The sequence below is a fragment of the Porites lutea genome, chromosome 1 (genome assembly GCF_958299795.1).
Source record: "Porites lutea chromosome 1, jaPorLute2.1, whole genome shotgun sequence".
NCBI classification, from domain to species: domain Eukaryota; kingdom Metazoa; phylum Cnidaria; class Anthozoa; order Scleractinia; family Poritidae; genus Porites; species Porites lutea.
The window spans coordinates 6,727,893-6,793,419 of NC_133201.1; the positions used below are offsets into that span (position 1 = coordinate 6,727,893).

The 65,527-nt window shown below is 38.9% G+C and overlaps 3 protein-coding genes across 3 annotated transcripts; all 3 read right to left on the minus strand.

The window, feature by feature from the left end:
- Nucleotides 1-7,246: 7,246 nt before the first annotated feature.
- Nucleotides 7,247-22,751, minus strand: LOC140943829 (uncharacterized). Its single transcript, XM_073392945.1, has 7 exons — nucleotides 22,697-22,751; nucleotides 18,773-19,371; nucleotides 10,865-10,966; nucleotides 10,125-10,256; nucleotides 9,711-9,812; nucleotides 9,049-9,140; nucleotides 7,247-7,922 (listed from the first exon to the last, which is right to left on the minus strand). The coding sequence occupies exons 2-7, from the start codon at nucleotides 19,358-19,360 to the stop codon at nucleotides 7,880-7,882; spliced, it is 1,059 nt and encodes a 352-aa protein (XP_073249046.1). The 5' UTR covers nucleotides 19,361-19,371; nucleotides 22,697-22,751; the 3' UTR covers nucleotides 7,247-7,879.
- Nucleotides 22,752-23,696: 945 nt separating this feature from the next.
- On the minus strand, nucleotides 23,697-36,471 carry LOC140943797 (uncharacterized). The gene is made up of 8 exons (XM_073392912.1): nucleotides 34,630-36,471; nucleotides 32,110-33,163; nucleotides 30,821-31,081; nucleotides 27,769-30,032; nucleotides 27,008-27,135; nucleotides 25,953-26,073; nucleotides 25,449-25,531; nucleotides 23,697-24,557 (listed from the first exon to the last, which is right to left on the minus strand). Exons 1-8 carry the CDS (start codon nucleotides 36,427-36,429, stop codon nucleotides 24,506-24,508), a joined length of 5,763 nt encoding a protein of 1,920 aa, XP_073249013.1. The 5' UTR covers nucleotides 36,430-36,471; the 3' UTR covers nucleotides 23,697-24,505.
- On the minus strand, nucleotides 36,464-45,739 carry LOC140938984 (uncharacterized). Its single transcript, XM_073388572.1, has 3 exons — nucleotides 45,658-45,739; nucleotides 36,540-37,507; nucleotides 36,464-36,495 (listed from the first exon to the last, which is right to left on the minus strand). Exons 2-3 carry the CDS (start codon nucleotides 37,498-37,500, stop codon nucleotides 36,464-36,466), a joined length of 993 nt encoding a protein of 330 aa, XP_073244673.1. The 5' UTR covers nucleotides 37,501-37,507; nucleotides 45,658-45,739.
- Nucleotides 45,740-65,527: the final 19,788 nt, after the last annotated feature.

Sequence of the window (65,527 nt, forward strand, 5' to 3'; positions counted from 1 at the left end):
CCCCTTTTACATCCCCTGTTAAGAACTTTGCATCCCTTTTTATATCTGCCCCCAAAAAATAAAAACAAAATAATAATAATAATAATAATAATAATAATAATAATAACAATAATAATAATAATAATAATAATATTAATAATAATAATATTATTTCCTCAGAAAGGTGCTCAGTGTATGAACAGAATGATTGACTTGAGTGACTGACGCTCTAGGTGCATGGTTTGCGCCCGGCTGATGCACAAAAAGAACACCAGCAAAGACTGTGATAATAGAGATAATAATAATAATAATAATAATAATAATAATAATAATAATAATAATAATAATAATAATAATAATAATAATAATAATAATAATAATAAAGAGCCGCCTATTTACCATGAATAAAACCACGAAGTTTTCTTGTCTCTTTCACAGTCCTAAAATGCATATGTTCGCCCTTTTTGGTCCTTTAAGGACCGAAATAAACATTTTCCTACCCTTTCATATGCTCAAACTAGTACCTTTTCATATACGTAAAGGCAAAAAAATGAACCCCTTTTTTGCGCAACCTACCCGTATACGCCATTATAGGGAGCACCCCCTCGGGCCTCCTTCAGGCTGAACGACTGTACGACTTCAAAATCGTAAATTAGGACCTATCTGCACACAAAAGTTGTTATTTAAACAAATTTTCTGTCATCATCAACTCTTAACAAATGCGGATGGTTTTTCGCGTTTTTTCAAATTTTGTTTGAGAACAGACAATCTTCAAAGGCTCCGCGCAGAAATTGGCCTTGGGGTAAAAACTGGAAAAAATCGACTAAATAAACAAAAATGTGTTTTTCTTGGAAATCATTTGTTGTTAAGCCATTATTCTTTCCATTAACAATCACAAAGGTTGTCAGATGTAACGGCCTGTTCTGGAGTAAATAGTCTCCAGTGCGGATAAATCATCACCATATAATTTTGGCTTAGATGTTTCAAAGATAATTCTTAATGTGCATGTTTATGCGGATAGGCCCTTAACAACAAACACCTTCCAAATTTGGACAATACTAGCTGGCAAAAAAATTAAAGAATGAGTCTCTAATTCATTCAAACTATTTCACGATTTCTGGAAGGCCTAATTCTTCTAACCAGCTAGCGTTGACCAAAGCTGGAGAAAATGGCGGAAGAATGATTGATGGGATAAAAGCAAAGTCACCTGGTATTTAAGGGGTTTGCCCAAACCACGTGAAATTGTTTTATCCTATCAGTCCTTAACCGCGTGCAAAGATGGCGAGTATCGTGATTAAGGTCTATTCACACAGCGTTATGCTAAGACGAAATGTCTGAGCTACAAACAGACAAAATACTACTCAACGGATGAAGACTACTATATCTGCTAGAATAACATCCCTTCCTTCCTTGCTTACTCTTCGGCCGGTTGGTCAAACAAAGGATGTCCACAAATCGGACAGGTGTCACTGGAAAGACGTAAGCACAAGATTGTTTATTTATAATGTATTACAGTGTTAGTCATGAGATCTGTATTGTATCTACAGTGTTAGTCATGAGATCTGTATTGCGTACAGACCTAGGGCCAGTAAGGGCCAGTAAAATTCTGATAAAAAAAACGCCCATCCTTGGAAACTGAGAATTTGTCTTGCCTCTAAGAGTTTAAGTTTAGTCCAAGAATAAGTTAGGGTCCGGGGTCCCTCCCTAAGATCCACCACAGCATTTTTACAATTTAGTAATAAACTATGACATTTTTAATACACTTCAATCAAATCAATTCAAAATCAAATCAAATCAAATCAAATCAAATCAAATCAAATCAATTTTATTGAAGCTCGATAGCGTGAGGAGTGGTTGCCCAATCTCCCGAGCCAGGGGCTCATGTATTAAACGCTCGAGCATTCCGGATCGAATTGGAATTTAGAAATGTTGGTTTTTGCGGAGAGGGGAAAACCGGAGTACCCGGAGAGAAACCTCTCGGAGCAGAAAAGAGAACCAACAACAAACTCAACCCACAAATGACGTCGAGTCCGGGAATCGAACCTGGGCCACATTGGTGGAAGCCGAGTGCTCTCACCACTGCGCCATCCCTGCTCCCCCTGCTCAACTGACAAGTGTTAACTTTTCAGTGCAGAAATTATTACAAATAGTTAGTAGCGAAAATGTAACCAACGTTTTTTGCAGCAGAAACACTTTTATTACCTCTACGGCCACTTTTTTCAGCCTTTGTTCCCATATAGCTTCATAATGTGAAGCAGAATTATAAACTGAACAAGATGTAAAGGCACATCATCACAGCCATATCAATTATTTCTCATCAAAATCAAGTAATGGACATTCGTATGGTACATTAATTAGATACAGGATCACAAGTTCTAAACTACTTGGCCACATTTCACTTACCCTTCTGGAATGTTGCTGACATGTGTCTTGTTGATGCGGTACCCATGCCGATAAATTGTCTGGGATGTTCAGACAGTCAGGAACATAATCTCTCATGGGTACAAGTCTGGTGATGTTTCCACCATCATGGCATGGTTCATCAATAGGTACATCTGCCTGTGACTGTTGACCAATAGACATATCTGCATTAGATGGGAATAGAGCATTGCCTGCTGACTTCTGGTTCCTGTTCCAAGAGCAAAATCAGTACTGGAAACAGACACAGGCTGGTTTAGCATACATTCACGTGGATCACTTGTTGCATTCTTATTGCCTGCTGCACTGTTTACCAAAGTTAGGTTTTGAGCTCTATGTCCTGCGCTCTGCAAGGGATCAAACTGAGATAGGATATCCCTAAAGCAACGGTCAGTATAAGAAGGTCCCTGTGCTGAAATGTCAGAGGGCAATGACACATCTGTGCCAATACTCTGATTAAGACTACCACGAAGGGATATGTCTTGGGTGTGTCTTGCCAAAAACTCATCAGTTAAACCATCACGTTCTCGATCAGTTGCAGCTGATGGTCTTCCTGCATCTGCAAGGGAATCTTGCTGTGATAAAGGAATATTTTCCGCAATGGCACCTTAGGTTTTGGATGTGTTTAATGAACATTGGTCGTGATACTGTTCACGTAACTGCTGTGAGCATGCAGCATTTTCGTCTTCTGATCTGTTTTGAGCTTCTTGCATCTTCTTTTCCCTTCTCACTCCTCTTTTTGCAGCTCTCTGTTCTCTTATCTTTCATTCTTGGCAGTTAATTTTTCTTTCAAACTGTCCACGTTGCTCCCTTTCCCTTGACGTTCTTTCAACACGTCGTCCTTGAGAAAGTGATGAGTCATTTGAGCTGTCTACGGAAGAAGCACCGAACCGTGAGTCAGGGGTTCACTTGCTATCTTCACCATATCTTCGACCTTTCTTGCTGACCTGCTTTGGTTTAGCAACTTCAATCTCCCAGTCTCTTGCCCCCAATGGTCTGTTACCTGTCTCTTTTGCATCTAGAAAGGCACTTTGTTGTACAAAGGACATGTCTTCCACAGTTATTTTGTCACTCTGGGCGCCGGATGAAGATGATGAACTTTGGTTGTCATAATTCTCATGCAGTTGCTGTGAGTATATAGTTCCCCCTTGTTGTGGCCAACTTCCAGCTTCCTCCATCTCACGTTCTTCCCTTTTTATCCCTTCTCTGACTCTCTGTTCGCTGCTTCCCCCTACAACCTGTTCACGTCTCTCCTCTTCCCTCAATACTACTTCAACGAAGGAGGTCTCTGAAAACTCTGGACTCTCTGTCGACTGTTCTGATGCAGCAGCATTTTCTTCTTCTGATCTCCTTCCAGCATCTTGTATGTCCCTATCGTTCCTCTCATCTCTTTCTAGCTGTCTGTTCTCTTGTCAGCCATTCTTGGCAGGTCATTTTTCTCTTAAACTGTTCACGTTGCTCCGTTTCCGTTGAAGTTCGTTGAACACGTCCTCCTGGAGATAGTGATGAATCATTTGAGCTCTCTGCTGAAAAAGCACCAAACGGTGGGACAGGGGGTTCACTTGCTATCTGCGCCACCTCTGAACGGCCTTTCCTGCTGACCTGCTTTGGTTTCGTACCTTCACTCTCCCAGACCCTTGCCCACAATGGTCCATTACTTGTCATTACTTGGTCCCTTACCTGACCTTTCACTGATGAAGATCTGTCACTTCTATCGTCAGCTTTGTCTCTGTAGTGTAGGAACCAGTCTTCGGATGTACGGATTTCTGTTTCCTTGCTGCCCAGCTCATCACAAAAGGGAACACTGTTTTGGACATCAATAAAGCACTTTTCTGCCTCTTTCACCATGCCTAAGGACTGCTTTAAGACGCCCAGAAAACTGCTCCAAAACATGACATCAGGATGATTTAAACTCATTCCAAGATTCAACATCACATCTATGCCTTTCTGTATTTTCTCAACCGCTGACAAACGGAACTGTTTAAACCTCTGCAAGATCATTCCTACTTGAAAGTATGTACTAGCTGTGTTGCAAGATACCACGGCACAGGATAATTTGAAAGTAGCTTCTGCTTCTTGCAAGGTTTCTTGGGCTTGCCGAAAATTTCTCTCTTCAGCATGAAAGAAGGCAAATTTCAAAGTAATCTCCCCTACTTCTGGATGAATGGGATTTAACTTCTTAAAAACTGTTAAGGCCTTATTTAGGTACTCAAAGGCATCTTTGGCATTGCCCTTTAGCAGAATACAGGAACCCTGCATACTCCTGCACAAGGCAACTGAATGGTGATTTTCTCCACAATAACAAAACAAGATATCTTCAGCCTGTTTCAGTGCATTCTCAGCATCACCAAACCTTCCACAGGCATGGAGGAAGCAGCCCATTTGGCATAGTAATGACCCATAGAGAAAACTATTTTCACCATGGACAAGAAAGAAAATACTTTGCAACTTCTTTAATAACGTGCAAGCTTCTTTGCATTGACCAGTAATACGACAAATCTTTGCTGCCTGGATAACTATTCTTTTGAGCTCAGCATTCATTGACATCTTAGAAGCATCTGGTTTAGCCGGCAAAGCAAGTAAATGGGAGATAAAATCTTTCACTACTTTGGCTTCAATTATTTTATCCATTCCCTCAAGCTGGATTTTCATCAATTGCCTGGATAAAACAGCTGCAGCAGCTTTGTCAGCACCTGGGATATCAAAGTGAACAGCAGTTCTCAGAATCTTCTTCAACATTCGGTGGTTTCCAAACTCTTGCAACATATCAGCAACTTTTCCCAGCAACTTCACTGGTAGTTGAGCATAATTTGTTTTTCTCATAGAGATGTCATGACACAAGGAAGCTGCAGTGGTAGCAAGATTGGCCGCTTCTTTGTATTTACCCAAGGTCTTCTTCAGAACTGCTTGGTTCAAAGTAATTACTGCATCTTTAATATTGTCCTGATGTTGACAGTAAACTTTGGCCATATTAAAACAATCTTTGCTCTCCTCATAAAGTGCATTTTCACTAAACATCACCCCAAGGTTATTCATCAGAAGGGAAGAATTGGGATAGCATTGGTCACAATGATTTTGAACTTTCTGAACTTAGGACTGTCGTACAGTTCACTTGGTTTAAATCGTCATCCTCAAAGAGAGTTAGAACTAGGAACTCGGCTTGGTTATCACCCCATGGTTTCAACACGGTCTCCTCAACATCGCAAAGCAATGATTTGAAGGCAGATTGATCCTCTTGGGAAACGGCCAGGTTAACAGCAGCAGTTGGAAGTTTCAAAACTAGGGATTTTAATTTTTCCTATATTGTAGGCCAACCACAAGTTACTGTGTACCCTGCAAGTATGAAAGTATTGGAAAGTAAAAAAAAAACTAACCTTGATAAACTGTACAAAATTCTACTTATCTAATTTTGTTTTAAAAGTTATACCTGTGGTTTACTTTCAAGAGCCTTATTTTCCTGTTTTTTTTTTCCGGTGCTTCAATACACTACCTAAAGCTATACCATTAGTAATTGGCAGGGTTTATTTGATACCATTATTCAACCCCGATTGGCTTAAATCCCATGCCGTAATAGCCTATGTGTAACCGCACCCTTCCCCAAGCTTAAATTCTTCGCCACTGTAATTCTGTCCTCCAAAATTGTAACTTGACCTGTTACAATGGCGATACCTAGACGTGTTGATGTTAGTACTGCGTGTAAGATAATCAGAAATTGAAAAGAATTATATAATGGATTGAACCACAAAATATGAAAAAATGTTATTTTTGTATGTGTAATTGTTTTTTTTCAAAAGGCACCATACTTTCCCAAAGTATGGTGTGGTATAGTGTAGCAAAGTGGGGGTACCCCATAAAAATTTGGGCAAAGCTAGGGCCAAATTCATGACAGCAAGGAATGGTCTGATTATATTAAGTGGTGAACAGGAAGGAAAGAAAACACTGCTCTGATTTGTATTATATTGTTAATTTTTTCTTTATCAGGTTAAAACTGTGCCCCACAGTGTGTGACGTCAGGACGTGAATTGAACTGTCATTTACGCTGAAAGCAAAAATAGTTTTATGTGGCAAAATCAAGACCACTCTGCGTAAAACTTTGATTAAATTTGCTGAATTCAATAAACTTTGATGCGAATCTCATGTATAGTGAAAGTGATTTAATTTTAACCATTCACTATAAACATAACTTGCACATAGTACACTCCATCATGCAGCGTCCCAGGAAAAGGTAAGAGAACTTCATATTTCTGTTGTCATAATTTTTAAATTATGATCATATTAAAACACGTTGAAAGAATGGTAAATATAAGCATTTGACTTTATCCTTTGCATTCAACACTCACACCAACCTTCACTGTTTTGGTACAATGGAAGTCTTGTAGTTTTCACTAATAATGTGTGATAGGTCCTACAAGTAACAAACCTTCCAACATGCATACAATATTGAAGAATCAGGTGTAAAATATTTGGACATTATCCTTTGCATTTATCACATACTCCAACCTTTACTGTTTTGGGACAACATAAGCCTCGCGGTATTCACTTGTGTGATATATGTGCCACATGTGACAAACATTCCAGCATGCAATATTGAAGAATCAGGTACAAAAAAGTTTGATTTCAATGCAAACATACGTTCATGCAGTTTAACTATTGCTGCTAATTATTTTCCATGTTTTGTTTATTCCCAAAGAATTATCGCTTTCGTTGGGTAAGTCTTAAGTTTATCCAGTACTTTTTAATAACCCGGTCAAATTTGTTGGAGAAAAAAACATAGCCCTGGTGATAATCAGCAAAGGAGTTTGACTCTGAAATTGCAAATTTATCGTACCAAACTGTACATGTAATTACATAAAATAACAGTTGGACTCCAAGTCGGGAGAAACTACAGAAGGGAAAAACGAATAAAACACAGGGCGATGCAAGGAAAACGATGTAACTTACTATTTCGATCCAGTTGTGTTATACCCACATTTGAATTTACTGCTTGCTTATTTTCCGTGATCGCCTAATTTGATGCCACTTGGCTGTACTGATTAATCACGTTAAATACGACTATTTTTACGTGATCTTTGGGTTTGCACCTTGTCACGTGATGAATCACCACGTAAAATTCACTACACTCTAAAGGGAAAGTAAACGGTTTGTGGACAGGCAAAGTGACGAGACTGCAAAATGTATAGATATAAATGGGCAGTACTTCTAGAGTATTACAAAGTAGGACTTGCATTTATTCATTCTTATGTGATACAAAATTATTTATTTACATTATTGTCAATTTCCTCGATAAAACTTGCAAGTCGTAATACAGCATAAATTATTCTTCTGTTTATCAAGGAAACTTGGCAAAAAATAACTTTAAAAAATAACTTATGTTTTGTTTCGGTTTGACGCCTTTTCCCTCTTCAAATTAGCATTGTACGTCTTAACGATTGGTTTGTTGCTATGTCTGGAGGCGGGTTTCTTGAGCTCTCTGTCGCCAAGTTCACAAAGGACTCAAAGGATGTCCACATAACGAGCAGGTTTGACTGAAATGAAGCAAAAACACTGGAAATCATAGGCAACATTAATTCAACACTTCCACTAACAGAACACATATTTAGTGCGGTAATCATCATCATCATCATCATCATCATCATCATCATCATCATCATCATCATCATCATCATCATCATTGCTGCCCAAGATCAGGCCATTAATTTAAGACCAACTACTATCGTAGCAAGATCCTAAAAGATGGTACAGACCCAATATGCAGGATTTGTGGCCAATTTCAGGAAACGGTTGACCATACACTATATTGTGGCAGGGTGCCCTCAACTGGCCAAAACTGAATACCTACACAGACACAACAAAGCCGCCACATACTTACAATGGAACATCTGCAAAGAGATGAATATAGACAGAAGCGAGAAATGGTGCAAGCATGAGCCCCAAACAGTAACAGACAAAGACAACATCACAATCTTGTGGGATATGCCAGTACAGACAGATCATGAGTTAAAGGCCAACAGACCAGACATGGTAATCAAGAAAAACAAGAAAAAAGCTGCCTGCTCATTGATATGTCCATTCCCACTGAAAAGAACACTTCGGTTAAAGTAACTGAAAAACTGTCAAAATAATATAAAGCCCTTGAAATCGAAATTGAAAGAATGTGGGGGATGAAAGCCACAACGATTCCGGTAGTAGTAGGAGCCATGGAACTAATCAAGAAAGGGTTGGAGAAATATATACAACAAATCCCGGGTAACATCAAATTCAGGAACTACAGAAGATCACACTACTTGGAATATCCCGCACTCTAAGAAAGGCAATCTCCACCAAATAAACTCCTGCCTCATTCTAACCCTCGGCCCAAGGAATGGGCTCGGCTATTGTATATTGACCCACCCAGGGCTACAAAGCAGTAAGCAAGGCTGCAATTTGCTGCCAGCTTGTCCAACTATAATTATTTTTACCTTCTTGTAACAACCTACATGTGTACTAGGGATGACGAGGAATGGTGAACGAAAAACGTTTCTGATAGGCTTAAGGTTCGGGTTAGATTTTGTTCCAAATTTTAATCTATGCATTCATTTAAGTAACGTCTTGTGCACTTAAAATGATGAGTACAACTACTAGAAAATTAAATTAGGGAACAGCTAGACTTACAAGCCATGTCGAACCAGCTTCTCCTTACAATTCGTATGTACCTTGTGCCGACAAGGCAACATGTGGCACTCTGAAATGACTGGGTCCAATACCTGAAGTTAACAAAAAAAAAAACATAACTATGCAGGTGTAGGGGGTGTGCACCCCCCCACCCCTGAGATGACCTGCGGTTTTGTAATACAACTGGTATTCTGCAAAAAAAAAAAAAACTATGTGGTTTATTGGTGTTCAAGTAGAGCAAGAGACGAGTGCACCCCCTCCTAAAAAAAATCCTGGGTCCGCCCCTGTATGGTATGAATTATGTTACCGTTGTTATACCAAGAAAAATTTATAGTGCTACACAAAGTCTCGGTACCAAAGTTTCCAAACCAGTAATAGGTGTGCATACAGAGGAACCTTTCTGGTCTGTTAATGCTAATAATTGTTCTTGCTCTCTGTGGAAGTTATGCATAAAACTATTGTCCATGACCTATAAACTGATGATGTCAAGAGTTATCCAAGGTAAGCCACCACGAGTATGAGTGGTTATGGACAGGTGTGCATGTGAACACTAAGAAAATTAATTTATCAGCTGAATTTACACATAAGACCTTAATGACAGGTGACAACTCTTTTAAGAGCTTAAAAAAGGAAACCTATGCAGGAAAGAGACTCAAACTCACCTCCAAGCATAGACAGCAGTCATCTGGTCGGCAGTGAAGGTGATTTTCCTGCTCCTCGTCGTTAAACCACACATTGCAAACCTCACAGTGCTGTTGAGGTTCCTCAATTTAAACCAGTTTGCGTAAAATTAGTTAAAGAATTCAATGTCTAAATTCCTTAAAAAAAGTTATTCCCAATCTATAAAATAATATTGAGCACACATGCCCAGCCCTGTGAAACAACACATAAAAAAATGTAGTCCTCGGGTTTTTAACAGCATTATTCACAGGTTTTTGAGAGTAAAGTTAGGATATAGAGCAGTATATTTTGTAATTCATGGCTTTACAAAAACTCTGAGAAAAACATTTACACTCAACTTTTCTGACATAAATAATAAAAGTACATACAACAAAAAATTCCATTATCTAGCTTACCACATTTCTGAAGCACAGTTGCTGCCGAGAGTTCACTTCAGCTTCCTGCATCTCTCTCTCCGTTCTGTCCACTCTGTTTCCTCTTACTGCTTCCTCCGTTTCTTGCCTTTCTCTTCCTCTGCTTAACTGTTCCTGGAACAGCAAAATAAAAAAACACCCTCCATGTAATGATATTGTTAGAGAGAACTGACTGCTCCAGATGACAATTTTTTGATGAGATCCAGGTTCATCACTTCATCACCCAAGCAATGTTGTGCCCATAATGGAAATCAACTTTAACGGGGGTGGAAGGAGAAAGGTCGTCAGTTTTATTATGATTAGCACAAGATAACCAGGAAGGTTTGTAACATAACAATGCTGCCTCCATCCAGGGCACACAACAGCTTTCAGCTTAGGCAAAGTTTGGTTTAAGAGTGCGATCAACCTTAAGAGTTTCACCCTTTACTTTTCTCCCTACACTTGCTTCTTTTGTTTTCTTGCATCCCCTGTATGTTCGTTCTTTTGTAAGCATTTAGGCACTTATTAACTCATTTCAGTGTGGAAAGTTTTTATGAACACTTATAGGATATGGTTTGTTGCATTTTTCTGGCTGTTTGATTAAATCATTCTCATGGTTTAAAAGATTTTGCTCCATATGGAATTTAGGCAGATAGGTTGAAGAAATGGCCTGTGGTAGCTGAAACCTCTCTCTTAAAGAGGTTAAGGTAGGATACATATGCAAAAAAGTGATTTAAGCTCACCTCCAAAGATATATGGCAGACGTCTAGTTGACAATATTGGTGATTCTCCTGCTCATGCTCATTGAATGGCACATTGCAAAGGTCACAAAAGTGTCGAGGTTCCTTTTAACCATTTTACAAAATTAGTCAAAGAAATTAAAGGTCTAATTACTGTGAAACACACAAATCAGTGAACACCAGAAATATTTATGGAATGTTATATGTTCCTGTTGCAAGGATCAAGAAAGCTAATTTTGGTGTGAGAAACTAAAAGGTAACTAGTTATACACGTAGCTAATATATCAATTATAAGTGCCAATGAGCAAAGATCTTACCTGTATGTGAGCACTGTTTCAATTTGTTTAGAAACGTGATGAATGACCGTGGTTATTTATCAAAAATACATGTAGTTTGAACTCAATTCAATTGCATAAGCAAAAATTAAATTAAAAATAGTGAACTAAATATTGTTCTACCACATAAAGAATTTGAAATCCAGCCTTTACATAGCATATTTTTTGAGATATTGAAGTTCTTGTCTTCGTCTGAAGTTGCACACCGGTCATTTTGCATAAAATTTAGTGGTCTTATAAGCGAACTTAGAATCCTCGAAAGTCCACGAATATTCAACATACAGATTGATATTTGATCTCTCTTTAAAGCTTGTAACATGTAGGAAGTCTACTTTTCAGGGAAAAAAAGACTTATGGTGCACTGATGACTCCTTCCAAATGATAATTTTTCTTCAAAAACACAACAAATATTTTCTTATCACATAAACAGGCAGTGTATTTAAGTAAAATATTTTGTACTCAAATCAATTTCATGAACCCCCCCCCCCCAAAAAAAAAAAGAAAAATGGTGAACTAAACTGTTTGTACTACAAATAGATTATTTTAAAATACTGACTTTACATGGCATATTTTTCTTACATGTATATTATCTGTTCTGCATTACTTCATAAAAGTTGTCTTACACTACCTCATGTTACATTGCTTTGAGATTTATTCTACCTTAAATGAAACTTTTGCGAACGGCTTTGTTATGCTGCCACCTAGCAGCCTCGCATCTTTGCAGGGCTGCTTGTTGGCAATTAGCTTGCGGTTTGGTAGTTTTCTTGTGTTCTCTGAACTCAGTTGAGATTGAGGCAGGTACAAAAGTCGGACCGGATCAACTCGGACCGCCAGTCTGGGTCGGATCAACTCGGATCGACTCGGACCAAAGTGGATCGAATAAAAAAATAGAAATAAAATAAAATTGGACTCGGATCAACTCGGAGCCATCAAAAAAATTAAATTAAATCAGCAAAACTGAAAGTTTAACCCATTTGGAGGGTAAAAAAGGCCAGATCATCCTTTTCTCCGTGGCTTTCAGGCGCCATTTTGTTTTACTAGTGCCAGTTCCTCTCGGATCATGTTATAAACTGTGTTACACGACGCGCTCTGCTTCACAGATATGGATGACCTCGAGGAAGGTAAAATCTCGACCATCTTTCTCAATGAATTTGCTTCATTCCAAGAAAATGATAGTTTCAGTCGCCTAGAATATATATTTGCTTATATAGTTACCAAAGAGTGTTTGTTTGTTTGTTCCTGTTTTTTTTTTTTTTCTGCAGGATTTCTGAAACTTAATTTTAATGATACGCTAGTGAGCAGCACACATACATTTCCAGTGGTCATTTTCAACTTGGAAGGAGGAGAAACCATGCTCCCCCGGGACAAAGGAAATTTCCATGCCCTGGGCAAGAATCGAACTCGCGACCCTCCGGTTCAGTGGTTGCATTTGAACGTCTGAAAAACATGTAGTATTCCGAGGGTCGTGAGTTCAATTCTCGCCTGGGGTACGAAAATTTTTGTTGTCCCAGGCAAGCATGATTTCTCCTCCCTCCAAGTTGAAAATGTTCACTGGAAGAGTATGTGTGCTGCTCACTAGTGTATCATTAACATTAATAAAAATAAAAATAAAATTAATTTACGCAACCACGAGTTCGTGAGAAAAAAACAAAATGGCGGGTGAAAGTTGAGTGATACTGACTGATTTTATTTTTCTTTTTATAATCCGAGTTGTTTTTTTTTTTTATGATCCGAGTTGATCCGAGGCAAATTTTATTTTATTGTTATCGTTTTAATTCGATCCGAGTCGATCCAAGTTGATCCGACCCGGACTGCCGGTTCGAGTTGATCCGGTCCGACTTTTGTACCTGCCTATTGAGATTGGTCAATATATACACACAATCCATATTCCTGAAAATTTGCAGGTGTTCATGGGTTGTTTACCATTTACATGGGCAAACTGGTCGGTCTATGGTTTAGGCAAATGGTATGCAATTTTTAGAACTGGGAAATTCTGTGCTGAAACAACACAAAAAAGTCATGTGCCATTTACTTTCCAACCAGATTTTCTGGAATCTTTTTGTAAATGGTAAACAACCATGGTTTGCCAATTTTGACAGTAATTGGCACAAGTTACTCCTATTTATAAATTAATATTGAGCACTGCAAAAGGACCAAAAGTGAAGGATGTTAAAATGACTAGAGAAAAACCAGCAGTATTCTGTAACTAAACATTAGAGAAATTTGTGTCATGTTTACAGCAAAGAGAAAAAGAAAATCTCTAAATCTCTCTACAATGTCTACCAGAACTCTGGCAAGAACTTAAGAGCGGATGTCAGTAAATATCGACCAGAGGTCTGCAAAAGTGAAAAATCGAAAATTCTCAAAAAAATTCACAAAGTAGCACTAGGTAAGCTGTTAACATAAATATAATTTTTACTTCGATCCGATAATCATTTTAGACGTACGGGGGGGTTATCGGTTTCGCGGCTCTAGGACCGGGTTTTACAGGCCCGAGACGGTGTGTCACGAAAAAATCGAACAGCAAATAACTTATTCAGAAGAGTACATAATTATAGACATTTTCAGGGTTGATTTACTCAGCAGTGTCAACGAAAATGTAATATTTTGGAGATTTTTCATTATTTTCAATATTTTGAACGTTTCCATTCGATGAAAAAATGGCAAATTTCAAAGCCCAAAATCATCAACTGGTACCTCGATTTCAGTAAAGAGTCTTATACCACGTTAAAGAGCGTTATCTCTGCTTTCAAAATCTGTTTTCAAAACTATGGGCAACTTAAAAGAAAATTTTTGAGGCCAAAAAATAGAAGTAGTACTTTTCTGAAATTTGAGCTCTCCTCTCTCACTGGGGGGATGCTAAAAACTCGGAAAAATACTATAAGAAATCAGTTTGAGCAACAGTGGTTTAATGTTATCAGCTTTCAGAAACCAAGACGTGTTTATCCAGCGATCTAATATAATTTAAAACCGTTTGCTAACATGAAAGGCCATAAAGGCAGATTTAAGCTGTCAACTCCTGCCAAGTGCACGAGTCACGTAAGGTTGTCAAAGGGCAAAAAACTATAATAAACCAGATAAACTCTAAAAATCACAACGTTTTTGCGTCCAGGAATTGGATTTTACCGAACAGAAGAATGCTTAGGAGTGTATTTTTCTTACCTTAGCATGGGTTTCCTAGATATTGGAATTAAAAAACATCAAGGGCAGCATCGGCAAGAGAATCTTTGACTGCTCTCAAAGGTCGACGGAGATTGTGTTACTTCTCACGAATTGACCGCTCACCACCTGTTCTTGGGCTCGTATTTCGAGGCAACACTTATGAATGGCATGGCGCGCGGCACTGATACTTTATGATCAAGTTCTGAACTCTTCTTCACGAGACATTTACCTGAATTTATCGAAAATATGCCAACACCAACAACAACTGGAGCATTTGTCGGGTATTTGTCTTTTTTTCGAGGAAAAGTTCGGGTAAGCAGATTCACACAAAAACCATTTGGCTCAAAAAACGTTTTAAAGCCTACCCTGGATATAAAGCAACATGTATTTCCTCAAAATAAGCTAAAAAAAAAAAATTCACGCAGTGAATAAATGGGTGAAACAGGATTAATAATCATCGAATTCTTGCCTAACCTGAGAGATTTCCCGATATGAAGGATGTACCCAAAGAGGGACACCTACCACGTTACAAAGAGTCACTGGTTTAAACAAACCTGCACGTATCTTTAGCTGGACGTTAACCTTCCGTACAACTAACGCGTTTCATTTGAAGTAAGACGTGACTTAGCTATGACGCGTCCTTTTTGAAAAACTCTTGTTAATTCCTGCAAAAAATTCGGATTTTTGTAGCTAAGCCGGAGCGTTCCCTGTATTCTTCGACCCTTTTTCGACATGTTTTATCGTCAATGAAGTCCTGCTCATAACCAACTGTCTGTCAATCTTTTGCTGATTTTCACAATTTTTTTTTCACTGTGTAGTTCAATTATAACATCGTGTTTTCTTTTATTGCAGCAAATAATAAAGAGTTTTCGTAGGTAGAAATAAGACTCTCTTCAAACGTTTAACTTAATGTTGCCTCTGTGAGAAATGTCAGCATGCCGGTGTTGTTGTTTACTGACAATTTCACTCAAAAATTAGTCCTTTACCGGCCGGAATATATGACGCAAACTATGTATGTATACCAGCTTCTAAACATGGGCGTAGCGTGAGGTTTTGATGGTGTACACATGCACGGACAAAGGTTGGACCTCCGATAATTCCGATGGTACTGCAAACTAGGGGAATCTGCAGCTCAGAAATTCTATATCCTGTGTTTTCCACAGGATATTTTCAGTTAGTAAATAAATACATAGGAAATTAAAATGCAAATATTAGTTGTTTAATTTTTATCTCTTGAAACATGTTATCGGTAAGGTGCAATGTTTACGCGAAAAAAATTAAAAGAGTGACGCCATCAAGGAGGTTTCAAGCAAAGGGCGAGACATATCTAACCTTCAGGGCCGAGTTGTTCAAAACTGGGTTAAGATAACCCAGGGTTAGTGCGAGATTTGAATTCAGATTTGAAAGCTTAAAAAGCATTTCAGTTTTAATTCTTTTTGTCTACAAGTTGATGATTGGAAGCTCTAAAACTAACAGAGGAAATTATCCGAGAATATGCTTTTGAACACAAGAAAAAGAAACCTGGGTTGAATTTAACCCTGGGTTAAGCGCCAATCAGCCTTCGAACAACCTGGCCCAGACGGGTAAAGACACTAATATAATGCAAAAGATTTATCAATCATCCCCATTTTATGATAATAATGCTTCTGGAAACACCGAGAAATATACATTTTCCAGATTTCAGCTGTACGCACCGGCGTATGTGCGTATAAAGGACGCTACACCCCTTCTAACTTAATTAAGACCCTCTCTTATAAATGGGACATTAAGCGTCTTATTCAAGAAGCGTTGTTAATCTGTTTTGTGTGTGATCTCAGAGTATTTTTTGTTTGTTTGTTTGTTTGTTTGCTTTTACACCGTTTCATAAAAAGTTTTTAAGGTTCATTTCTGGCAACGTTTCTCAAAACTCGTTATCAGCACTGTTAGCACTGGCCATTGAAGAGGCCAAAAACTGAACTTTTCTGTAAATAACAAAATACACCTTCCCTGCATAACTTAAAGCACCGAGGAGCTGTAAGTTTCGTTATTTTCACCAGAATTTTTCAATTATTACACAAAAATTATATTGTGTACCGGTTTGTTCGTGGCAGAGGCCCATAACCCACTCCTGCATGTGGTTGTGAATTCCTTCAAGGCCGAAAATTTAAGTAAGAACCGCAAACAACAGCTAAAAGGAGGCACACAGTTTGAAATAACCAGGGAAAAGAGGCCTCTGATTTTCTAAAATGTCATTGATGCACAGTTCAATTAGACTTGTTACTACCCCTCGGGGAACCACAGGGACAATTCCAGCCCTTCAGGCCCGGGGGTGGGGAGTTGTTTGAAGTGGTCATGTCCCGGACTTTCGGTGGTGGGTGGCAAGGCAAATCGAAAATAACTTCTCTGTAAGTTTGTTTTTGTGAAGTACATCATTTTTCGCGCGGTTGACAAGATGGAGGCGGACTCCATAGCTGTGGAACGATCCTTGTGAAACATGTCCCGGCAACGAACAGGGCATCACGTAATTGACGTCAAGACCTTGACCCAACTCCATGAACAGGGAGAGGCGATAAGTTCCATTATACCGTAAGTGATGCTTGATGTCAGACGTGAATAGTCTGTCCACAGACGTTTATCCTTTTGTTTTTGACAACACGCGAGTGAATCGGAGCGCAGAAACGAGCCCTAAGCCCACCCCATTGCCCAAACATTCCCTAAATCCCCACACTTTTTATTTTTGTGCAAGAAGTTCTTACCTTTCATTTAATTTCCATGTCCAGTTTACAAATAAGAACGCGGGTTCCCTTTGGTGAAGCTTGAAAACAATGAGACATAGCTGTGTAGCAGGCGCTTCGAAGTAGGGCGCGATAAAGAACGGAGATACGCGTGTCTCTCTCAACAAGACAATCATCAAATCGAAACAAACTCAATATGGCAGAAAAAATAGTGGTCGATTTCATAGAAAAAGGGATACACCACCGAACCTCTTGTGCCTGGAAATGTTGTTATAATGCTCATCTTTCAATTAACAAAAAAATTGACAAAAAATCAACGAAAGGCTGACTCTATAAGCCGCTGCCTGACAATGAAATGGTCAACAAGAAGCTAGTGCTGCCTTTCATTTAATAGAGACGTGAAATACTAGGTGGACCACACCCTGAACTCCAGCGAAAACCGCAAGAGAGGAGCGCTCAAGGCTAAGGAGACTAAAGCCGGAAAAAACAACAGGAGTCTTGAGAAACGTCCTTATCCTATTCTGTCCGGTTTCGTACTTTCAAGGAAGTGCTGATCAAGAGTCATACCTAAGGAATGAAAACTCCTCGCAGCTTCCAGTGAAAGCATGCAAAGAGTGACAACAGTGGTAAGCGGTCGTTCTGTGAAATGTAACACAATCTTTGCCGTTTGGATTTTTGCTGTTCTTGATCTGTTCTCCCGGCCGTGTGGATACTTCACATTTCCAACATCTGGGAACACCATGTTAAGGTACGAAACAACAAATACTCACAACATTATTTTGTACACTAAAATCTGACTTCCTGGACGTAAAAAGTTTTGAATTTTAAGACTTTTTTAATTAGTGCTTTGCCCTTTGACAATGTGCACTTGGCAGGAGTCGACAGCTCAATTCTGCCTTTATGGCCTTTCATGTTAGCAAAAGTTTTAAATTACATCAGATCACGGGATAAACACGTCTTGGTTTCTGAAAGCTGATAACATTAAACCACTGTTGCTCAAATTGATTTCTTATAGTATTTTTCCGAGTATTTAGCATCGCCCCGGTGAGCGAGGAAAGCTCAAATTTCAGAAAAGTACTACTTGTATTTTTTGGCCTCAAAAATTTTCTTTTAAGTTGCCCATAGTTTTGAAAACAGATTTTGAAAGAAGAGATAACGCTCTTTAACGTGGTATAAGACTCTTTACTGAAATCGAGGTACCAGTTGATGATTTTAGGCTTTGAAATTTGCCATTTTTTCATCGAACAGAAACTTTCAAAATATTGAAAATAATGAAAAATCTCCAAAATATTACATTTTCGTTGAAACTGAGTAAATCACCCCTGAAAATGTCCATAATTATGTACTCTTCTGAATAAGTTATTTGCTGTTCGCATTACAATTGATTTGATTTTGAAAACGATTTTTTCGTGACACACCGTCTTGGGCCTGTAAAACCGGGTCCGAGAGCTGCGAAACCGATACCCCCCCCCCGTACGTCTAAAATAATTATCGGATCGAAGTAAAAATTATATTTATGTTAACAGCTTACCTAGTGCTACTTTGTGAATTTTTTTGAGAATTTTCGATTTTTCACTTTTGCAGACCTCTGGTCGATATTTATTGACATCCGCTCTTAAGAAACTTCTACTTTCTTGCATGCATGAATAAAACATGTAAAGGATAAAAAAACATCACATCAACACATTTCATTAGCTTACCGTGCTAGGGTACTGTAGTTGCCTCACTTCACCCAACTCGGCCTGCATTGCTCTTTCTGTACCCTCCATTCTTTCTCTATTTCTTACAGCCAGTACATCTTGTTCCAACTGTCCTATTCTTCTGTTTAATTGTTCATGCCCTTCTCTTTCTTGTAAAGCAACAGCACGGCATTCTGCAACTTGCTGTAGCCTAACAGCCAATGAATCATCATTAGACTCCTCAGAATCAGACACAGCATCTCCCAAATTAATACCAATTGTCCCTTCTTCCTCTGGAACAGTACTAGTTGCAGGATCCAACCAAGAAAATTGTTTTTCTGCATTTGCAGATGCACTTGCACCAGATGACAATGTTCCTTTGTCTCTGTCTGCCGTAATGGCTGCTGCAGCTGCTTGCAATTCTTCATCACTACTATCACTTGATGGGGTAAGTTCTTGACCACCAGGTGCTTCCTCTGATTTGTGGTCTGTGGGCAGAGTACTTCCTTGCATCTCATTCTCACTGTCTTCTCCATCTGAACCATGGTCCAGGACATTATCTGGGTCAGAGGTATTTCGAGTTCCACCATTATCTTGATCAAAATCCATATTTTCTGTCCCTATATTAATCATAAAAGAAGAATCAATGTGTACATGCATGCACAGGTCAAGATGTGTGACAAAAACACATTTTAACAAGTGTATCTAAGGTACAAAGGGCCGTTGCAGCCAGGTATGTCTTGCAGGAGAGATGTCTACACCTTGACGACAGAAATTCCATACCAATGACGTCAAATATTCTGAATCCCTGGTTAGTCGATATTATTTACAGATGACGGACAAAAGACAAGACAAGAGATCGCAGAATTATATCAAAGTCAATTCTTAAGTAAACTCTACCAGGATGAATCTACTACAAAATTTAACAATCATGTGGAAAGTGTTCTCCTTTGGAAGAAGCATTTGAGTTTTACTGCCTGTTCACAGAAGAACTCTGGACAGGAGAAACACATCAACTCAAACAAACTTATATAACACCAATAAAATGACTACCAGATAATAATATTGGGTAAACATTGATTCACGCCATCAGTATGGGATTTCTGTCATTGAGGCGCAGATGTCACAAAATGTCCCTAGTAGGAGCGAGTTGCAAGGAGAGGCTCTTCCTGCTTTTATAGGCTGTATAAAAGGAAACCATCTCAGGTACTCTTAATGTGACATGTTACACGAGACAATTTGCAACAATAATTTTTAGTGCAACACTCTTAGAACAATATGATGCAACTGTTCAAAACAACATAGCAACAATGCTGTAATGCTCTGCATGTTGTGCTAAAACTCTCATTGCTGTGAATCGTTCTGTGTGACATCACCTTAACTTTTCATGTACATAATCTTTAATAATATGGGAAAAAAAATTTTACCATTTGCAGACCCAATCTGGCGAGCTTGAGCAAGCTAAATGAACTTGTAACTTCCTGCAGGCACACATGCAAATTTCTTCTCAGCAGCTTTACATCTTCCGTTGTCATGCGATAGTTTTTTTATTCAAATTCTGCGTGCGCGTTTGTAGTCTTAGCATATGTTGTAACAAACTTTTTATTGGCAATTTTATCTGAGGAGTATCACACATGCTGTGCAGTACAAAACTAAATAGTAATAAAAATGCCAAGTCGGATCTCACAGTGACACCAGATAACCTAGATTAAACATAATCTTTTATGCGCAATTGGCTACTGGGTTAGAGAAAATGAAGAGTCTCATGTATCTTAAACACACAGGGAGGTTCTAAAGTAACAGCACTAACAATCATGTACAGTACTCAACGCTCCCTATATTTGTGACCAGCTTTCTCACAGATAATCAGCTACAGTCATCACCAGTGTTGTAAACCCCAGTGTAGTGAAACCCACCTTGAAATATGATACATTATACAGCTGTAATTTATTAAGGTCTCTAATAAAAGCTCTTCTAAGCACTCAGATCATGCACTCACTTTTGTGACATTCATGCTGGTATTTTCATCTGTTTATAAGTACTGGTAAGTGACCACTCAGTCAACACTTATAATTATCATTATATAGCTGTTAGTTAATCCGATATTGTCAGGAAAGCTATTATCCTTTAATTTTTAAGAATTGTCCAATTAAGGATTAATTTGGATAATTTCAGATAGCATTTTCCTTTACAAACAAGCAAACTGTCCAGTATAAGAAAAATAAGACAGCTGGTCTGAGCCAATCAAATGCCAGAAAATACAATAGGCAATGCAAACTAGCCAATCAGCACCAAGTCCCTGTGACAATGTGCCAAAAAGAGTTTTGTTGGCTGACTGCAGTTTGTCGGCAAACACTCTTGGCTTCTTGTTGCTGTGAATGTCATTTTGTTTTAATTGCTGTTGTTTTGTTTTGGCTTCTTGTCTGGGCCATTTAAAACGAAAATGTATGACCAAACTGACGAAAGTTTGTATTGGAAACAATCAATGCATAGATTCTCGAAAATGTACAAGAACTGAAACTTTGAACAAGAATAAGAAAACACTGATACTTGTGTTTAGATGTTGGCATTACAAAAACAATTCTGTGGAAATCGTTTGACGTAATGAATGAAATATTTATTTTCAATAGTGTTTGCATTTAAATTAAGTGTTTGTGTTGTTGCTTTGTCTTCTCTGTACTGGCAATTGCGGTTTTCACCTGAAGCACCTGTAGCACCATATCATTCAGATCATTGAAGGAGCTTTGAAAATTTTAATAGGCAACAAAATGCCAAAGTATGATTAAAGAGCAATACTACGTTCTAGGTTTGTTTACTAGTAAAGAATAAGTTGAATGACAGTACAAGAATAAACCTTTTTTAGATCTTTGTTTCAACTACAACAGATGGGTTAACTTTTGGCTGTCCTTGGAATTTTTTTCATCCAATTATTTCCAAATTGGACAGCATGTAGTCCTATTACATGTACCAATACATAATTAAAAGTAAATAGAACTTCTTGATAACATTTAGGGTAAGTAAATGTACGCTAAACAATATGAAAAAATAAATATGTGCCCGGGGTGCTAATTTGAGCAATGTAGTGTCCATATCAACTACAGTAATTCATTAGATCAACTATTAATGACAACAACTACGTGTATCAAGTATAAAATTATTATTAAGTAAGTAAGTAAGTAAGTAATTTTATTTAACCACATATCGCATATGAGCGATAGCCCGTTTAAATGCAAATGTGCCAATCAAAAATGCAATCAGGTTTACCATTTACAATGTTTCCATAATTATTTTAAATGAAAAAAGAATACTTTCTCAAGTATCAAATAATCTAATGACAATGGTTGCCAAACATATCAAACTTTTCAAAAATCCGTTTCCGATTTGAAATTTTTAAATTGCTGTATTTTCATACAAATGGGCGGCGGCTAAAAAGCAGCCATGAACAGAGAGAAAGCAGCAATGGTTGGACAGGTGAAAACAAATCGAAAATAAATTCGTGAGACACGAATATAATAAGCTTAATGGTCAAATACGACAAAAATAATGCTTCTGCACTTGAAAAACCTTTTCAAACAGTCCCCCGATTTTTTCCCGTGAGATCGCTATCTCGCAACCCGAGGCCGCCATTTTTAAGCTTTTACGTTATTTGGTTTGAAAATTAAGTCACAGTTTAATACACTCCTTCCTCGACGCCCATCAACTTTTCTCATTTTCTTCGAAGCAAGATCTTGCGGAGAACAGGGGGTCTTCAAACATACTACAGCTATCAGAAGCATACCTGAGTGATGCTGTTTATAAATGAATTAAGCTTATCGTGCCCGATAGGATATTAAAAGCGTGTCAAATTTTCACTAAGATTTGTCACCTCTGCAGACAAAACGGACCAAGTTCGCTTTATAAACGAATCTTCGAACTATGAAAGTTAGCATTTATATTAAAACTTACCTGAAAACAAGTTCAAGTGACCCTAAAAGTGTTGTTGTTTTGCAGTGTCTTTAACACAATCTTTCCGTCGAGGGTTCGATGTTTTTGCCTGGTTACGTCATGTCTGGAGAGTCATGTGAGCCCCAATAAACAACATGTATATTTTGTCACGCAACGCAAAGCATGCAATGTTGCACGACTAGATAGCCAACAGCACAGGTAACCATGCCACAGTATTGGTAACTTCGATCCGAGAAATTAATTGTAAGAAATGCTAATAAAAAGCCACAAACCTTTTCCCGCAGCAAATTTTGTTTGCCTCAATGCTTACAACAAACAACTTAATGCAGGGTGAGTTTCATGGAGTTTTATTCAGTATTTCTTACAAAATTTGTATTGTAAACCCCATACCACTAACAAAATCGCTTTATTTTGCATTACTGTGTGCATAAATTAATAACGAGCTAAAGTCACTTCTGGCAAAAGGGCTTTGGTATCTTGTATTACCACAAAAACGTCCCTGCAAAATTCAACTCAATGATCGAAATGTTGATTGTAAGTCTGACAGAACACCGAACCGTGAAGCAGATCAATCGACCACGTCAACTGACTTAGACTGCCAATATAGTAATTATAGAATTCATCATACTTTAGAATTTAAAATGCCTGTGTGTTTGTTTTTTTCTTCATTTGGCAGTCACTTCCTTTTTTTCTCTCTGGGAATCACGTCTTGGTATGTTGTTCCCCTGTATCATGGTTGCTTGTGCTTTAGGACTGAAAACATTAGAAGGATGTGATAGACAGTATTTTTTCTGAAAATGCCAAGACTTGATTCCGAGAGAGAGAAAAAGAAGCGACTACCAAAAGAAGAAAGAAACAAACAATTCTTACAAAACATACACAGACAAAGGCCCACTTAACTGCACAAGAATTACGTTCATAGGGTACCACTACCTTCCTTCCAACTTTCTCCTGCAGGATAGCCATAATTATGGTCGGCCATTCATTACACTGGCAACGCTAAGAACATTACTAAAAGTTTATTTCAAAACAATAACAAACGTCATAAAAAATGAATTAAATATATTATTTTACAAATTTCCGTACAAAAATAATTTTTTTTATAATTGTCTATTAACAATCACTACTTTGTTCTGGAAAATCAGCAATTAATTCTTTGACTCAAGTTTCTGCAAGATTTCACTTTGTTCCCTCCCATCAATACCACCAACATCATGAACAGGCTAGAATTCTTTCAAACAAAGCAACTAATGCAGAATTTATGGCAATTATAAAACATACGTACTTAATGTGATTACAGTATTTCAACATTCTATTAATAATTAACAGAAATTTAACCGAACAATCACCTGGAAAATCACAGCTACCTGCTTAAGTATCCACAATCATAATGCAAGCTTCAATTAGAGAGTGAACTGTTTAGCCTAAGCACATTGCTATAGTGTAATGCATAAGCATACAATAAATAATATAAACTTAGCTCCCATATAAACCGTTTTTAAATAGAAATTCAATATTAAACCTCATCTTGGTGAAGTTAACTGTGCGGTCAAATGAATCATCAAAAGGTAGATACGTTAATTGATGTCAACCTTGGTTAATCAGAAAATTAGAGATCCTTAATGAGACGGCCTGCAGAAAAGGCATTGATCTGCATTTTTCAGATGGGCAAGGGCAAGCATGAGGCACTTTCTATCGCCTCCTTTCCATCTCGCAACTGGTACTAAATATACACTCCATGCCTGCCTCACGCTTACCGTGAAAAATACTATAAAATAATGCTTGTTCTGCAGGCTATTATCAGAAGACCTACTCTCTTGACTGGCTGTACAAAGGATGACGACATATTGGGCAAGTGCGGCTGAAAAAGACAAAAAAATCAATAATGTCATTACCAACTGAATTATTGTCACCAAGGAAAATGCATAGATCAAGAAAGGAAAAGCACCACAGACAACAACTTAAAACTGGAAACACCGACACCCACTGAACCTAAACAGCCTTGATGTATGGCAGCAAATACGAACCATGGTCAGATGGTTTATGGACTATAATATTTCATAGACCTTTGATCACTTCTCAATACTACAGAACTACATGTAGCTTAAGAAGCAGTGTCAAAGTGGACACTCCAAGATGGAGACTTTGTGCTGGCTCCATAGGAACTCCATTGAGGACACACAATCTTGAGTTGTTGGTTGATTTTCTATCATAAAATACTTTCAAGTTCTAAAGAAATGTAGATAGGTGACCAAAGAGAGTACTCTCAACTACAATGATGATATCATTCCTCCAGTAGTTGCAATCTTTTCACATGCAGGTAAGTGTTCCTTCAACCTAACTTTTCAACAAATTCATTGCTGAGAAATTTCTTTACAATTCCCCTTATATGACTTTGTTTTGAAATCTGTGGGTCTGACGTAGACATGCAAAAGAGCCATTTGCTTTGTTTTCAGTCTTCTCAATTTCCTTTGGAGGTGTACTGAATGACACTCACCTTAGGGTGCATTCCTTTGAGATGATCTGGATCAGGATCAGTGATCCAAGATCACTCAGGTGATTGTAGATCATAATTGAACCAATGAATCCTTGTCCAGAGTGGATTCACAAATTCATTTGATCTACCATGATCCGAGATCACTCGGATCACTGATCCTGATCTGGATCATCCTAAAGGAATGCACCCTTAGTTTCTTGGTTTCTTATATGGTACTTTTGTTATTTCAAAAAAATGAATAACCTGGTAACTTACATGCCGTTTTGTATCATAGCAATGGCACATTCTCTGTGGACCTTGTGTGAACAGGGTAATATCTGGCAACCACTGAATGCATCCTGCAAATAATGTCAACAACAATCACCATTGCAACTTACAGGAGTATTGGAATAATATCATAAGCGAGTATAAATACAGCAAACAGCAAAAGTCAGATTCAAGTTGAGAATTTCTCAAAATAGAAAATGAGCAGATAAAATTCTAATCGCTAAAAAATTGCGTGAAACTCCTAAATAAGGTGTAGAAATAATGAACTGTAAATGACAAGTATAAAGAGGAAACTTAGTCACGTGGTACAAATTTATGTTTGCCATTTGACGTAAACTTGATTCTTAACCTCTCTATAGTATTATAATAACAAGGATATTTTTCTCAATAACTAATCCTTTACTAAAGACCTCTTTCTACTCACACTCAAAAAGGGAGACCTCATTGTCAAGGCTTTAGAAGCTTTTTACTAAAAAATCAATTAAACCTCACCTCTAAGCAGATGCAACATTCATCATGACCTGAATCTGGGCGACACTTGTGATTTCCCTCAAGTCGTTTGTCTAAACACACATTACACACTTCACAGTGGAATGATTTGTCCTGATGAATCCTAAATGACAAAAAACAGTATTATTTAATAACATTAATTTAAAAAGTGATCCAGTATATCCACCACACAGTCACACTCTTTTTGCTTCATTTATTCTATCCTATAACCCATCCAAACAAGTCAAGACATTTTATTAAACTAGCCATGGAAAATTGCAAGTGGATCAAACAAGAGAGCCACTTCTAGGAAGAAAGGACCTCTGCTGACATAATTATTTCGGGCTAGCTGCTTCCATGTGATCAGACAGTGGGGAATAGTGCAAAATAGACCTGCCAGTCCTAAGAGCCATTTTTTGTTGCTCTGATCTCTCCTTTGTAGCCTGTCTACTACCTGAACACAAAAAACTAGCCTGTGTACAGAGCCCACCTCCCCTCAGGAAAAAAGGGAAGGCTACAAAAAACAGTCAGGCAAACATCTTCTAAGAAGTTTAACACCAACAATATTATGCCCCTTATTCAAGTGTCTGTGTGTTCCACAGGAACAGTGGTTATTATTACAGACATAATTTTGGCAGAATAACAATAAAACTGTGAAAGGTTTGAACACAGGAGTCATTTTAAAAGTAGGTTGACTTTGATCGTCCGGGTGAACGTAGTCCTGAATAGGACTTTTGTTGTTGACAGTGACTGATGTTTCGAAAACCTGTGGGGTAGTCATCTTCAGAGTCAAAGTGAAATGTATCATGTCAGTTGATGGTATTATACTCTGGCTATTGATCTGATTGGTCAATTATGTCGCGATGAGATTGGTCGTCTGGCAGTTAAGCCGTGATATTATTGGCTATGAAAACTCACTTTGACTCTGAAGATGACTACCACACAGGTTGTCGAAACGTCAGTCACTGTCAACAACAGTCCTATTCATGACTACGTTCACCCAGACAATCAAACTCAACCTACTTTAGAATAACAATAGATAATTCCAAGTCACCTACCTGCAAATTCCACATTTTTCACAATGATATGGATTTTTGTCGACGCTGGTGAAATGCTTGCAGATGGGACAGAAATATGCTGACATTTTGCCCCCACACTTACGACACTTAGCACTATCTTCACCAATCTGTAAAAACAACACAAACAAATTGTCAAATATGGTGTTTATGGAACTGAATATTACACTAACAGGGAAGCACTTCATAAAATACCGGGACTTATTAAGGAAAAAAATAAAAAATTAGCCCATTTCACACTACACTGATGCATGCATGAACAAGCAGAAATTCACTCTTCAATTTTCACAGAAGTAAAGCCAAAAAAATTACTGGCAACTCAGAAAAATGTGAATGTTACTGCAAAGACCAGTCACAAAAAAGTTAGAACGCAAAAGCAAACCTCAATACTAAAACTAAACATTATATTGTTGCAGTCTGTGGATTAGGTCTCTTACTCCTAAATGAGTTTATCTCTGGTGTTCACAGGTTTGTGGGTGTAGCAGTAATCAAGTATGATTTTATAATAATGTTGAGATTCAATTCTATTTTTAAAGTATTAAAAACAAATTTATCATTCTTTGTTTTTAGCTAGTAATCATAAATTTCTATTATACTTTAAGATGAGGGAATTAACACTTGAAATCACTCAAAATCACATTGTAAGTTTCACTTTAAAAAAGTGTGTACTGGGTACAGGTATAATGTAGAATAAATTAATATTTTTAAATTTAAGTTTCAGGAAACATGAAAACAAAGCTTACCTCCTGTTCATGCTGACAGTGAGAGCATTTCAGATGAGTGGCATGACAAGCTTTAGCCTCTTCATTGTCACAAGCTTTCGAGATGTTGTGGCAGCGATGGCATGGATAGAATTGTGTGCAACAAGGGAATCGCACTCTGCAGTGCCGCTGATAATGTTCACATAACCATTGTGAACGTGCGTTGATGGCCTCTTGTTGTTGTGGCCAGTTTTCAGCTTCTCGCAATTCTCTCTCCTCTCTCTCTCTCCTTTCTCGAGCTCTCTGTTCTCTTATTAACTGTTCTTTCCTTTCTATTTCCCTTCCAAACTGTTCTCGTTCCTCTCTCTCCCGAAGAACACGTTCAACAAGGGCACAAGCTTCTGCGACACGCCGTTCAAGAGCAAGTAACGAGTTATCAGAGGCCTCTATTGAATCAGTACCAAAGTCTGTATTGTTTAACGCAGAATTATTGTCGGTGTCACCAAGATGAGGTTCTAGGTCAGATGTATCATGTGTAGATCTCGCTGCCAAAACACCATCAAACGTTGTGGAATTTCCAAGTTGATACCATGCAGAGGAATTTGCATCATCATCAATGTTTCCAGTTGTTCTCGTTGAATTTCCAAGGGCAAAATTTGGTTTCTGAGCTGGCTCATCTGTGCCCTGATTAGAGATAAAAGCTGAAGCGGCATCACTACCACCCAACCTATTTGCATCATGAGCAAGGTCCTTAAGCTGTTCACTTAAAAGGCTACTAAATCTTGGCGCATTATGTACAGGATCCCCAGGTAGAGTTAGTGCTGCACCTGTCCATGAAGGGTCAGCAAAACTTGACCCAGCCATTCCTGGATAACTATTTAGAACAGGATCACTTGCTATAGGAGGAAATGGCGTTTGTTTTGCTGAGGGCAAATAAGTCTGTCTGTCAAAATGGTCAACTCCTGCAAATCTACTGCTACTATGTACAAAATCACTTTGAAGAGAATAGTTGTTTGCAGCAGTTGAAGTATTTCTTGATAAATAGTTACTATACAATGAGGAAGAATCACTTCCCAAATGGCTAGGCCAAAGTCCTGAGTTGTCACTGAAAGGTTCCACATAAGAAGAGCCACCCAGATGTCTACTAGATCCACTTACAAGTGAATGTCCAGTTCTACCATGTGGCTCTGTCCCAGATGCAGCCTGGCAATCCCCAAAGTAAGGCTGGGCTCTGCTAAATGGAGATATGTCACCGTCAATAAAGGAAGTCCCCTGCGATGGAATGTCATTGAAGAGAGAACTAACATCAGTTTGATAAATACTGTCATGAAGGGCCTTGTCTTGTGTGTGTCTCGCTAAGAAATCACCAGCTAAGCCATCGGTTATATATACAACGGGCTCTTTTGGTACTTGTCCATCAACTGTACGTTGAGGTTCCTTTGGTCTAGCACCTAGACGTTTCCAGTCTGTTTCATCTGACAATGGTGGAGTAATGTCTCTTTCACCTTCTGAAAACATATGCTGCTGTGTTGAAAAAACACTTCCTCCATTTGCAATATAATGAGTTCTGGCAAGAATTGAATCTGAACTAATTAAAGAATCTCTTTTTGTACACTCAGGGATTGTCTTTGTGCAATATGGAACAACCATTACTGCTCCATCACAGAAATCATGTGACTTAACCACTCTTTCTTTGCCATTGCTGGCACATGCTCCTTTTATCTGGCCATCTTCATCTGCTGGCTGGTTGTCTGGTCTGGCCATCACATGAGAGATCCCTTGGGTATCCCATCTTGTAGGACTCGGGTTGTTGTAAGCAGAGGCTGACTGGGAACTATCTGACATCACATGAAAGCCATCAACTTCACAAGAAACTTGCAAGGTGCTGTTAGAAGTTGCTGGTGCAGTCTTGTCAGAATTTGCTAACAAATCAGAAGAGCTGCGACTGGAATTTGAGACGAACATAACATCTGAAGGGATGGGTGACTGAGGACTGTCTTCAACCAGCACAACATTTTCTACACTCTTACTGGATAAACATACGTCACTGTCTTCCTCAACTGAACTTCCACTGGATAAAATTGATGAGTATTGGCTTTCACCATGATCTATTTCATCTGCCCTTAGTGATGTACCATTTTCATCACTGCCTGTGAGCTCAAAGTAACTTTTGGAGGAAGGTCCATAATCCATCTGTATCTTCATTTCAGGTGCATCTGTCTGTTCATCCAAAATGTTGTCTTGCACAGGGGCAGATTTGGCTGAATTTGATGCATGGTCTGACTCGACAGAACCGTTTGCAGATCCTAAAAAAACAACAACATCAGTTATTGACAGTAAAATTATAAACAAATGATCTGAGGGGAAACAAAAACTACTTCGAGTTAGCGGGAGGTTCGAGTTATTGAGGGTTCGAGTTACCAAGGGTAAAATTACAGTAAATGTATGATGGGAATCCAAGGGAAATCGATTTTGGTTCGAGTTAGCGAGGGCTTGAGTTATCGGGAGTCAACTGTATACTTAGATGGATAACAAGCCAGGCAGTTGTTGAACAGTAGGCCAACAGGCAATCAGCAGTCAACCCTCGGTCAGTGCCAAGAAGGTGTTCTTCATATTATCAACCATTGCATGCACAAAGCGATTGTACCTGCAGGCTTAAAACATTGTGTCAGCTAGTCGCAGCGCAAGAACTGTGGGACTTGTCAGACCATGCATATCGAACTGTCGGAAGTATTCAGGATACTCTAAGATTCTCTAAGGATTTACCGCGTAGTTGTTCATTTTCAAGTTTTCCCCTCATGTGACAATAATCTGTAAGTTTATATTTGTATTTCTTTGTCACTTTATCGTAGCAGTTTAACTTTGGTTTAAAATGTAACTGGACATAATATTCGCTATCAGTTGAACTGCTTCCCAAAGCTACTCATTGTTCAAGCGTGTTGAAAAACAACTAAATGAGTCTAAAATTAAACTATTATTTGAGTGTACGATACAGTCCCGTGTCTTCAAGTTCATTTAACTCTACAGTACCCTAACTTCAAAATAAACTTTTCTGATATAACCATTGTTTTAACTTTGATGAACTTTTTCTGACCTTTTCTACTCCTTGATAGGGGTGCATGAATTCCAAGTTTTTCCACAAGATCATACCGCTGAATTCCACCAAGCAGCTGCCCAATATAGTCCAAGGGAAATATTCCATTAGTTTCCAGTTCTTCAAACAGTTCAAACGCCTCTGTTATACGTGCAAGTCTGAAACTACTGACTTTGCTTTTGAGCAAAAACTTGATCTTTTTCACTTCTGCAGATGACAATGAGTCAGAGATCTCAAGGAGTCTTGAATGAAGGAGGAGACCTAGTGGAAGGAAAATCAAGGACTTTAAGGAAATTGTAGAATATTCCACTAGGAATAACACCTAGGCCAGATCTGGTATTTGCTTGAATATACACACCAAAACTGTATAAAAATTACTGCATGACGTTTAATCTTCTTTGTGGTCAACATGATCATTTTGCATAATTATATCTGTTACTACAATGTAGTACTGGTAATTAATAACAATTTTACACCTCATTGTCAATGGCTAGTGGTGGATATTTATCACTTAGTAAATATCCATAACTAGCCACCGACAATGAGGTGAAACAATAATTATTATTGCTTTAGTATTATACTAAAACACTGAAATAATTGAGCACAAAAATGATAATTATTTTAAACTCATTTACTGCTGCCAACGATTAAAATTTTGGTGAGCAAACGACCAAACAGCCATTGTGTTTTCTTGCCATAAAACAAAAATTTTGAAGGCATTTGTTTAGTTATTAAGGGAAAATTTCTTCAAAAGGGGTTATGAATTCTTTTCATATTTGAAACTGTTCTGTAAAACCCATTAAATTTATTCTCAAGCTTATTAATATTATGGACATGCCAGCTAAATAAAGTAACTCAAGACTTAATTTGCATTTATAAACAAAAACCTTTTAATCACCGCCTTTCTGGACCCTTTTTAAAATGATTTCCTCCTCCACCCCATCCCCTTCTTAATGGTTGGAGGGTCTCAAAAAGGCACTTTTTCATGTGCTTTGCACAGCATTTCCTGGCAGCCACTTGCTTTAGCCACTGTATTGTGCTTAATTCCCACTCTCATTTTTATTTTTCCCACTGATAAATCAGTGTGACAGGTGCCTGGTTCTCTTGACATGGGGGCTACGCTAAAAGACATGGGTTTACTAGCCATAGGGGTGTAACACTATCTAGGGGCTGGTTTTTGCCTCCTCCACCAAGCAACACAGTTGTGAAATACATGTATTTTCAGCTGCAAAGGCATGTTAATAATTTAATCCATATATTGAATGCTCAGCCGTACATCTCTTACTTACCAGGCTCTTGCACTGCAGTTGCCCCACCAAGGAGCCTTCCACGGCGCTTTGCTTTTTCCTCAAGGAACAGAAATTTTCCTAGATCAGCTTGAAGCTCACGTTTCTCCTCCTCGCCCTGCTTCAGATTTTCTTCCAATTTTCTTATCTGTTGTTCTAATTCATGATGATCCTTGTGAGAAGCTGCCAACTCATCCTCCAAATTGGCCAGCAGAGTTCTAAAAAAATCTTCAGTTGCAGTTCCTGTGTCAACTTTGTCTGAACTTGCCCCAGACAATGGCCCTTGAATATCCTGATCTGGTGCTTCAAGCTTTGAACTTTGATTTGCATGTAAATCTTCAACACACTGAGTTGTCGAGAGCTTGCTGTCATTACCAACACTTGAGTCCTTGTCCTTTGAAGAAATATTCTGTGCTGCAGCTTTCTGATCAGTAGATCTTATCTTCAGTTCCTCAGCTCCATTGATGTTTTCAATGGTGAAAGTTTTCGACTGTTTCGTATTCTGTGTTCCAGGATAAGAACAACTTTGTTCTACATGTAAGCATTCCTTGTAACTTGATTGTGAAAATGCACATGTATCAACAGACAGTGAAGGCTCCTTTGGCAAACTAACAGACAGTTCACTGCACTTTGTAATTCTTAATGCATTATCAGACAAGAGTTCTCTGCTTCCACAAACAGAAACTACATCGGAAGAAGAATCTGCATTGTATTCCTTCAATTTGTCGACAGATGATAAGCTCTCACTTGGGGACTTTGTTGATGCGAATAGGCTATCGCCAGATAAAGAAAAAGTAGACGGGCTTGCAGGCACTGAGTTCAATGAAGATGAAGTAGCACTTGAAAAGATACTTGAAGACAGACTGGAATTATGTGTAATGTGGCTGTCACACTCATTAACATCATTTGAAGTGGTTGCACCACTGTTCAATTCTTTCTCTCTAGTATGCAATACAGGTCTTGACTGATTCAGAACACACTCTAGAAGGCATAGGCCAACATCTACATGTTGACAATTGTCACAGGGATGGCATAAAGGATGGATGATGTCTGCATTCTGTTACCGAAAAGAACACAAACAACTGATCAACAAATGCTAACACTGATTGTGTTTCATTAAAGGAACGTACTAATTTTTCTGTCCTTGGCTAAGCTACTGAGGCACAAATTATGTACAGCAAAAGAAAACGTTCAATACAACCAAACAATAAAGCCCCCACAAGAGCTCCATTGTTTGGTTCCTCTTTTTCTTTTGTGATAATGGTTACCTGCAGAAAGACCATTTTTCTAACACAGTTGCTGTTAAGTAAGCCCACTGTAAATCTGGAGCAAAGCTTTACTCCTCTTTATATATTAGGTTAAATTTCACACAGTCATTGACTGTTTTTGTTTCACCACAGGGCACCCACACAATCTGCTTGTGTATAAACCTTATTTTATGGTAAATGTATTCGCCACTTTGAGGCTGCATGGGAGACCAGGTCAAGATCACCCCAAAACAGTCCCACAATGCACTTGACAGCCATCTCGACCCAGTCTCCCACATAACTGCAAAGTGGCCAATTAGATTTACCGTTTGCTTCATACTATTGACCCAGTTGGTGATATACTGCTACATCAGATGAAGCAAACGATAAATCTAATTGGCAAACACAAAAGCCAAAGTGATCCGTAATGATCGGCTGAAAATAGCTTGCAAATGATGCAAAAGGAGAACAGCCCTGAAAGCCCCAAATGAGCCACCCCCGCACATCATGTACGCTAAAATGGGGGACACTGCTGGTGGCATTGGCTTGAGGTTAACATAGTCTGAGCAAAATTTAGCCACATTAAAAATAATGAAAAGACCCGAAAAAAGACCTCAGCGGTGTCTCTTAAGCAAAGAATTCAGACGTAAGAACCCTTCCTCTGGACTTAAAAAGGAGTTTGTACAGCCTAGCCACTAGCGGTAGGTCTTTTTTGTCGCTGAAGAGTAAAGCTTGTCGCCTGGCGCCGCTAAAACACAGCCTTGAGGAGGCAAACGTTCGTTTGTTCATATCGGCGTTGCTAAGTCGAAAATGTGCTTCCAAAAAAAAGGGAAATTCTGAAGGGGAGGGAAGGTTCACGATTATGGGATTTTGAGGGCCTTGAGAGGGTAACGCATTTTGGAATTTCCGAAGGCAAGGGGGGGTTAAGACATGGAAGCCGTCCGTGGTTGGGTATGGATATTTTCTGGAATTGCCCAATCTACAAAGCTGCTGTCATTGACACACATCCTGCACACTGCTACAAAGTATATGCAGGATCAGCAAGAAAACTGTGACCCACTTTACTTTTCCTCTGCATCTTGCATCTTGATGTGCAGAGATTGTGCATGAACAGCACTCTAAAGAAATTGAAGGACTATTCATAGTCTAAGCACTAGGTTTCTATTTAAAATGTACAATCACCTATGTTAAAAGCATACAATGTACATGAAATGTATGAATCAAGGAACTTGGATTGTTTTTTCATTTAATCCTCATTGTTTAAGATAAGTATTACCTCATTGTGTAATTTGCCAACTGTCCGTTTTTTCAAATCTGCTTCTGCACCCCCAGAAATGCTACATACAAATGTCACCGTTGAATTCCAAGTTTCAAATGTTGGACCAGAACCAACTAAGTCTTTGTCGACACTTTGGCTACAGTTACCATCATGATCATCATGGCCAAGAACAAAGCCATGAACACCTTCACAACCCAGCTGCACAGAGGACTCAATGTCAACATTCAAAATTTCAAATAATGACTCAATGGTAACAGTCAGCACATTTCTTATCAAGGAACAATGACAGTTAGAACCTGATTCCTTAATAGTGCAACATTTCACAATGACAGAAAGATTCCTGACATCAATAGTTAAAAACAAATTTGACTCTTGAACAATGAATCTGGCAACATTCTCTTCCAATGAAACATCAGAAATCATACTTTCTTGGAAACCATTTAGTGCCAATTGCTGACCAAAATTTTGGATCAAATGGTCCCAGACAAACTCTGTCTCACGCTGGTTGACACAACTATAGGAAAAATAAGAGACATGTGGTGCAGGATGCGTAGCAGAGTCCACAGAATCGTACAGTCCTTGTGATTTTGTCAACTCCAGTTCAACAAGTAAAGGGAGACAGTCAAGATAACTTGAAAGGGAAAAAATGTCTGTTTGAGTTGGGAGTTCCACATACACATCCTTTCCTCCTACGAAACCTTTTCTACACTTAGGTTGCAGAAATAGGATTTCTACACTCTCGCAGAAGGAAGAAGTCATGCAGTTGATTTCTTTCACGTCCAGACCTCTACCTTGAATCCTCAAAAACAAACTGAAGGGTGATTTTTCTGCAGAGGATGACAAGAACATTTTTAAATCGGTGCCATCATCATCGTCTGCTCCTAATCTATCAGCCAATGAATCAAATGTGTGTATAACTAAGACTGCAGGTCTGTTAAATAAAGGAATCCTGTGAGTAAATAGATACAAATCTTGGCCAGCAAAATCCCTCATTTGAATTTCTTCTACTTGTTCTTCTTTCAAACAGGACACAAGTTTATCAAGATACTGGATTTTCTTGTTACCTTTTTCCATGTGTACCAAGTTAATAAGAGAAATGCACTGAGCTATCGCGAATGAAGATTTGCCTCCCTTAACATCAGCTCTGTCTTGGGAGTGAAGGAAGTTTACCGGGATAATTATTTCTGTGTCCTTACTGCCTACGTCAGCACAAAAGGGAACACTGTTTTGGACATCTATAAAGCACTTTTCTGCCTCTTTCCCCAGACCCAAGGACTGTTTTAAGCTGCCAAGTAAACTTCTCCAAAACATGACATCAGGATGACTGACATTTATTCCAAGATTTACCATCATCTTAATGCCCTCTTGTATTTTTCCCACAGCTGGCATGTGCAACTCTTTAAACCTCTGGAAGATCATTCCTACTTGAAAGTATGCATTGGCTGTCTTGAGAGATACCTCACCACAGGATGAAATGAAAATAGCTTCTGCTTCTTGCACGGTTTCTTGGGCTTGCTGGAAATTTCCTTCTTCAGAATACAAGGCAACTTTCAAAAGAATCTCTCCTACTTCTGGATGATTAGGATTCAGCTTCCTGAACACTGTTAATGCCTCGTTTAGGTATTCTAAGGCATCTTTGGCATTGCCCTTTAGAAGAATACAGGAACCCAGAACACTCCTACACAAGGCGACTGAATGATGATTTTCTCTACAAAAACAAATCAAGATACCTTCAGCCTGTTTCAATGCAGTCTCAGCATCATTAAACCTTCCACAGCCATGCAGGAAGCAACCCATTTGGTATAGTAATGATCCATAGAGAAAACTCTTTTCACCATGGACAAGAGAAAAAATATTTTGCAACTTTTTTAATAACTTGCAAGCTTCTTTAATGCATTGACCAATACTGCGACAAATCTTTATGGCACTGATGACAATTCTTAAGAGCTCAGCATTCACTGATATCTTAGAAGCATCTGGTTTAGCCAGCAAAGCAAGTAAATGGGAGATAAAATCTTTCACTTCTTTGGCTTCAATTTTTCTTTCCATTCCCTCAAGCTGGATTTTCATCAACTGCCTGGATAAAACAGCTGTAGTAGTTTTATCAGCACCTGGGATGTCAAAGTGTACGACAGTTGTCAGAATCTTTTTCAGCCTCCGGTAGTTGCCAAACTCCTTTAACATATCAGCAATTCTTCCCAGCAACTTCGCTGGTAGTTGTGCATCATTTGTTTTCCTCATAGAGATGTCATGACACAAGGAAGCTGCAGCTGTAGTGAGATCTGCTGCTTTTTCATATTCACCCACGACCTTCTTCAGAAAAGCTTGGTTCAGGGTAACTACTGCATTTTTCAGACAATGTTTTTGTTGCTGAAAGCAAATGTTGGCAATTCTGAAGCATTCGTCACTCTCCTCATAAAGTGCAACTTCAGTGAACATTATCCCAAGGTTATTCATCAGGAAGCCAACTTTGGGATGGTACATGTGGTACTGATCAAGAGATGTAAAGTAACTTTTTACTTCTTCTAAACACGTTCTGTCACCTTTTGCAAAGGCAAAAGCACTAAGGACTGACAGGCAGTTCACTTGGTTTAAACTGTCATCCTCATGGTTGGTTAGACATAGGAATTCAGATTGGTTATCACTCCAAGGTTTCAGGATGGTCTGTTCAACATAGCGTAGTAGTGATTTAAACTGGAAACTTTTATCCTCTTCAGTACCAAACAGGTCACAGGGAGCCACTACATAGTTGTTAGCTGCCTTTCCTTTCAAAAAGGTATATCCACATTGACGTTCAACATGTAAAATATGCTGAATTTTCTCTAAAAGGACTTTGTAGTTGTCCTCCATTGTAAACTCAACCACCATGTGTTTTCTGCAAGTATACAAAAGCACTCATTGAAAAGTACGATTAACAAACGAATAAGTCTGATACACAGTGTTCTCCTTATCTGACGGTAACCAGAATAATTAACTATCTGAAGAAACACTTCTGACCGCCTGAAACAACCTGAAGGTTTACTAAAATTAAACAAGTACTTTAAAAAAATACACAAGATGTGAACCGATCCAGTATTCTCACATGCCACAAGGAAATGAATGAATATAAAATACTAAGGTATACACAGCTTTTCTTTTTATGGGTCCCACATTTTGGAAGGAGAACATTAAAGACAGAATAAAATTATTGGAATAAATTGTTTTAATTTATTTTTTGTTGTGAAAAGGTAACAACGGCCTATTTGTGTGAAATAGGTCTTATAAGTAAGAATACAATGTTTCAGAGAACTTAGCTCCTAAATTTCCCAGCAAGGATGGCATCATGTCCTGCACCTTCACTACCCCTTACCCCCAGGAAAGAGGGTGCATATTTTTGGCCTTATTGGCTATGAATGATTCTTATATAACCTGCTGAGCTAAAATTTAAGGAGAAGACTGGATACAAAGCACATAATTAATTTTAATCACACTGTATATCTTATTAAATTATTTTAATTTGAGCAAAGAAGAAGACTACTGCAGGGTTTGAAAATGAGACAAAAACCGGCCATACTATTTTTACAATGAGATGGACAGGTATTGAGTAGTTAATTATAGTTAAAACAATACTAAATCTTCTTACACAGTACATAGTTTTCTGTAGCACTGTAAAACATTATTAATTATTATATTTATTTTGAACAGATTTGGACATTGCTCTTAATATTAAAATAGAAAAATAAGACAGCTATGTGCAAAAACAGTAAAGTTCTGGCACCTGTTGTTCAAAAAGTGGATTTAACGTCATCCAGCGGATAAACCTCTGTCCACTGGACAGCGCAATTGGTTTCCCAAATCCTTATCTGGTAGATAGTCACTAATTTATTTGGTGGATATTCCCATCCATCTTTTGAACAACCTGGGCTGTAATGTGGACACAACCTCTTTTGAATTCTCGCTAGCCCATAAGAAAGTGATGATGATCAACTGACTTTGCCTTATCCGGAGGAAGTCACACCTCACCATTTTGGGAATTATTCCGATCTTGATTGAATTTTACTTTGTAAAACTGTAATTTTTCTAATCACTTGTGTGACTGCATCCATATCAGTATTCAATTCCATCTTAGGAGGCAAATTTTTATTGGTTCTCCAAAAACCCCTGCATTGACACAGAGGTATAAGCTTCAGGGTTATACATGCATGCTTCTGAATAAAGTCATTCATGTACCTTGTAGGCTGGCCACAACTCCATTTCAGAACCTAACCTAACCGTATTAAGAACCTAATCAGCCTCATTTGTCAAAATCCTGAAATATAAGAACCTGTTCAGCCTGGTCTCGAAAATTCTAGGTTCTCATATGCACATTTTTACTGTAATGCAAGATAACAAATTCCCACATTATTAACTGATTTTACTGGTTAATACCATTTTGTGTCTTCCATTGTGAAATGAGGTTAATTTGCAAAGATTTCACAAATGGAGAACGGAATCTAGATATCATCTTCATCTGAATTGCTAAATTCGTACCCAAGATAATAAAATAATACGCCTTTTACTTGTTCCAGTTTATCTAGGAATTTTCAAAAGTTTGGACTTTTTTGAAAAATCAAGGTGGCCGATTTAGAATTTAAAGCTCATAAAGAAATTCTATTCAAATTTTTCTTTCGCATTTTTTTTAGCTTACATCTATGTTATCCCTTTGACAAAATAGTTTTATAATATTTGAAATATCTATGTGTTTTCCTGTAATTCCGAATACACAGCTAGGATCATTTAAGCTTATGAGACTAGTCGTTCTGTTCTTTTCATAGATCACATTTCATATTTTGCATGTTACAACAGATCATGCCCGTTGAATAAAAGGAGAAAACGTAAAAAAAAAAAACAGAAAAAATACTCAGAATACATTTGCAGCTGTATTATCTGTCTTAAAGTTTGTGCAAGGAATGCCATGTTTGGCTCGATCACTTGGTATGTGCAGCTCTGCATGGTATAGGTTCATGAGATCTTGAATCTCAAAAAAAGTATTCAATTGTACTATTTAGCATCTTAAACAGGCATGCAATTTTAATGTATTTTGCCTTAAACACTGTCAGAAATAAAGGGTTTCAGCAACACAGCCCCAACTAAACACCCTTTAAATCCTACCCCAAAGAAGTTGCTTCCCTTAAATAAAATGATAAAAGCTGGTTTTTTGCCAAGTTAGAGAATGCTTGAATTGCAAAATTCAATGCCCTTTTTCATATTTTCCTCTTTAAATAAAACGCCAAGAAATACTGTCTCGCCAAACTTCATAGTGTACCAATAAGGTTTGAGCTATTTAGCAATCTTTTATACCTTATTTTTTACCTAGTACAAATATACCATTAGCACAGTTTTTTTTACAGTCAAACAAGTGAAAAAGTGAACACTTGAAATATTACAGGAATGTGTTACAACCAATCACAAACATAGATCAGGACAGTATATATACCTAATTCATGTTTTTTACCCAGTGCACATTTTACATTGAGTAAAGAATAAACTGTCTTCTGCTACCACAGCACAGTTTTAACTCTATTGCAAGAACTCTGTCCATGGTCATCACATTTCTGCTCACATGGGGTTATATTGGAAGATCTTAACAACAACATATCTCACAGTTGGACTGGCCTCTGGACCATGGACTCAGGACTCCCCCCCCCCACCCCCCCCAAAAAAAGAAATACCCTAAAATCACCCTCCCCACCACCTTTTAAAATTTTGTAGAAATAGGAGGAGAAATAATGTTCTTATGGCTGAACGTGCATGAGGGACATAGACAAATCTAAAAAGGATTCCCCCCCCAAACACAAACATACAGTTCCTGAATCTTTTAGTAAAGGAAAATAAACGAGAAATTATGTAGTGTTCATACATGGATCAGAGACTAAGACAAGTTTTAAAAAAGTATACACCGGAAAAAAAGAATGTTCCCTAGCTTCAAAAATAACCCTGTGAGTCTCAGATAATAAACTGAACAAGTGCGTGTCTCGCTGAACTGGGCATTGAGAAATCATACAGCATTTGAATGTGTTAGCGCCACTGTGCAGTGTTGCTTTGGAGAACGTATGTTGTCCCTGGCTAATGAACTATGTTTTTTTAAAAGGGAAATCATGGAAATCAGATAAGAAAAACTATTCAGTGACATGTGTGAGCCCTTATCAGCCGTTAATCATAGTGCACAGACAGTGAGTAAATAAACAGGGTAAAAATTGAGTTCATAAGCCAGGGAGGTGAAATGCTTTTTAGGTTTGCCTATGTTCCTTATGCATGTTCAACCATAAAAAAAAACATTATTGCTCTCTCTTTTTCTACAAAAGTTAAAAGGTGATTGTGGAGTAATTTTTTTTTTCAGGGTAAGTCCCGAGTCCAGGGTCCAGTCCAGAGTTCTATCCAGTCCAGTCCAGCTTTTAGGACATGCCACAATTTGAGCTTAAATCAAACTTAATCCACCAGACCTGCTCAGTCAAATGGAACAGCAAATAAAAATCAGTGAACTCAGTTCACTTAACAACAAAATCAGGCTCAGCAGATTTAAAGTTGATGTTTGAGCCATTCCTAACAGCTTATTTGCAGCTGCTAGCTTGAGAGTTCTAATGATATTTGGCACCATTATCATACATTCTGCTTGACATGTCACAAGCCTTATTATATTGTGATGAGCATTTACTTCTTATCTGCATGAAATCCTGGGAAAGGGCCCAAAGTTCAAAGTCTATTTATAAGCTTTTGCCCCGGTGCAAACTAAATAACAATGACAAAATTTCAATAATAACACTGAAACCCCCAACAGGAAATTGCACGTGTCACTGGCAGACCATGAAAAACACACAGGGTATTCTTTTGCAAGGTGTTGTTTTAAAGATGCAGATTTTATGGCCTTTTATCTACTAGACAGTTTGTGTTCATCGAACCCTTTTTTGTTATCTTTCTTGGCTCAAGCAATTCATATGCAAATGCAACAGAGTAAACTTAATTTTTCTTTTTAATTCAAACCGAATCAAAGTAGAAAACAGAATAAACACCAGCTCATGCCCTCCAAAACAAACCTACTAATACAGAGACTAACTCCACTGCTACCATCCCAAACATAGTTGCTGAAGCACCTGCCGATTTTTTTGCCTCTCGCCCTACAATGTTGATTTTGCAAACATTAATGGCCTAGCAATCATGTGAACCATTGAAGGAAGGAAAAGCAACCAATATATGAATTAGTAGAACAAGTAAAAAGTTCACTAGGTGTTTTCCAGAAGTGTTTCAAGGACTGGATTGTAGTTTGGGGCTATCCCACTTATTCTTAGAAACAAATGAATTAACTTGCGTGCTTGTGATGTTAATAACTTCTGGAATGTCTGGCTAATTAGGTGCAAGATAGATGAACAACGGCGGCACTAAAACACGGAATCCGGAATCCGGAAATGGAAACGGAATCACAAAAACAGAAATGGAAACGGAATACGCAATCAAATATCAATGATACAAAATTACCGGTAAAGAATTTCACATTGCATAAGTTAGTACAATCCAAAGAGAATTTGCTTTAGTCTTCTTGGCAGTTCCCTTAAATATATTACTGTTATTGTGTCTGGATAAGGTTTGCCGTAGTGTGGGTGCTGATGTGCCGATGAAAGTAATTTTACAAGCAATTTTTATTCACAAGTTTATGGGTTAAATGATACAGTTAAATGTTACCTTTGTAGCTAAATGTCAAGAATATATATAGTAGTAGTTGGCCTCAGACCACACCACGTGATTGTCCCCAAACTGAATACTCAACACATGACCAACCCGTGACGTGACCACCGTTCCCGTGTTTTAGCAATAAGTTCAACTTTTTCGCCAAGCTGAATACTGATTTAATACTGGTGTACGGGTAATTGAGTTTATGTTGACAACCGGTTTTTTTGTTGAAGAGGCAAATTATTAAACATGGCGCATTATTTTGATGTAATCAGTTGCGGAATCAAGCAATTGCATGCACAATTCTCTCTTTTCTTTCTGGACTCCATAATGCCATGGTTCTTTTGAGTAAGTTGTCTTGATAAATAAAACTGAACACTGTTGAAGACAACCCAGAAAAGACACTCAGGAAAAACTTGACGGCAACGCCTTTCAGTTATATAAACGACGCCTCTGTCGATTTAAATGAAGTCTATCTCCATATAACTTACCTTTTTCTTAAGAGACTAGTTTTTGTCAGTGACATTTTTCTCCTTGCTTTGCTGTCCCATGAAAATTTGCATTCATTGCCGGAAGTGGTATCAAGAGTCTTTTCACCAGAATCGACTCCTCTAATGATACAGCAGTCTCCTCCACTCAACTAATTTATTCATTTATGTCTTGTTTTATCTGTTTCTTTATTTCATTGTTACTGCTAATATATATATTTTTTCAAATCAATTGCTTGGAACCTTCTTTCGCGGATTCCGTATTCCGTTTCCGTGATTCCATTTCCATTTCCAGATTCCATGTTTTAGTGTTGCCTGATGAACAATTGCCAAAAGCTTTTGAGGTCATCATGTGAATGTCTACTATGTAATGGCATTACCACAAATATGTGACCCTTGCATAGCCAAAAATAGAAGCAAATCAGAAATTTTGTACCTCTGCCTAAACATACCCAAAAACTGAGTCAGAAGAATCACAAAACATGATACCGCCTGCGAGCAAGCTCTCCCGGGCACTCTGGTGGCAGGGCGGGAAAATGAGCGTCCCACACGAGCTTGCTCCAGGCTTAACATAATACTACTGTCACAGCACAGATTACAAATGATAATTCAGGTATCATTGTTTGAACAGAGAGGGGGGGGGGGGCAGGCATTTGTGCAGCATTTGAACACTTCCTTTCTCCCCTCTATAGAGATTTTGACCATTAATTATTTTGCCCCAGCTGTGGTTTTTTATCTCTGAAAAGGGATATTTTACCAAATTTGAACTATTTTCCAGCCCCGAGGGTTGGGAATTTGACCGAGAAATTGCAAAAAAATTCAAATGCCCCACCTAGGACGTTGAAAATGAAAGTAAGTTAGCAACAATAAACCAATTTACACAGGTCTACAGCATCTCTGAATGATTCTTGGCAAGCTTAAGCAAAGGTTTTTTTTTTGAGTGACTGATAGCAGCTGGAATTGTACTTTTTGCATTCTTGGCCAGTGGTTTTGCCCAAATTTTCAAACAAATCATCTCTAAATTAAAAGAGTAAAGGCACTTAGCAATACAAATTATTTTGTTAGCCTCAAGGCATATTGAAAAGGAAAAGGTCACACTTCCGGTTATTGTGCGTTCACACAAAAACAGACAGCTGATGTCCTCTATTCTAATTTGTACACAGATAGCAACTTATCACAAACTCAAACTTGCAAGGGAAAAAGAAAGATTTTTAGTTCGACGTCCATAGTCAAGTATCAAATTAGCTGGAGGCAGCAGGCAGCTCATGTCTTAAGTACTCTGTTTTTTACTCACTACTTTTTCACCAGGTTATTGTTTGAAACAAAATGTTAGTCATGTCTGAATTTATAGCACAAACCTGCAGACACACTCTAACTGACTCATGCGGAAATAGGTGTCCATGTTCAAGAACACAGTGATTGGCCAGCATATTCTACGTAATAATTTGCACCAATCATAAATAATTCTGTCAATTACTATTATGCAAGAACAACTCTGTGGATAAATAACAACGAAGCGAAGTGGGAAGGTGTCTTTACTTGCTAACTAATGGTCTAGTTAGCGAGTGAAACGACAGGGCAGACATATCCCCATTTTAGCAGAAGAAATAACCAACCATTTTGATATGTCAGCAGGCAAAGGTAAGACTAGAGTAAGTCTAGAGATAAACTTAGAATAGGAATGAACTAAAAGAATAGAAACAGACAAAATCCACGACTAAATGTACAGTCACTGTGTAACTCTAAAACCACATCAAGTTTTGTTCTAAAACTTAGCCCATTAAAACAACAGAATGGCAAGAAGGTTTGCTAACTAAATACCGAAGAAATATAACTTTATCCCACTACTGACCACAAACGTATTTTCGCATTACACTGCATAAAAGCTAGTCGACTTAAGCTTAGATCGACTACATGTTAAGCTTATTAAATGTCAGCATACATCGACTAAAGCTTCCACTACAGATTTTCGACATCCACACGTACAATTGATGACACTAGATAAACCTCTTACACTGGATCAGAGCTTCGTAAAACGCAAAAACGGATGAACGCATGAAAAAAACTGGGGAGATAAATAATTCGTGGGGAATACCGAAATAAGCTCAACTTTTTTCACAAGATGGCGAACCATTTATGCAGTCACGTCCTGCATGCAGAGTAGATATACTGATAATAGATATACCATTTTCATTCGTAAAACGCAAAAAAGGGTGAACGCATGAAAAAAAAAAAAAAAAAACTGGGGAGATAAATAATTCGTGGGGAAAACAAGCTTCACTTTTTTCACAAGATGGCGAACCATGCACGCAGTCTTGCATATATGCTGAGTAGATATATTGAACTAGAAAGCGTCAACGTCACAATTTTCTTTGTATCGTCTCCCGAAATTGTAATTCAACTAAACAAGTGGTAATAAATGCTTGTTAGGTTCGGTTTATCGTTAGTTCTTCTTTTTTTCTGTGGCCTAGCTAAAATAAAAAGCTCTCAAAGCCCTTGCGTGGGCGGATGATGCTTTGGTACGTGCAAGTAGCCTCTTCGTTAATAATTCTACTATCCCCCCTGCAGAACAGAAAAGCTTAAGCTTTTATTTTTTCCTAAATCAAAATTTGTAGAAATTCAGTTACAAAACCCACAGACAATACTATAGCTACTATAGCAAGCTCATTTATACTTGCTTATATTTTTGCTGATGAGCCACTCAAAATGTTGTCCCCCACCGCGAGCCTTGTTTCACAATTTTCACTGCGTACGCTTAAACTTAAAAGTGTACGTATTATTGCCAATGCAAGGAATCTGTGGTACCAAAATTTACTTCAGTGATTTTAACATATTACTATAGGTATATACCTACACTTTGCCGCTACACTGACCGCACCTTTCTTCGACCGGTATTCTTTTGATGCATCTGTTTCCAATCTAATACATCTTTTCATGTATTTATTCTTACTCACAGTGCGCATCTATCCACAGAATCTTGGGATGGAAATATGGAATGGAACCACGGACTTCCGTTCCGCTGGACGGCTTTATAATTATCGAGGACCAGCAAGAGTTAATCTTTCTTTGCTCTGATCATTGGGCCGCACTGAGCCGATAGGGAAGTCAAGCCAGCAGGAAAAACATCTGCCTTTCCAAAGCTAGGCCTGTCGGTATTACAGCTCTTTCATCTACTTCTTGGACTCCCACACGCTTTTAATTTTATCAAAGATTCACCCTCTTCAACCTGTATATCATATGCTCCGAAATCGCCTCTTTCCGTCACGCCGTTTTACCTATGCCATGTTCATAAAGAAATGAAAGGTCTGCGAGGGCGTAAAACATCCGCCATACTGTTTATTCACGAGAGAAACTCGCGCCCTCACAGACCTCACAAGTTACGTTGCACAACTGGCGCTTTATGAGCCAAAAAGCGAGGCGAACACGGTATTTCGCGCGTGTTTGTCTCGCTTGGCTCATAAGGCGCCTGTTATGCAGGCTAAACCTATATGTGGGGGGACTGTGCGGCCATGGATAATTGAAAGACTTCTATTATCCATGGCGCGGCTCAGTCACGGTCGATTCCGGTTGATTGATAAAACCACACCGAGAAACGAAAGCTAAAACCAACGTGAATATCACATGAGAAACACTGCGGTGTTTTTATTATCGAGTTTTAGTGAAATTCAAAATTTTTGGAAACCTGAAAATTTCATTAGCCTATTTCTGTTTTGTGTAGGTTATATATTGAACTGATCCGACACGCTTTTTTCGGATGAAGAGCCAACTTAACGCACAGACTCCAACTGGTCAGAAAAGGTAGACAAAACATTGATTAAAATTTATTTGGTAGTTACTTCTTCAGCAACTACCAACATAGTCCAGGGTCAGTCCATGGACAGGCAATGAATACAGTAGGGAGTTTAAGATGCAAACGACGGCGACGACAACGAGAACGTCAAAAAAGCAGCAGGTTGAATAGGCAAAACAACAAATCTGCACGTGCATCACAATTCATTTCTTTGCCTTCACTGCACGACTAAATGCCTAATTTCACGATTTATGGAGGACGCAAACAAGCGACGGCTAAATTTTCTTTCTTTTTCTGAACTTGAACATGGTCATTTCTTATGGATTCAGCTCAAAAAGACTTTGAGTTTGCTTGCATTTGACAATGAGTTGGAGTAATCGCGATGGAGATTGAAAGAACGCAAATTCACTTTTAAGGGACGTTTTCGTGGCCGTCGCCGTCTTGATATTTCAGTAAACTCTCCGATGCGTTCACCGCAGTGAAGCATGGAACTTGACGATTCCATACTGTAATGACCTTACCCACAACAAACTTTGAAACAACTGCGTTTAGGTCGATTTTTTATCATGTTGATAGATTATAGCCTAATATACACGAATTATACTTAAGTCTAAAAATTTTCAATGTTTTTATATTCAGCGGTCCTGCCTACCTTTTTAAAAAGAATAAAATTTCTATACAAAGCGATAACTACAACAAAATCGAAGTGGCTCGCAACCTGGCGCATACTTTTATTTATTTCTTTGTCCAATTATTTTTCTTCTATCTAACTCGATTACTGTCGAGAAGGTCATTTAATTTTGTTAACAGATTGAAGATAGGTGTAAATGCAATACCTTGAAACATGGAGGTGAATGAATATGAACTGCATGTGGTGGATACTCCGTCAGTTTTCTTTCTTTCGTCTGACACCGTCCAAAATTTGTCAGATTTATACGAAACACAGTGTGACCGTCAAAAGTCCGCGGCCGAAATCACAAGTTAGTCATGTTTTTACGCGCTTGTAAGAGCAGCAAAGAACTTCTTCAAATAGTCAGTATTGTTAGTTCTTCACGCCAACACCACGTGTATGATTCAGATGCTGGGAAGAACGGGTTCTAACATGGGCTCCTGCCTGGTTCCAATTTAGTATGTAAATGAACAGGTAAATGAGGTCCTTCAGGATCAGGAATTTTTTAAAACATCCATCAGATTCATTTGCCAAACACTCGACAGAGTGCCTCGCCAACCGATAGGAAGTCGGTGTAAAACAAAACTCGAGTTCTCGATCAACATTAGGGCCATTTATACGAGGCAAAATAAGACGCGTCTTAAATAAGACCCGAACTATCCGTACAAACGGCACATTTCGTCTAAAATAAGACGCGGCTCAGCTAAGACGCGTCTTATTAGATAAGACATGCTCGTATAAATGGTACAGTTCGCGTCTTAGTAAGACGCGTCTTATTTTTCCTCGTATAAATGGCCCTATTGTTTCCAGCGTTTCTCGAAGGGAAGAAGAAAGACACTGAATATTGTTCAAAAACACCAGTTCCTTTTAATTTATGATCTCTTGGCAGGTGAAAATATCACTACTGAAACAACGCGAAAAGACTCAAGTTACGATAATTCGACTGACCTTTTTAAAATATCATTCTCAGGCTTATGAGAACAAATCACGAATTGAAAGAAATTTTTCCTCAAAGCGGCCCGATTTCCCACAAAAAACAACCAGAATGCCCCCATTGCCTGATGAAAAGACTTCTGCGGTGGCGTGTTTACCCGCACCGCTTTCCTTTCTTGTTTGTGTGTTGCGGCCGTGCTATCTTCGGTTTCAAATAACTAAGACTAAGGCATTCTGTAAATATACGATATTTACGGCTTTTCGAATTTCAAGCCGGCATTAGTTGCGGTTTCCGTGTCTCTGTTCTCAGCTTCACTCACTTTCCAGCAAGGCATAGCGTGTGACACTTTTGGCGGTTGTAATTTTTACAGTTTTTGGGCGCATACTAGCAGGAATCAACCAATAGTTAAAAAGTGTAGGCAGGCATGTAGAACGGGGGATGCAATTAAAGTTGAAAACTCAAATTCAAGTAACACTTCCGGAGGATTTCGCGACGGTGTCGTGAACGTGCACGTGCGTAGGCGAAAGCCGCTCACTTTAATTTGAAGGCGGCGTTTAGTCTTTCCAACCCGGAGATCGATTTTAATGACAGGGAAAATTTAGTAAGCGCCAAACCACCAAGGTCAAAAAAGGTATAAACGTCCACGCCGAGTAAGAAAATATGAAACCTGTTTTCACAGAATCAAGTAGACGTTTGGAATACTTGACCCGACGCTACTTATGTTAAAATGAAAGTAAAAATGCAAGCAATGGAAATTTTAGCTTTGATCTAGTTTACTCTTACCCAGTTTGATTTATGCTTAAAATTAAGGAGATGTTCTTAAGTGGTTTCTGTTTGACATGATAAGTTAACTAAGGGATATTTTATTGGGATGTAATGTCAGGTATCACGAATTTTCACCTTAAAGTTGTCTAGAATACCTTTACAACAAGCAGGGGCACCCAACGAGAATATAGTTCAAAACCACTTAAACATAGAATTGTTAAAGTATTTTAGTATTTAAAAGGTAGATATAGGCATATTTTTATCCCCTAATTATTTTTCATCTGTTCGGATTTCCTAGCTGAAAGTCTTGTGATCCGAAAATTATAGTGATCAAAACTTACCTTTTCGAAAATTTCAGCCAGAAAAAAGGCTTCCGAAAATTCTTGGTGACCTTTTTACGTTAAAAATCCGTTAAAAATGGGCAATAATACCATTTTTTAGATGTTCGAAAATCCTAGGAGAGGTAGACAAGCAAGAAATTTTTTAACAAATGTTCCGAAAATTCTAGATCTCAAATTGTCTTCCGAACAGATATTTTCCGAAAAGTGACGTTGGTTGCCCTTGAACAAGTTCGACATAGAAAATATTCATCAACATAAACCTACTTTCATGAATTCGTTCTTAAACAAATATGTTCTTACTATTTTAGTACAGGCTTCCACGACAACCCTTTTATCGTAAAAGAATGTTCAATCAAGTTTCCCAACGAAGGCTTGTTTACATTTAAAAATATCCGTGGTTTGATATTTTCAACCTTAACTTGACTCTTCGTCTAGATTTCCAGGAAATGATCTATCCTTATTTTGGTCAAGTTTTGGCTTGTTTCCCGTGTTTTCGATCGAATTCATATAGTTGATGGTTTTAACTTGCAACTTAAAATATTTTAATAACAGTGGTATGGACTCTCTCCCAATTCACGGGTTTTGGTTAAAGTAAACGTCTATTGTTGTAATTTCTGCTCTCTACCGTGAACTGCATTTTTAATTTGTCCTCTCAGGGCCTGTCTACATAGAGGTGGGGGACCCCAGGTAGGCTTTGGTAGATTGTGCTCGAAAAAAAAAGCATATTATGCTTTTAGCAGTACTCATATTTTTTAGAAATTATGCCAAAATTATGCTACTTTCTGAAAATTATGCTCTCTGTCACCGAAATAATGCTACTTATATTTTACACTGATTTTAAGGAAAATAAAGATCATCAGTAGCTTAACTCTATCAATTTTGACTTTAATGAACATTCGTCCACCTTCCAACTAGTCTTACAGTCTTTAGCGAGGCAAATACGCATGTGCGCACATGATCTCGCTTTTTTGTCACTTTTAACTTCTCTTTGCCTGCGGCATGTTTTTTGGAAGCCAAGTGTTTTTTTAAAATGCTCTTTTTAGAGCTCAATATCCCCTTACACCCATTGCAAAACAGTTTTCCACTGACCTCGAAGACACAAATTTCCCCCTGGGAATTCTTCGATTCGATCACGAGGACTCATGTTCTTTGGATCTGAGTTACCTCTTTCCTTGTACTTTCCGGTATTACTTTTAGGAGCACGTTCTCTAGGGATTAAAGCTCTCGGTACGGCAGTGGAAGTGGTGGAAGTGGATGTACTCGAGGACGACGCCATCTGAGAGGCCGAGCCGCCGCGCCATAAGCGTGGTAGCCTGAGTCTCAGTCTTATGCACAGGGTAACCTCTGCCGCCTGCCGGACCATCTTAGCACAGACCTCAATATTTTCCAAAACAATACAGAAATAAAATACAAACTGAATTATTCTAGAGTTATGATGGTTTTTTTTGTTTTCAACGCATAAAAGCTCGGATTATGCCAGCAGTGCTAAACTGAAATAAAAGCTTAAAATAATGCTCGTTTTGCTGAATTCTGCTTAAAATTATGCTAGCAAAATCTACCAAAGCCTAACCCCAGGTAGGTGAGGTAACCCGCCTGTCCATATTATCTTTCATTTTAATTTGATCACGTTTACATGATGGGTGGGGTAACCCGCCTAGGCGGGTAGCCCGGTCTGCCAGACCAGGGTTACCCTCTCATCCGGGGTCAAATTTTGCGATGTAAACGTTTCAAGGTGGGGTAACCCGCCTAGCTGGGGTCGGAATCGTGATACATCAATTTCGCCCAAAATTCACTTTGGCGGTGACTTTGCGTCATTATTAAAGGTAACAATAGAAAGCTACAGCACTGAAGGTTTCGGTAAGAGCAGCAAGTGAGTGTAGAAGATCATTAATCGCCAAAAAACGTGGTTTGCCAGCATTTTTCTTGTTTACGTGCTTAGCGACCATTCAATAATCTTGAGAAAGTGCACCCCGGGATGGCTGGGTCGCAAGGTTGTATGTAAAGGAGGGTTATTTTTTTTACCCGGGTTACCTCACCTACCTGAGGCCCGCCACCTCCATGTAAACAGGCCCCTTGAGTTTCAAAGTCAGGTCTGTACTTAATTTATGGAAATTTCTGACCAATTACTTTCCGAGAAGAAGCTTCACACGTCCGAAATCGACAACAAGTCAGGATTTTCAAACTATAAATTTAGTACTTTCCTTTCTGTTATTATGAAAAGTTTGTGTATGAGTAGATACCTTGTAGTTTCTATATTGTTCCCCTTGATTTGTATTGGCCAGTTGACCTAAGCTTGATAGTGAAAACTTGGATTGAAAAACCATTTTGACAAGGTAATTATCTCGAAAGTTTCATGCTCATTTTAACCAATCCGAGAAGGCTTATGTCAGCATTAGTTTACACTAAGCAGATGGTTTTCTGGTTGATATTAATGGGTGTAACACTAAAATTACCACAGAGAATTGTAAGAACAAGAAGCTACAAAGTGAATAAACATCCTGAGATCAATCAGAAGTTGTCTTTGTGGAAAGGCTTCAGCTAGTCCCGGTCAAAAAGTCTTTGTTACACTTGTGTGGAAAAACAAAGGGAGCCTAATTTAAAAGCCGACCATTTGCTTTATAATTTAAGGCGCATTACCCATACAAAGCTGTCCGATCAGCCTTGCCGTTAATTAAAAGTTTTACAATGCTGATCTAATCTCCCAGGGAGGTACCCCTGATCTAAGTGACGGGGATGATAAAAGGATTTTTGGGGGTCCGCCGGAAAGTTTTGATTCCGGGATTTGTTCCGGGCTAGGAAATTTTGACAAGTATTTTCTGGGTGACTTGATTTAATTAAGTAGGTTTTTTTGTTATTCAAAACAATCTGAAGTTTTGTCCCGCGTATACGTATACCGGCCGCGTGGTTCTGCGAATGCTTTTTTTAATTATTATTTTATGTTTTTATTTTTCGTGATATATTTAATGCTTTCTGGAAATTTTTAAGGCTCGGAAATTCGGCATGGGATGTTTAGGGGTTAAGTTTTGGTCCAGGGAGTTTTTTGGGTATTGCTGGAAGCCCTAGGGATTTTTTTGGGTTCAACTGAGTTTTGCGCGTGCCCCCATTCGATCATCCCCGCCACTTGAAATCAGGAGCTCTGGGCCTTATCTACGTACACTACGATCCCGCTTCTCTTCGCTGCTGTTCGTACACGTTTGTCCAAGTGGTTCTTGCAAGATTTTACAATTCGCTCATTTGCTTTTCACCTCATGTCCTAATTTCTAATTTGTCGGTAACTAAGGAATCGTGCCGTCAGTAGGTTTTCTAACTGTCGGTCTACACGCCTAGCAACTTTGGGAACAGACCTTATTTAATAAATATTTTTTAGGTGAACACTCTATAAACTTAGAGGCCTCGTTTTCGACACTGGCAAATGAAAAACAATGGCCACTATTATTTTAAACGGATATTCTGCGGACGGATCTAACGGTTCATGTTATTGTAGTGATCTGCCCGTTAGTTTAATAACTGAAAGTATTAGTTTATGAACATTTATATGGACCTTCTTTTTTTACTGGCAGCGATTTCGTCTCACAGCAAACGAAACTCCTCACACGTCTTCTTTCTTAAACAAAGGGGGTATTTAGCCTTGATATGCGTTTTGTTTAAGAACTAAAATCATTTTAACCACTGGACTTGCCGTACTTGCCTTGTTCTCCCTCCTTACAGCAAATCTGCTTTTCTTTTGTTACGTATATACTGAGCAAAAAAGAGCCCTAATAAGCGTACGTACCTTTCACAAATTCAGAGAGTACACTTTAACCTCGTTGTGCCAGATCCTGCTCTGAAACTGCAATAGAACGTTAAAAACAGTTAGTCGGCGTTGTTTTCAACAGTTTCGCTACAGGCGTTATTATGAAATGGCAGCTGTGGATTTAAAGTTAAGGCGATCGGGAACCTGGCCAGCCCGGTCAAGGGCTCATGTGAAGAGACACTTATAGATAAGAACAAAATAACCTCTGGAACCCAAGGCAGCTCAGTGGCAAACATGATTTCATGTTGTTTCGCATATTAAACCTATAGTTTTTTACCGGTTTTCATTGGTTGACGTCGCCGAGGGAAACGCCCCAGGTACAAGACTGGCAGAAACCTTTGCTTACTATGCCAAATACCCTGCGTGCAGATGTATCCTATTTACCTTGCTGCACGCGAAAAACAAATGAAAAAGACAACGTCTACAGGTAGGCTACATGCCAGCTGATCAGTTTTCAAGCCAAAACATCAGCCAACTGAACATGGCCTACTGCAAATAAGATATGAAAAACGTCGAAACAAGCCTCGCAAACAATTTTCGAGACGATGGGAAAAGAGTAGTATCGTTTTTGGTACATTTCTTCATCGTCACTGCACTGTCCTTTAGAATTACGCTCTAGGAAAATTCGCTGATGAAGTTTGAAAAGCGCGAATTCATTGTTAGTTACGTTTTCGCTGCCGTCGCTGTCGTGGTTGCTCAAGCCTCCCTATTTCGGTGAGCACGGCGGGGGTAAAAGACCCGAGCAAGTCTCGTGGTCCCTTTTTCAAGATCCTCCCAAGGCGTCTTGTTTCGGGAGTGAGAGTGAACTTTGTAATACAGAAAACATAACAAATACAGTCAACTCCATCACTTTATAGCGGGCACTGTAGGGACCTTGAGTTAATGTTCTTATTAGCGAAAGCCCGTAATAGTTATAAATTTATTTTGGTCGGTGACTTAGTTGCTGTCCGTATTATCTGGGTGTCGATCCGTTATAGCGAAGTGTGCGCAAGCCGACAAGAGTTGACTACATGTATATAAAACACAAGGTGGAAAAACAATAGGACACGAAACCAGCCATATGCAACATGTTTTGAGAGAAGAACCTCAGTTATTTAGAAATTACGCTAATTCTCCGCTTTCAGTTAAAGTTTGAGCGATGGCTTCCTTCTGACAACGGATCTCATCTGATTTCAGATTTGACTATTAGAGTCCTTGTATTTTCTACATCTTTAGTTTCTACTCCAAGCTCTTTTTTTACCCGACGGAAGTGTCGCGGGGATTACCATAAGACTTTTTTAAAAAGAACTTTCGTGCGATCCTCTCTTTATGAACATTGCTGACCTTACGTCTTGGTTGCAAAACATTTGAAGAAGCCCCGAGCTGCTTCCCTCTTAAGTAAGTATTTTTAAAAAGGTCTCCCTGAGTCAATAGGTTTACTGAAAAAAAAAAACATTGTTTAGGCGAAAGGGAGGGCGCTGAATCAAGACAGCCGTTACGCACGGGAAAGTAATGAGCTGTAGAGACGAACATACGCATTGGAACCTCGATCGGTAACAACAAAGCCGGGCAAAAGGACTGGCAATATATGTTCGCTATTTTCAGTGGTTTTGTTCAGTTTTGGTTTTATGTATCCTCCTATCAGTAAGACAGACCACTGCCGTCGCTGGCTGAACTTTGACTGAGTACAATCATGTGAAGTTCGGCTTAGTCGAATTTTTTACCCCTTCCGAGCTAAGTTCTTTTAAAAATGACAGTTACCCGGGTTCAAATACTGTGTGGAGTAAACATTTCACTAAACAGTCAAAGCGCTATGCTTCCCTTTTCACCGCTTTTGTTTCACGCGCGAAGAAAAAAAGAGAAGCAACAACAGGAAATACGGCTCGAAGGCCAGAGAGGGTGATTCCCGAAATAATCTCCGAGAAATATGGAATTGTTGTGCCGTGGATGTAGGAAAGCTTCCTACGCAGTGAGAAGAGCTGATATTCGATATCAAAAGTGTCAAATGATTTAAAAAAAAAAAGAAACCACACACACACAAACGTTTTGGGTTTATGACCCTTCTTAGACTGCGTAGCAGGCGCTTGGAAGTATTTGGATGAGAGAAAGAACGGGCGCGTGAGGGGGAGACACTCGCGCGCAACTTTCTCTCTTGCGCCCACTACTTCCAGGCTAGACCCTTCTTCAGTGTGGGAAAAAAAGTGCTTACGCAGCCGTAGTGCGACGCTCCTTGCCAAGAGCGTTGCGTGACGACACTAATACGACTGCTCAGCCTATAGGACTAACTGTCGCCTAATGTCTTACCGATGCAAGCCATTCGAATAACTCCTCAGTTTTATTAGAAAGACGATAAAGTTATGTTTCTAACGTTAGATGAGTAGGAGATTGATATGAAAATGGCTGGCATTATCAAAATTTAGTTGCATAATACTCTTTATTGTCGGTCACGTTTTGGTCTGCTTCCGGATGCGGGCCCTGCCAAAGGGGTCGCAAAATACAAATGAAGGAAGCAAAAAACATCCTTGCACAGACCCATCGTGTGGTTCGTGTGGTTTAATTTGCGACTTTTTGTATAATATGAATCGTCAGGGAACACAATAATATGCATAAAAGCGAGGGCCGTCACTTGTTCGTAGCACATGAAGTGTTCTCAAGTGTTCTGTTGCTTTGGAAGTTTGCCTTTAGCGAGGCTGGACTGCCGTATCCCATGACTTATCCCTACAAATGAATTTCCATTTTCCTTGACTTACCTCATTCCTCGTTTGGGCCTACAAACTGTAGAAAGCGGGTGTGAGAGGCGCTCCAACTTCCTAAAGAAAGATATTGAGATATGGAGTCTGCGTATGGAGGCGTTCCCTTAAAATAATAATACTAATATTTGGAAAATTACTTTATTACAGGTTTAAAAAAAAGTAAGAACGGATTGAGGGTGGGGGGGGGGGGGGGGAGGGGAGGGGCTACGATATCCCCAGTTTGCCAAATGGGATTATAGTAACCCCTTCTACCCGTTGCGACTCCCATTTATGATAAATGGGAGACGTAACGGGTAGAATTAAACAAACATTTAGAGCGCAAGCCTAGGAAACCTACTAATAAAGGACCCCTTATTTGAAGACTGACTGGCCAAACCCATGCGTTATCCTGCGGCAAAGTTAGCCTACATGTACGAGCCGCACCCTCTCCCCCCCGTTTTCCTTAGGTGGGGCAAGGTTGCACAGAACGGGCTACAGCAACATACAGTGAAAGCGGACAGTCCGAAATTAACGTCTTTTTTTTTCCCTTTGACGAACCAATATTCAGCGGACACCTCTATAAAGCGGACGCGGACACTAAAATAAATTGTAAGTTTCACTAATTTCTATCGTTAAATACCTCTATTAAGATACGTACTGTATCCGATTTAAGATATATCAATACATTTCTGTTATTAAACAGTAGATTAGACCTATATCTGGCCGTATGATTGTCATCTACGATCAAAGTCTTGCACAAAGTACAGCACAGCTTCATTAGCTTGCTTAACAACATGAAACTTATATCACAGTCCATAACCGTTGAATGTTGGTTAAGAAACATTGCGCAATTTTTTCATGGCTCTATAAAGCGGACATCCCCGGCCTCTATCATAAGCGGACACTTGGGAAGGTCCCGAAGGTGTCTGCTTAATAGCGGTTTCACTGTATATGGCTTACCCACAACAATACTCCCCATTCTCACCCACTTCCTAACCCGCTCGCAGACTTTCTCCTGGCTCTCGGAAAGGAAATTTCGTGACAAACTGAAACGAACGCAAACCGCGACTTTTGGTTTCAATGTTTTTTTTTTCCTTTCCAAACTTGTGGATATACAGAGTTTTTATTCCTCTCATCTTCCAGTCAAGATTGAGTACTTTAAAAGACACATCACTTCCGGAACTGGAAGGTACTGAAGATGGAAGAGAGGTGGCCCTTCAACCTCCTTTTGCAAACTAACCACTGACTAATTCTTCTGGTGTTTGAAAATTGCCATTTTCGATTTGCCAATCGATCAGACTGACGGAAAAGTTTGAAACCTGTTGCTACAGGCGTCACAAAGCTCACGGCGAACAACTCCTCCCCCCCCCCCCCCCCCCCCCCTCCATCTGAGTTTTTTTTGATATTTTCCCTAGACGACAAAACATCAGCACCTGATGTTTTCAGTGGCGGTAGCGCGCGCATTTTGAGACAAGTACAGCTGTATAGTGATACTCAGTTCCTATGGTTACGAGATATGACGTCATAAGTAGCAAGTGGTCATGTGAAAATGCATGTTTTTCACCTTTTTCAGTGGCGTAGCCATGGGAGGATTCCAGGGGTTCCGGAACCCAACCCCCCCTTTTGGGCTATGAAACTAGCTTTATTTCAAGCAAAAGTAGTATCATTTTCATAACGAAGATCAGTAAGGGGTCTCCAAGGCAATATATGTTGCTAAGCATGAAGTTTTCGTTTTGAAATTCCCATCAATAGCAAAAGAAGCTTTGGGTGTCAATGTGAGCGGCTGTTTGCAAATCAGTTTGAGCTAATTTTCTGGAACTTGAACTCTGACAGCAATAGCATGGCACAAAGCCCATTACACAATATCACCAAGCACAGCCAGAAAAGCAGTCACTCTCAAGCTATCTATGCTACGCATTGTTGATCGGCAGCAGCTGCACGAAGGCATACAGAAAAGCTGAAGGATTAGTACAAAACAGCACTCACGACCAATCATCTGGATAATCTGTTTATGAGATATAGACATACTTAAGTTGGTCTTGGTAACGATGCTGTGATTTCTTCCATTCTGCTTATAGGGCCATAGGGGAGAGTACAGTTGGTCTGTAATTATTCACCCTATTGAAATTAAAGTGTTCATTACTCACTTCCCTCCTTGCTAATTTTGCTCGTACAGAAATCCCCGTTCAAGCCACTTTGTAGTACTATGCAGATCACCTCCCATCAACCCAGCTTTTTAACGCGGTTCAAGACCTTTCTAGTATTGCAGCTGAACCCTTGACAGAAAAGTACTATTTATTCTTTCCACTGAAACGCACATTGAAGTCGGTGCGTCTTGTTTATGTACGTCACCTAAATAACATTTAGTAGAATGCGAGTGATCGTTCAATACATTGTACCGACTAAAAATATGCTCAAGCGCGACTCTAGTGTCCAGCAAGCGAGTGTCTGGACTTGCTTTGTTCTCTCCCCCTCCCCTCGTGGCGCCTCGCTCGTCTCTTAAGGCGCCTGTCATGCAGGCTACTCTAATAAACATCTTGGATAAACATCTGTTGCAGTAAGCAATTTGACGTCAGTACTGCAACAATCAACAGTTTTTGCACGGAGGCGCACTCTCTTGCTTATATTATGCCAGCTAGCTGAGTGAACAAATCATCACAAGACATCATCACAAGTGTTTGATAAAGTATAAAATGTATTCAGCAACAATTATTGACTGATGTACTTTTAACCATCTCTTAAGGAAGAGTGATTTGCAATCCTCTCTCAGAAATGTTTACTACATTTGGCACCGACATAGTTAGCAATTTGGGGCCAGAATAAAGGAAGCTCCATCTGAGGACATGCAACCGCTTTTCCTCATCTTGAATAAATACACTATGTTATGATGTATTAATTTTTAACAAGAGCTCGCTTAGTGAGTTTGGGATGCCTGTGTTGTATCGCAAAATTAACTCGCTCGCGTCCACTTTCGTAACGTGAGCTTGGAACACCTGTAGTATTTCTGGAAATTCGTTGAGTCCATTGGGGCCCGTCGGATACTGACACATAGCCGTTCTCTGCGTCGTTACGCAATGCTAGACACAAAGGACGGAAGCGTGTAGCAGATTAGACAAAAGAGAAGTGTGGAAAATAAGGAGTGTGAGCTTTTTCCATTTATAAGATAAAATGCCCTGGGATCGAGGTTTACCAAAAACTAGGAAGCCTGTCTTTGTTTCTTCTAACGAGGATGTTTTGTCGGGCGTTAATATAGGCCTTGGGAAGGAATAGACCTTCCTTCCCGACGGTATTAACGATGCCCAGCCCCTCGGTACATCACTAAACCAACATGGCTTACCGTTATGGTGAGCGCTCGATCGTGACGATATGGCAATCTTGTGGCAAAATACAGGACGGTAAACAGTCTTTGTTTGTCACGAAAAGTGAAAGAAAGTTGTCAGCTGTGCATAACCACTCTGATGAGCTTTTGTCAGTCGATTTCCGTTCTTTGCGGCGATCCCGCACCCCTGGGCCTGGTAATGTAAACTACTAGGAAACAAAATTGGCCATTTGCTCGTTGGCGTCAATTTACTGCTATTAAAAGAATCCATTTCGTTTTATACTCAAAATTAAGCAAAACCATTGTTTGGGTATTACCGTAAAGTTCCGAAAGTAACGACCCTCTTTACTTTAAGATTTAGCAGCCTTTTTCTATCGTTACTTTCACGAGGTCGCTACTTTCGGGTAGCTAAATCGTGTACCGTACATGGGCGGTAGGAAACTAAGATAATAATATCGCGACAATTGTGAAAACATCCACACTTTTTATTTGGAGAAACTTCTTTCATGTTATATTGCTTTGTAAATGAATATTCAAAAGAATTGTATGATTACGGTGTGGGTATTCACAGACGAAAGGAAGTTTTGAAAAAAAAAAAACTGAGGATGTAATGCACCTTGTGAGTTACGTAAGGATACATAAAGGAATGTCAAAGATCATTATAACCTTTAAAAAATAAATCTCGGATCGTTTTGATAAAGCTTGTTGTAACTATAATTTCCGTTATTTCTCTCACTACTCTCGAAGGGTCGCTACTTTCGGGGGCTCGTTACTTTGGGAACTTTACGGTACTGTCGTCCCAAGAGAAATCGAAGAAAATGGTTGAGCAAAACTTTTGAGTTAAACAAGGTACATTATGGTCTATGTGAAGATGGTGAATATTAAAGGTGTCTTGATACAATACGTTTGTAGCAACACCTTCCATCTCAATCTCTTATCATGACTTAAACCAATTGATCTCTATGATAAAACCAGTACATGTATAACACATTTATTACACATAGACTAAACTTTATGATGATGTTATTTTGGGGGCGGTAGGAATAAATGTCATTCCGAAGATTGAAAGTGTCGCCACAAAAATATTTGGTATTTCCAGCAACGTTTAAAATTAAGGAGCCCTGATTTGCACAAGACAGCTAAACCGTGAAAGCCTGGCTCCAGAGGTCTGCTCTCAAAATACCCAGATGAAATAGTTTATTTGTCAAAGTTGACCCTCTTCTGATTTGCCTCCCTAAACATATATTGAGACTAAACTTACAATGGCTAACTAGGAGAGCCTCATATCATAAGTAAAAGTGTTACGATCTAATGAGAATCAAACCGAAGGTAATTTAGAGCTCACGGGTGTCTCTAAATCTTTTTGAGAGCTCGTACATTACGTAGCTGACGACCTCTTATAAGTCTGGAATGTCGTTGTGTAAGCAGAATTAAGCGAAAGCGGAATGAACCGATTTCCATGCCTATTTATGAATTTTCCGCTTCTTCAAGTCAACCCGAAAGTTTAGTAAAGCGAGAGATTCATAAGCCGCGTAAAAAAAATATTCGGGCCGCCATGTATTCAGATTTCCTCGAGCCACTGTAACGTGATTCTAAGTACGTTAATTTGAGGACATACAGTAACGAAGTTCCGAATCACTTTTTAATTAACGCACAACTATTTGACATAAGCTAACTTTGTTTCTATGTTGTGTTTCCTGATTTACATCATCATCTCTCTAGCTTTCTTCATTGCGGCTACTTTCATATTTCATTTGCCCTATACCGACTGACGCGTTTATTTCAATAAATAAATCACACACCAGTTTCTAGTCAGCTTTGGAAAGCGAATATCCACAAGATTTTTCAGTTTCGTTTCTCACGGTTTGCAAGTTGTAACAATTAAGATTTCTTTAGCTAGTCTCATGTATTAAGGTGCCGACGATTTGGGAGACGGATCAAATTGTAAAAGGTGGAACAGTTAAACCAGTTATGGGTAGAAATCAATAAAGTCATCTGTATTTTACGTCTTAAGTGGACCTTAGCCTCTTGGTATAGCAGGTACCAGTTACTGAATCATATTATTAATTCAACTAAAGTGAAGACGGTGAAGAATTATAGAGTACACATTACTTACCTACCTGACATCAACCGAGAATTGTAGTCACACACGTGAGGAATATAAGTAGTAGGTACATGAAATGTACTTTGCACTCGCAAGATGTAGTTTGTTCACATTGCTTGTGGCTTCATGATGATGTAGTTCCAAGAATAATAAATTTCCTTTTCAAAGTACAAAAGCTGATTGGCTGCTTGTCAATTTATGGTGAAAAGGAAAGGGGAATTTGATATAGCTTCAAGGCATTATATGTTCTCTCGCTAGATCCGGTTATAGGGAGCTGACAGGGGTCATTATCAATTCAGCTTCTCATCTTTATTGTGTGCAATGAAACTCAGCTTTGCTGGTCGTCTGAAAATTTCGTTAGAGCAGATCACAAGACGGTTTGGCCACCTTCTTTCAAGTTTCAAAACCGCTCTGAAGTATTCATGTTTTTCCTAGGAATGCGGTCTTCTGCAAGTCCCTGGTCTTGGCCTTATACCAATTTTCTAAAGCGACTTTTTCAGACCTTAATTTAGGGATTGCAAACAAAGCTCCTTCAACATCTGGTATTACCTTCCCTTTTGGCATTGCCCACACGGTTGTTATCCAACATGTCAGATCGTAATAGTTTTCGTTTTTTTTCGCTCTCCTTCAAGTTAACTGTCTAGTCAGCTGGAGGGATCGCATTTTCCCACGACCATAATTATTCAGTCTTTTGTACTAACAGATATTTGTTCACTCCTCCATAGTGATGAATATATCTCCTTGAGTCTGTTGTACTGAACTCCTGCTCAATGTCGTCTGCCAAGGTGTTTCGTCATAATGACTAACCGTCTCCGACCAGATCCCACTCCAAAAGGCAAGGCAGCTTTAGTAGGTTCAGTTACCTTTGTGTCAACTCGAAACAGTTGGTTCTGTTTGAACTGTTGGCATCTCTCGTCATATGGCATCTCTCGAAATCTGGGTGCATGGTTTGACAACCATGTGTCTATAAATACTCATGTTGTCAAAGTTTGTCGTGCTTTCCGTGGGCTATATAACATCAGGCAAATAAGAAAGTTTCTTTCTGAAGAATCAACTAAGACTGGTTTACGCCTTTGTCACGTCGCATCTTAACTATTGCAATTCTCTTCTATATGGCGTTACTAAACATCAGTTGCGACCGGTTACAGAAGATCAGGAGTGCTCAGTGGAGCCGATATTCAAAAAAGCCGTTCCTCAGGCATAGTGATGCTGGCTGGGAAGTATGGCATCTTAGATAAAATTTGGCTGGGAATTAGTTAAGAATAATAGCTTGCTGGCGATTTTTTCTACCTAAATTATTTTTTGCTGGGAGATGACACACAACGCCCACTTCCTGGCTCACACGCTCTATTTTTATCGCTTTGCTGGGAAAAACGTCAAGCAGTTAACGCCCAGTACAACGCCGATCATATGACGTGCGGATGACATCTGAAACTGTTTAAATGAAAACTCTTCTACGCCCCTCTATTCAATATCTGACAACTGGCTGTCAATCTGTGTAAAATCAACTGTTTCATTCACTTTGCGCATAGACCGGTACGTCCAGAGAGAAAGAGAGAGAGCGGCGGAAGTTTTGAGCTGGCTGTCCAAACTGGAATGCTTTAACGCTATTTCTTCCTCGTTCGGAATCGTGGTACACATTTTCTGGGGATTACAGCCTAGTGTTGTTTTGTAACGGTAAGTGCTTACTAATACTTGCTTACTAACTCACTTTTTGCTAGTGACCGACAAAATAAGTATAGTTGTCTTGCATTAGCACAGTTGATAAGGTTCTCTTATTGAAATACTCTAGTGTAGCTGATACATCGTACACCAGTTTTGTATTTGTATGTGTTGTGAGCGGTCTGAACGAATACTCGAATTAACCGGAGTGAACTAAGCATCGGATAACGAAGAGTTTTCCGCCCGGTAAATGTTAGAAAATGCGGGCAAATTATGCCTTCTTTGTTAATTCGCACTGAGCTCGCCACTTTTCTTGCCGTGGTTTATAACCTTTATTAATAGCAATTTTTGAGTTTTTAAGTGAAATATTTATCATGTTTTAGTTTAGTGTTTCTTATTCACTAAAATTACATGTATTCCCATTCAGCTCAGACCTGGTGGAGCTTCAAATTGAATCATTGAGTAGAAAATTGGTCCAGCAAAGGAGTTAAGGTAAGGGCGTGCAGTTAATTTAAAAATAACTTTAAGCTTTCTGTTCAGTTTCATAGTGAAAACTGGGCTGTACAATCGAACTTTTTCTTTTTTTTATATCGATGTAAATTTCGCCAAGTGAATAAGAGCTCTATAGAGGACACTGACAGGGACAAACGAAATAACGTTCTCGTCTCTCAGCTGCCAATAATTGAGTTACGAAGTCTCCCTGTGCAAAAACAAGGCTTTCCCTCTTAGTTGCTTGCATTTATACAGTGCGTTTTCATTTCAGCAACATTTTTAACTTAATCGTCCTCGAAACTCGAGCAAAATTTCTCAGTGGTATTTTCGGTCGTTTACATCAAAGTGTTCCGCCAAAACTTTCAGTGACGCAAGATTGTTTATATACTTGATGTTGATAACCTGGCCAGTGTTTTTCTCCGGTCGAATTGACAAGCGTGGGTTCTGATATCCAGGCGTTTTCATCGAGTGACTGCCGAGTGAGTGCTTTTGTGCTATAAGCTCCAAGCAACGACTTATTCGGAAAATATATAATGCTAGTTTTGTTTCATGGGCCCCTGCTTTAGGAGATATTTATCAGATAAATTTGACCGGCCAGAAACGATAGGTGACCGAGCTAAAATGAATTTCACCGGAAGACTCTCCGGAAATTATTTCGAGCCCTGGATGCAGTTGAACGATTTACGAAATTGAGAATTTTTCTTATTCCTCTTTTTATCACATTTTTGAATCCAAAAATTTTAGATTTCCATTTTGCAAGAAAATTAGCCCACGTAACGGCAGTAAAATGTGAAAAATTAAACTTAAGAAAATAGTAGGGAATTTTTTAGGTAACAAGGCTTCGAAAATTGTACCTGAATGGAACGCTCGTCGATAAATGTTTAGCCGTTCTCAAGCAATAGACAATTCTAGGCGATATTTGCTTCCCCGAACAGAAATTTTACAGAAAACGGTCTTGGGTGCCCCTGATTGAAAGGAACATTTTACCCGAAACAAACTAACAAAGGTTAATCGTTCCTTATAAATGTAGCTATCCCGCATTGCAGGCGCATCATTTACGGAACTTAGCTTAGAATACAGACAATTTAGGGACGGACTATTAGAAAAGTTGTGGGGGGGGGGGGTGAAGGGGGAAGGGGGGGTTGGAGAATTTTCGAGCCGCAGGAATTTTTTTTTCGTTATTAAATTCCGTATATGAATTTTTTTTAGGCCCTAGCATGAATATCTTTAGGGCTAATTGGCGTGCATGAATTTTTTTTCATTTAATTTTTTTTGTACTTCGCCCGCCCCTCCGCCCATAAGTTTTCTAATGGTCCGTCCCTTAGAGGAACGTTTTCGGTTACTAAAAAATCTCAGCTTAGACTGCTTTGAGAAGACGTTAGAAATAGCTTGCAGAACAGGCGCTTTTTTCAGTTTCGGAGCTTTTCTGGCGTTCTGCAGGTTAAAAAAAGCTGTTTTTACCGGGATCAAGATAGAGCCCACAAAGTCCGGTAATACAGTGAAATCAACTCGTCTTCACAAGCAAAAAAGGGGAATTTTCTCGCCTTTATGACCGGAAATTAACGCCGATAAAACATTTTCTGATGAATGCCGCAGTCAGTCTCCTTGCGCTTAGTGACAGACGCTTAATAATATTCTTCCTTATCCTTGGCCTTAGCGGGAATTGATAAAAGAAAGAACATTCAAAGCACTTCCTGCCTACAAAAACAAGAACTCAATAATTTTCTGGTGTTTCATCTTCTCGCTGCAGCCATACTTTCAGGGCTTTGTTCAATCAAAAAGTGTCAAGAAAACTAATTATAGCTGATTATAGTTGTGTCTGCATGAAGGCTAGCCTCTCCACAGACGTCCTTTGGGGTTCGTTTGTCACGCATTCATTTCTCCCCCGCGTGGGGAAGAAATGAATGCGTGACAAACGAACCCCAAAGGACGTCTGCGGGGAGGCTACATGAAGGCAAAAGGCATTTTGCATGAATGCATTTTCTTCCGCAGATCTTTGTTTCAAAGATAGGCGCGTTTACTGTGCTTGTCTTGCTTTAGTAAACTTTCTCCCCTCCGACTTTCAGCCAGTTTAGTTAACACAGCAAAATGAAAATGAAAATTGACCAAATTGATTTGGCCTTGGTTACGCGTGGTAGTGCCT

Coding starts and splice junctions, on each gene's coding strand:
- LOC140943797 (XM_073392912.1), bottom strand. CDS start 36,429: ATGGGTTGCTTCCTGCATGGCTGTGGAAGGTTTAATGATGCTGAGACT. Junction 27,136..27,768: donor ACTGTCAGCATGAACAGGAG/GTAAGCTTTGTT, acceptor TTGTTTTTACAG/ATTGGTGAAGATAGTGCTAA. Junction 24,558..25,448: donor GCTATGATACAAAACGGCAT/GTAAGTTACCAG, acceptor TGTCTTTTTCAG/CCGCACTTGCCCAATATGTC.
- LOC140938984 (XM_073388572.1), bottom strand. CDS start 37,500: ATGGTGGTTGAGTTTACAATGGAGGACAACTACAAAGTCCTTTTAGAG. Junction 36,496..36,539: donor TGCCATAAAGATTTGTCGCA/GTATTGGTCAAT, acceptor TTATTAAAAAAG/TTGCAAAATATTTTTTCTCT.
- LOC140943829 (XM_073392945.1), bottom strand. CDS start 19,360: ATGGATTTTGATCAAGATAATGGTGGAACTCGAAATACCTCTGACCCA. Junction 10,967..18,772: donor AACTACAGTACCCTAGCACG/GTAAGCTAATGA, acceptor AATGGTTAAAAG/GAACCTCGACACTTTTGTGA. Junction 10,257..10,864: donor TCTGCCATATATCTTTGGAG/GTGAGCTTAAAT, acceptor TTGCTGTTCCAG/GAACAGTTAAGCAGAGGAAG.